Here is a 52,105-nt window from a genome sequence, read left to right as displayed (position 1 = left end):
CTGTTGGAGACAAATTTGAAATGTAATCACTACCACCCCATGGTAATCTACTTAGTAAATTAGAAACTCTGGTCCAGGAACAAGAATGTGATGGAGCCAGCTTAAACAGGCTCCAAAGTGATGATTATTAAATTTTTGTGTAAGATTTACACCTTAGAAATCAACAAATACTACAAACCAAGGTTTGATTTATTAATTTTTAAAAATTTCTAGACTTAAGAAAGTGATGGAAATAATAACCATGTAGATTAAACTTAAAAAAATGAATCAAGCATTTTTTTTTTTGAGGCCCAACCTGCCACTAATCCTCTTTAATGGTAAAAGTCACTTTAATGCTTTTAAGTTTCAGTGTCCTCCATTATAAAATGAAGGCCCAGACTAGTATCTCTATGATCCCATCCAGCTTTAATATAATATGATTCTATGTAACCATTCCAGTCTATACATGTAAAGGTTATTTATTTGGAAGGCTATGAGAACTAAAAGCAAGTGTAGGGTACTCTGTATGTGTGTCAGCTAATGATGTAGCTTCTTCAAAAACACAAAGAAATTATTGGTGGAGGTTTTGAACATTTTCTTCTAAAACTATTTTAATATAATTAAAATACCAAAATACAGTTTGTTACCAAAAACACAGTAGTTACTAAGATATGAATAGTATGTGTTTTGTGGAAACACCGTATTTATTGTTTCCTTCCTTTTGTTGGAGAGGTAGAGGTAATGGTAGTAGTGGGATTTATGGGTATAGAATGTTGTATATGTTGTCACAGTGGGTAATGCTTCAACTGGTTTTAATCAATTGGCTTTTTTTTTTCTTTGTATATTACAGGGGGAATCTCATTGGGTAGAAAAAGAGAAAAATTTTGTATTGGAAATGATTGACTTTAAAAAAAATAGATTAATAAAACTTTTTTTAAATGAATCTTTATGTTGCTCTTGATCTTTTTTTAAGGCATACATATTTATACGATTATCTTGCTGCATAAAAAAAAAATTGATCACAAAGGAAGAAAAATAAAAAAGAAAATAAAATTCAAGCAGACAACAACAAAAGAAGTGAAAATGTGAACTACACTCAGTTTCCACAGTCCTCTCTCTGGTTTAGAAGGCTTTCATCATCACAAGACCTTTGGAATTGGCCTGAATCATCTCATTGTTGAGAAGAGCCCCATCCATCAGAATCTTGCTGTTGCCATGTATAATGATCTCTTGGTTCTGCTCATTTCACTTAGCATCAGTTCATGTAAGTCTCTCCAGGCCTCTCTGAAATCATCCTGGTGATCATTTCTTATAGAACAATAATATTCCATAACATTTACATACCATAACTCATGCAGTTGTTCTCCAACTGATGGGCATCCAATCAGTTTCCAATTTCTTGCCACTACAAAGAGGGCTACCACAAACATTTTTGCATAGGTGGGTCCCTTTCCCTCCCTTAAGATCTCTTTGGGATATAAGTCCAATAGAAACACTGCTGGGTCACAGGCTATGCACAGTTTGGTACCCTTTGTTGCTCTTGATTTTTTTCCTTTATTGTCTTCTTTTTTAATTCAGAGGTCAGACCAGAGCACAACAGACTTGGCTTCCAGATACGGGAATAAGATGGGACCAGGGAGAATCTGGGGGGACTCCTCTCCCCAGAAACCATTTGTGTATTGCTTAGAACAAAAACATATGAAAAGTTTATGGATTAGCTCACAATTTTCTTGCCTACCTGACCAAAGAGGAGAATGCTGGAGATACTGTTTTTCCTAGTGCCAGGGACCATCGATAGATCATCAAGAGTTCTGGCAGAAGCAGACATGTGCTTGCTAATGTGACACAAGAGAAAAATTAATGAGGAATTCAGAGAGGATGGAAAATTTTTCTGGGCAGTGTGATCTTTGAAATCAAGCCTTCTAAGAGAGAAAGCAGAAGGGGTCGCTAAATAGTGCAATAGGTAGAGCATCAACCCTGAATTCAGGAGGACCTGAATTCAAATTTGACCTCAGACACTTCCTAGCTGTGTGACCCTGGGAAAGTTACTTAACCCCAATTGCCTCAGCAAAAAGCAAAAAGAGAGAGAGAGAGAGAGAGAGAAAGGAGACTTCCTGGGAAGTGCCAGTCTTTGGAATTACCTTGAAAGTAACCTCAAGTTTGAGAATTTGGGGCCCTAGTTTATGGAGATGGGAAGTTTCTGAGCATCATGAAACTTGGAAGAAGATTATCCACATGACTCCTGAATCTAGAGGAACAATAAGGGTCAAATCTACAACATGAGGAAGAAGGCTTTACCATCTATGCTTCTGAAGTAAATTATTTGGATGATATAGGTCTAATGAAGAAGGTTGCCCATCAACTAAGTCCAAACTATGCCCTCTGGGAAAAGTACCAATTATAAGAGATACTAAAAGGAAGCATGTAGACCTCAGGGAGAGAGCTAGAGATTCACCAGAATATCAGAATCACGACCCTATGGCAATTTCAGTTCCTTCTAAAAGAAATCGCTACAAGTGATTTAAATGTTTTCAGTATCTATTTGTGGATTCCTGTGAATCCTTTGCTATCTACATTTTCTATGGGATGAAGAAAGGTACTAATTTATAGTTGTTTTGGATGCTTCTAAGGGATCTGGAGATCCCCTTTCTCCACATTCATAGAAATTCCAACTTGATTTATATTTGGAGATTTTCTAAAGTAAATACTGGCTCTTTGGACCAACATCCAAGATGAGAACCCTTCAGTGTAAGCTGACAGTCTTGGGGTCGCTGAGCCACTGGTTCTAAAAACTCTAAAAACTCAACTGACTGATCCATGCTGACTAATGTCTAACAGACATTCAAGGACCCTGAGATACACTACCACCTGGAACACCTTTAGATAAAGGCTATTGCCAGGTGTACTAATAATGTCCTTCCACCCAAGAAAACTTCCTGGAGGACTACCTCAGCTCACATCAACTATATTTGAGGAACTGACCCTAGTTTCCTAAAAGAAATTCTGTTTTCCCAGCTCTTGGGAAAACATTCAGAGGTGATTCAGACCAGTTCCAATGATCTTGTGATGAAGAAAGCCATTTGTACACAGAGAGAGGACAATAGGAACTGAATGTAAACCACAACATAGTATTTTCATTCTTCTTGTTGTTTGCTTCCATTTTGTTTTCTTTCTCTGTTTTTTCCTTTTTGATCTGATGTTTCTTGTGCAGCATGATATCATCACATCACAGCACAAATATTTGGGGAAATATGTATAGAGAAATTGCACATGTTTAACATATATTGGATCACTTGCCAAGAGGGGGAGGGAGGGAGGAGAAGGGAGGGAAAAATTAGAATCATCTATGTATATATTTTCAAAATAAAAAGCTTTAATTTAAAAAACATGAACTTTAAAACAACAACAAAAAAAGAAAAACATTCAGAAAAATCAGTACTCCAGGAATGTTTTCCAGGGAAATATGAATTAAGGTACTGATGTGCAAAAAAAAGGGGGGCTACCCTGAATACAACAAAAAGATTCTACCTCATTTGTTTCAATCCTTGAAGATTTTGTAACAAAGGAAAAATAGTCTTACTTAAATCATTGTTATGAGGTGGAGAAGTTACTGGGCCAGAAATTAGGAGATTTGATGGCTAATCCCTAAATTTGCTCTGGATAATTGGAGAATAACAATACCAGTAGCTCATATTTATGTAACATGGTAAAATTCATAAAGGACTTTTCTCACAGCAACCTAGTAAAGTATTACTCCAGTATGCAAATATTATCTGGTTTTAGAAGAAAAGTTGACTTGCTCATAGTCATATAGATGGATAGATGTCCCCAAACAGGTCACATAGCTTGATGAGGCCTTAGTTTTCTCAACTACAAATTGCAGGGAAAGAATTGAATTAGACTATCACTCAAGTCCCTGTCAACTCTAATACTCTAGGACTGCAAAACAATCCATTGAACGCGAGGTTGGATTCATAAAGAGCTAGTTACTGAGATATTTGTGGATAATGACAATCAGCCGATTAATTCTCAGTTAGTCTCTATGGTTAGATGAGGTTCTTATCTATGATACAGAATGCCCCATCTAGTGGCCATAGTGAATATTTTTGGGGTTCAGACTTCCTATATATTATAAGGACTCATAAACATACAATGGACTCAAACCTGACAGCGGTGTAGACAAAGAGTAACAAATAAACAGGTCTGATTTATAATTAGGAAAAAGTCCTTGTTCCTGAGATGAAATTCCCTAACCATTTGTAGAAGATCTACTCAGAACTCTCACAATAGGATTTTTCATTATTATTCGAAATCTCAGAACTTTGATATTAGAATAGTCAAATTTGTAAATCTTGATCAAACAACAAAGTCTTAATGATAATGATAAAAGTAATGAACATCGATGCAAAATTATTTCAATTTGTAATCATTCATTCTGGTTAAAGGTGGAGAGATCAGTAATAGTAGTAATTTGCCAGATGAAGTAGCCTACTGATAATCCCGGCTTCTGAAGAGACTGAGGTTGGTGCATCACTTTAGTTTGGGAGTTTTGAACTACAAATAGGAATAAAGCCAATCAAATGTTTTCATTAAGTTTGGCACTAATATGTTAAGTGTCCAGGTTCTGAGGGCTACCAGGCTACCTAAGGAGACGACAAACTGGCCCATTAGACCAACAAGAATGCTAAACCTTCCATACCAATAAGCTTTGGGATTGGATAAGAGAGGGACAAGGGCACTTCCAACATAGACCAGATAGGTTGAAGACCTAGTCTCAAAAACAAAACAAAACAAAAAAAATAAATAGTAGTAAATAGTAGGTGGAATGGAGGTAGCCCATATATAATAAATTTTCTTTCTCTGTTATTATCAAACACTAGAGGATAGTGATTTTTCTACTATTGACCATTTGAGTCAGCATTGTATCTTTGGCTACTCCAAAGCCACTCCCTTCTCTAGAAGGACTCCAAGGCCCAGCTAACTCAGGCATTACCTACCCTGCTTTCTACTTTTTTTTCTCAGGGACTAATAATTAAATCAATATTACCATTGTTGTTGGACAATGCATGACAATCTAATGCCTTCTGGTTCCATTGACCTTCCTCCAGCTGCCTAGACCAAAAATCCTTTCCCTGGCTACCTCTCGTATCCTCAGCTTCTAGTACATTGGCAATGTCTGGCACATAATAGATATTTAATAAATGTATGCTAATTGATTGCTAATTGGTTCAATCTTATGTTGCATTTGGGGAAAAAATATACCACTAATGGAGAAAGATGAAAGTGTAATTTGGAAATAAAAGGCTCTATGATCAGAAATAAAAACCTAATAAAATATGGCAGGAATTTTCTCCTAAAAGAATCAGTTAGGTAGTCTTAGGTCGAATACTTCTTTTAAAAAAAAAGTTTTCATTGATGTCTTTTGTTTCTTACATCTTCATATTTAACACAAATATTCCTGTTCCTTCCCTTCCCAGAAGGCCATTCCATATAAACAAATATTATATTTTTTTAGAGAGGAAAAGAAACCAATCAATATGACTGATTTATACATTGGAAGAAATATGGAAACATGTGCAGTGTATAACACCTTTGAATCCACAAAGGGAGTAGATTGGGGATATTCTCTCATATCTTTTCATTCAAATACTGCTTGATTTTTGTAATTTTGTTACATTCACTTTTGGGGTTTTTGTCCTTGTTCTTTACATTGTAGTTACTGTGTATATTGTTTTCTTGGCTCTTTACATTGTAGTTACTGTGTATATTGTTTTCTTGAATGCTTGCTTCATTATGTAGAAGTTCATATAGATCTTATTCATCACATATTTAATTTCTTATAGCACAGTAATATTCGAAACTCGAATACTTGTAGTAAAAGGGAAGTTCCCTATTTCATAAGGCAAACAGTTTGTTCCATTGGTGGACTGCTCTAGTGAGAAAGTTTGAAAAAAGTAGTTCCTTCAATGCATAAGTAGACAAAGAATATGAACAAACAGCTCAAAAAAAATTGCAAACTATAAATAACATGAAAACTTGCTTCAATTCATTAATAATGAGAGAAATTAACATCAAAAAAACCTTAAGATTTTACCTCATACTCTGCAAATTGGCAAACAAAACAAAAGATAGGAATAATTAATATTGGAGGGGTAGGGGGAAGGCAGATACATACAATACAGGAGTATACAGGTATATGCTGAGTTGTGAATTGCACATACCATCAGACTTAATTTATGATAGCTTTGCTAAACTGTTTTTCTTTCTTTTTTCTTCTTTGTTATAAGAAATGGTTTTATGGGGAGGGAAGAAGAGAGGTATATATTTGGGAAATGAAAGTGATATTAAAAAAGATGTCAATAAAAAAGCATGCAGTATATAGAAGGAAAAAATGGTTCTCACAATGCCATCAGAGGAAAATTTCCTAGCAGTTTTTTGTCAAATTCTTACCCCAGTAGCTGGGATCTTTGGGTTTATAAACCCAAATATTGTGTTTCATATATGTTATTGTGGCGGCAGTGGAAACAGCACCAGGCCTGGAATCAGGAAACTTTGAGTTCAAATCCCAGTCACTTATTTAGTGACAAATTTACTAGTTGTGTGACCCTGGACACTAACTTACTTCTGTTTGTCTCAATTTCCTCATGTATAAAATGAGTGAAAAAGGAAAAAGCAAAATATTTCCGGTTCTTTGCCAAGAATATCTCAACTGGGGTTACAACTGAAAAAACAGCAATTAAATTAATTAGGTCTGTTATTTTTACAAAAAAGAAAAATGTTTTCTAGTTAGATTCATATAGTCCCTGAGTGAATCTTAGTATATATACCTCTAAATATTTTATACTTTCTATGGTTATTTCGAATGGAATCTGCCTTTCCAGCTTCCCATTATGGGTTTTAATGTATGTGTGTGTGTTTGTGTATATATTTATATATATAAAGTTCATTAATTAGATCAATTTATCTTTCATCTTGCAACTTTGCCAAAGTTGTTTTAATTGATTTTTTAGGTGATACTCTGGAGTTGTCTAAGTAAAGCATCATATCATCAACAAAAAAGTGATCATTTTGTTTCTTCTTTGCCTGTGCTTATTTATCTATTTGTTTCACTTTACAGATGAGGAAATTGGGGCTCAAAGAATGGAAGGCTATGCAGTAAATGGTGGAACTGGAACATCACAGGTCTTCTGCTCTAACCAAGTGTTATTTCTATCACATTTTGTAGTTTCCTTTTACAGTCAACTAGGTCCTTGTACAAAGTTCTAGACTTAGGAGGACTGGGCTACTTCTGTATTGCCATCAATAGCTCAGAGGTGGTCCTTGTTATGCTAGCAATCTATGTGACTCCCTCTGTGAGTATCATATGCTCAGTCATTGGAAAAACCTCAGAGGGCAGCCAGTCCAACTTCCCTCAGTGCAAGAAGTTCTTACTGAGCATCTCTGACATGTACTTAACCTCTACTTGAATAATTCTAGTGAAGAGAAGCTCATTATCTCTTATGAGATAGTCCATTTGTTCCTACTTGGGATAGCTCTGTGTAAGAAAGATCTCCCTCACATTAAGCCAATCACCCTTTCCAAAGAGGACCTTACAATTTTTATTTTGCTTCTTACTACCTAGGTGACCTTGTGCTGGTGACTCCCTCTCTGGACCCGTTTCCTCATATATAAAATGAAGGAGTTGGACTAGATATCTATGTTTCCTCTCAGATCTAAAACCCATGGTCCCATGGACTTCTTCCACCTGATTCTGCCCTCTACAGTGACCTAGGGGGTATGATGTCCTAATTCCTCTTCATAACCATTTTGTTTTCTCCCTAAGTTTTTTCTTTTCCAGATGAAATATTCCTAGTTCCTTTTTCTAAACTTCTCCCATTCTTAGTAACCTTTCTCTTGAAATTCACTAGTGTGTCACATACACACACACACACATATATATATATATATATATATATATATACACACACACACACACACACACACACACACACAAGTGAAGATGCCCCCAGTTAGCAATTACATCACACAGTTTATTTATTGAACTTAAAAAATCCCCAGATGTTTTTCTTGTCAACATCTGACCATCCAGGCCTCTGCTATTCTGTATTTGTTCTGAGGCACCAGCCACTGTGGATTGGTAATAAAGAAGAGAACTGAAGAATGACACTTCAGTTTAATCCAGTTTTAACATAGAAATTATCAGATAAAGAAGAATCATACTGAATGTATAAATATGAGTATGAAACTGAACTGCCTAGTCTTAGAGATAGCTTCAGCAAAAATTTCTTCTGAGACTACTGATCTAGAGAAAAATGGACTGGCGTGCTGCAGGAGTGATTTCTGTTCCTGAAAATCTTCCTGACAGTGATGTAGTGTCTCAGTGAGGGTTAGTACTATTGTAACTTTAGTATCTCTTTGCATAAAAGCTCTAGTGTTTGTCAGAAATATCCAGCAGATCTGAGGGGGAGCTGGGGTAGAGGTAGGAATGGATGACATGGCTTGGAGGGCCCCTAGAAATCAAAATTGTTTCAGCCTTCTTCAAAAGTTCAGGAGCCTCTTCCTTCTCCTTCTTTAAATCTTTTTTCAATCAATTAACAAATATTAAGAATTTAGTGTGTCACCTCTCAAATTGGCTAAGATGAGAGGAAAAGATAATGACTGTTGGAGAGGATGTGGGAAAACTAGGACAATGATACATTGTTGGTGGAGTTATGAACTGATTCAACCATTCTGAAGAGCAATTTGGAACTGTGCCCAATCTGTGCATACCCTTTGATCCAGCCGTGTCTCCCCTAGGCTTGTAGCCTAAAGAGATCATTAAAAAGGGAAAAGGTCTTACAGGAATAAAAATGTTTGTAGTAGTCCTTTTTGCAATGGCAAGGAACTGGAAACTGAGTGGATGTTCATCAGTTGGAGAATGACTGAATAAATTATGGTATATGAATGTTATGGAATATTATTATTCTATAAGAAACAATCAGCTAGATGATTTCAGAGAGGCCTGGAGAGACTTATATGAATTGATGCTAAGTGAAGTGAATAGAACCAAGAGAACATTGTACACAGCAACAACAAGATTGTATAATGATCAATTCTGTTCCAATGGTCTTGTGATGGAGAGAGCCATCTGCATCCAGAGAGAGGACTATGCAGACTGAGTGTGGATCACAACATGGTATTTCTACTTTTGTTGTTTGCTTTCATTTTTTCTTCTTCCTCATTTTTTCCCTTTTTGATCTGATATTTCTTGTATAGTATGATAATTGTGGTAATGTGTATAGAGGAATTATACATGTTTAACATATTGGATTACTTGCTATCTAGGAGAGGGGGTGGGAGAAAAGAGGGGAAATTCAAACACAAGGTTTTGCAAGGGTCAATAGTGAAAAATTATCTTTGCATATGTTTTGAAAATAAAAAATTTCAATAAAATTATCAGAAAATAAAAAGATTTAAATAATCTTAAATAAAAATTAAAAAATCAGAGACTGGAAAAAAAAACAAGCTTAGTATATACAAGATTCCCAATCTATCCCTAGAGCTTATCCCTTTCCAAGGCGAATTTGAAACTGGTTGTCTTCTATTCCTCAGCAATTCGGTAATAAAGACTTCGAAATTGGTCTTTTGATGACCAGGCCAGAATGCTTTTAACTATACAAAACCTTAAGAACCCAGTAAGACCCTAGGTTAGGAGAGTGGTGGAATTTTTGAGAACTCTGTTGCAATGGAAGCAAAAAAGGGTTGGAAGGGTCTCCATTTCATACCTGGGACAGGATAGGTCTGTTAGGAGATTCCTGACACTACAATAACAGGCAACAAATGTGGGGTCATGGAGAGGAAGGGAAGAGAGAAAAAAGCTCCATGCATTTGGACATTAAAAACATGAAACTGGGAGGCAGCGGGACTGGTGAAATAGAATGAGCCCTGGATTTGCAGACTACTTGAGACTAAATTCTAATCCTAGTTCATGTTCTTGCAAAAGCCTTAGACAAGCCAGCCAACATCTCTGAGCCTCAGTTTCCCCAAAGGTAAAACGAGGGGATCCCTCGAAGGTCCCTTCAAGCCGCGGACAGAGGATCATTTGTAATAGGACTAAGCATCCCTCACCAACTCCACCAAAAAGGAGCTGCCCTCCCATCCGCAGCCCTGCCCCTAAGAGAGCTCGCCCACTCTGCCTCCGCTCTCCACCCATCCCAGTCTTTGGGTGAACTTTGCTGGGGGAAGCGAGACCTAAAAACAGTTAAAGGAAGGGGAGTGGGCGTGTCTCTCCGAATAGCCCTGCCCCCTTCCCTCCCCAAAGGGGTGCTGCCGCTCTTAAAGGGGCCGGGCTAAGCCGTCTGCTTCTCATTCATTGTCTTGACAGGAGCATCCTTTGCCGGGCGGGTGGTGTCTCCCAGGCTCCGGCTTCAGCTCCTTCTTCCTCATCAGGCCTGGCCTCCCTGCATCTCAGTCTGCATCAGGTGAGGTGAAGGGACTCAGGGGGAAGAGGGGGATGCAGTAACGGGGAGGCTCGAAGGCTCCGGGAACCCACCCTCCTGCCAGCCACCTGTGGGTGTGGGTTTGAGTGTGGGAGCAGCGTAGGCTGTGGGGACAGAGATGCCAGAGTTATATCCCCGCCCCAAGTATCTGTGTGCCTCTCCTAGGGCTGACTATTTCTGTGTCTGTGTGGGTGGGGTGTCTTAACAGCGTTCATTGCCAGCCCTGGATCGCTGTAGAGGTCGAGTTGGGGGGATGGGAAGGGAGGAGCTTGTGGGTGAGAATCTGACTTCCATCCCCACCCCCACCCCCACCCCCTCACATCTCCCCTGGAGGAGTCCGAGGGAGCGGGCCTGAGAACAAATCCCCCAGAGCATGGGAGGTGTTGGGCAGAGGCCTGGAAGGCAGAAGGAGCTCTCAGAACTGGGAGACAGGAAGAGGTTTCAGAGAAAAACAAGAAAACTCTTAAGTTCCCCTTTCTGTGGTTTCTGGGCCCTGCGGGGTACCTGGGGTGGGAAGGGGGACTGGGTGGGGCAGCAGCTTCCTGCTCTTCCTGCCCTCACCAAAAAAACCCTGTCAAATCAACCTAGGCAGGTTCAGGTCAGGAGCTTGCCTTCCCTAAGCCAGAGACAGACAATTAGGGTCCTCTGCCCTATGAATCAGGGCGATGGGTGGGAAAGGGGTCAAGATCCCTGGTGGCGGCAGGCTTTGTGCCCTTCCACCCGCAGCTCCCTGCCCTCAGAGGGGCACACAACCTGTTGCCCCTGCTGCCTACAACCCAGTGTGTACTCTGGTTCTTCTAGCTCAGGCCTAGAATTCCCAACTTCCCTCCCAGTGAGGCCTAATTTTCTAAAGCGGGGCATCTCAGGAAGAGGATGGAGGGGCAAGAACAGGACCAGTGAGGGATGGAGATCTAGGATCATGGGACACGTGGGCTTTCAGGAGAGAAGCCTCTGTCTGTTCCCCTCTAGGCTGCACAGGTGGTATAAGGATTTGGCGGATAAGGGGGACGGCTGGGGCACCAGGCTCTGGGGGAGTTCTCAGCCTTTGCTGATGCTGAACCTTGTCTGGTCCAGTGATGGAGGAACCTATCACAGCACGGGAGGGTCAAAAACAAGTCTCAGCTATAAATGCCTCTCCTTCATGGCTAGCCTTCATGGCCTCATGGGGAGGTAGCAGCATCCTCTGAGCCTCTGGTCTCAGGGGACCAGGAGAAGGGCATAGCAACACAAAGGAGACCATTTCTAGAAACCTGTGTGCTGAGCAGGGAAGAGGACTAGCAAAGGCCATCCCCACTATTCCCTGGCAATGGCTATTCCCTCCAGTACAGATTACCTATGTTTGTGCAGGGTTTTTGGTACTAGGTACTAAGGGATGGAAAGATGCAGGAATATGAAATTATCTTTGCTCTCATGCATGGTAGTCCTCAGGAAGATGAGACACGAAAAGATAACAAATGCCAGATGATACATAAATGCCAGTTGAGTAGCACAGACAGCAACATGTCGTAGGAGTTGAGGAAAGAGAAATCACTGTGTCCATGTGTGCAGATGGAGGAGGGAAATCTCAGGCAGAGGGACGGCACTGGTATGCATGGGCATAACATAGCCCAGGGTTTCTGCAGTGTGTAATGTATATAGGGAAGTCATGGGAAATAAAAGCTGCAAAGGTAAGCTCAGGGAAGGTTTTAAATATCAGGACAATGAATTTGGACTTGATTCAGTATGTTGGTTTCTGAATAAAGGTAATAATAAAGGGGAAAATAAAGGGGAGGTAACAGAATCAATGCTATGGATAGAGAGAATTCACAACTGAAGTGGGAGCATGGTTTGGAAGAAGACTGGAACCAGAAATCAGGAGGTTGTTCTTTTAATTCATCTTCTGTGACTGGAGCTGGAAAAAGGTGGGAAGCTGATAGGACTTCCTTTGAGTTTCTTTCCTTATGTCCACCCCCAGGATGAGCCGACAAGTAGTCCGAAGCAGCAAGTTCCGACATGTGTTTGGGCAACCAGCCAAAGCTGACCAGTGTTATGAGGATGTTAGAGTCTCCCAGACCACTTGGGACAGTGGATTCTGTGCTGTCAACCCCAAGTTCATGGCCTTGATCTGTGAAGCCAGTGGAGGTGGAGCCTTTCTGGTGCTGCCCCTGACCAAGGTGATGATGGGTCCTGGGAGATGGGAGAAACCAGAAGGGTAAACCTTTTATGAGAAAAGAGTTAAGAAAAAATAAAGACACCCTTGGTCCCATGAAGTCCCCAGGTAGTAAGGAAATGTCCCTAACCCCAGGTTTTAGAATCCTGCAGTTTTAGGCCTTCAAGAGTCCACCTGGCTTAGAAAAGACAAAGTCCAAAGAGAAGGCCTGACTTCTCTAAAATCAGTGTATTAGTTGATCTAGACCCGGTCTCCTAATTCCCCATTTCTCCATTTTCTTCCATTTCTTCGGATGACTTGATCTCTCTTTAGGGAAATCAGAGAAAAGTTAAAGGGCCAGCAGAAACTACCTTAAGAAATAAGGTCAAAGGAACAGAAACAAGACACCTCACATCCCCCGCCCCACTTCATAATCTGTGGGTCAGCTGCCCTTCTACTGCCTCATAGGCTCCCATAGGGGACCTACTAGAGGCTAGGAAGGGGCAGTGGGAAGGGACTAACTTAAGAGGACTGCTCTCCTGGTTTGACACCCCAGCCTCCCTCTTCAGCCCAGCTTCTGCAACTTGGACAGGGGGGATGGGGGTAGTCTGAAGTCTGAGGTTGTTACCTTAAATGGGCCGATGGAGACAAACAGAAGAGGAAGTGGTTTTGGGTGCTGAGAGCTCAGCCCCTGGCCTCCCCCACCCAACTCTCCACACCGGAAACCCTGCTCAGCCTGCAGCCCCCGGAAGAAAGGCCATGTTTCCAAACCTCTTATACCTTGCTTTAAGCTAGAGGGTACAGGTTAGGGGTTCAAACACCTTAGTCCTTTCCTTCTCTGATAGCCATTGCCCCTTACTTTCCAGAGTGCTCCTCCAACCAGCCCAATTACTCTAGCTTCGAGGTCCCAGCCACAGACTCTTCGCCTTCCCCATAGCCTAGCTTCCCTTCTCAAATTTCCCCAGCAAATTAATCTGAGAAGCCCCTGATTTTCAATCTTCAGGGGAAAAGATACACTAGAAGATGATCCTCCCTCCCACACTCCTGCCAACCCTTCTAGGCTTGGAGAATATGGAGGACTCTTCCTCACCTTCAATAGACCTCAAGAATATGGTGGGATAAAAGGAACTAGGGGGAATTCTAAAAAGTCAGAACTGGAAATTACCTTAAAAATCATCTAATCCATCCTTCATTTAATAGATGAAGAAACAGAGAGGGAACATACATCTATTGAGTGGCAGAACTGGGTCCTCAATCTCCTGATTCACACTTAGTCCAGCAATCTTTCAACGATATTAATAATTTCCTTCTTTTCTGGACATTGCCTCCCAACCATTATCCACCAACCCATGCGGTTAGCTTCCTTTTACAAAGTAATATGGTCAGCAGGGGAATAAAACGGGGACCTTTTTCCTGTTCTCTCGTGCATATACAGACACAGCTCTGTTTCTTCCACCATTGCTGTGCCTTCTTGCCCAAGGAATACAACATACCTCTTTGGTATTTTGGATTACTACCATTTTTTTTTCTTTTCTCCAATCCCAGATGTGGGAGTAAGGGGAATATGGAGGACACACTCTGTAAGAGGGATTATATGGCATATGGGGTCGAGGCTGGGCTCCAGGTTGGTCAGTTGCAGGGAACCCTGATCTTCTCTCTGACCTCTCCCTCTCAGACTGGCCGGGTAGACAAGAATGTGCCCACTGTCTGTGGTCACACAGCTCCTGTCCTGGACATTGCCTGGTGTCCCCACAATGACAACGTCATTGCCAGTGGTTCTGAGGACTGCATGGTCATGGTAAGTTGTGGGGAGGTAGAAAGGGAGGCAGAGGGGAGGAGCTGGGAACTGAGGGAGGTGTCTCAAAGTCCAAGAACATGAGACACAGATGGGAAGAATACAGGTGGAGTGGGGCAGGCAAATCTGTGTAGGTCATTCTTAAGAGGGGAAGACAAGACAAAGGGAGCTGCTGCCAAGGGAGGGGGGAGTCAGAGCAAGTCAGATTCCTTCTCTGTCCTGTTAGGTGTGGGAAATCCCTGATGGAGGCCTGACCCTTCCTCTCCGGGAGCCAGTGGTCACACTAGAGGGGCACACCAAGCGAGTGGGCATCGTGGCCTGGCACCCAACTGCCCAAAATGTGCTGCTCAGTGCAGGTATGAGGTGGGCGTGGGTCCGGTGACAGGGCAACACAGAATGTGGGGTGGAGGGCACCCTCCAGGTTCTCACCCTTCTGCTTTTTCCCCACAGGTTGTGACAATGTGATCCTAGTGTGGGATGTGGGAACCGGATCTGCTGTGCTGACCCTGGGCCCAGATATACACCCAGACACCATCTACAGCGTGGACTGGAACCAAAATGGATCACTGCTCTGCACCTCTTGCCGGGACAAGCGGGTTCGGGTTATTGACCCCCGAAAGGGCACAGTTACAGCTGTGAGTAAACATGGGTTGATTTAAGGCTCTCCTTATGTGCTCCCCTCCACCCACTGAAAGCATCCCTATGATGAGCAAGGACCATGTTTCCATGGGGAGGATTCTGTTCCTCATGACCTCTGATCCTTGGGGTCTTCTTTGAGTAAGGCAAGTCTGACTCATTCCACCTCACATATACCCTCAGGAGAAAGAGCGTCCTCACGAAGGGACTCGGCCAGTTCGGGCTGTGTTTGTATCAGATGGGAAGATCCTCACTACAGGCTTTAGCCGAATGAGTGAAAGACAGGTGGCTTTGTGGGACATGGTAAGTGAATCACCTCAGGCAAACATTGAGGGAAAGAAACAGGGAAAGTGTGAGAGTACATCTTGGGGGGTGGGGAGCAACAAGGACAAAACAAAGGGAATTGAGGTTAGACACTAGGAAGAATCTTCTGACTGTGGAAACCTGGGATGGTGATCAGAGCCTGGGAAGAGGCACCTAGAGAGTCAGCTTCTAGATGCACCACCAATAATTATTTTGTGTGTCATGTCACCTCATTTCCTATGGGCTTCAGCTTTGTTTTTGGAAAAATGAAGGCACTATTTGACCTCTCATCTTCAGTTATTATACTCCAGGAGCCCCTTGTAGGGGACAAATGGAGAGAGGCTCTTGATAATCAGGGGAAAGGCTTCCTTGGGGACTGACCACAACAGGGGCTGAGAACTGAGCCACCTCCTACATTCTTGTCCCCACAGAAGAAGCTTGAGGAACCTCTGTCCTTGCAAGAACTGGACACCAGCAGTGGGGTCCTACTTCCCTTCTTTGACCCTGACACCAATATCGTCTACCTTTGTGGCAAGGTGGGTAGGGTGGGCTAAGGATGGGGTTGTCTGAGGACTGGGCTGGGAAATGGGGAGATGGGAATGTGGCATTTCTCTGGATACTGAACTCCCTTTTCCTACTCCCAGGGGGACAGCTCCATACGTTATTTTGAGATTACAGCAGAGGCTCCTTTCCTGCACTACTTGTCCATGTTCAGTTCTAAAGAATCCCAGCGAGGGATGGGTTACATGCCCAAGCGAGGTCTAGAGGTCAACAAATGTGAGATTGCCAGGTAAGGGACCATCCCTTGGCTTGATAACCTCTTCTTTACCCCAAGCCAGCTCTGAACACTAAACAATTTGTTCACCAAAAATATGCCCCTACAGATTCTACAAGTTACATGAACGGAAGTGTGAGCCCATTGCTATGACTGTGCCTAGGAAGGTAAGATTCTACCCCTTCCCATACACCTTTACCTAATCACATCTTCATTCTTTGGGATCCCATTCCTTGGGGGAGCAACCTTTCCATACAGCTAGAAAACAGGATGTTGGGGCAGCTAGGTGGCACAGTGAATAGAGCACCAGCCCTGAAGTCAGAAGGACCCGAGTTTAAATCTGGCCTCAGACACTTAATATTTCGTGTGACCCTGGACAAGTCACTTAACCCAAATTGCCTCAGCCAAAAAAAAGGGGGGGGATGGAGGGAGAGAAAATGGGATGTCATAGATTAGGGTCTAGGAAATTAATTTCTGAGGAAGCTTGTTGGGACAGGAAGAGAGGTGTGGGTGGGAAGGTATCTCTAAGTTTTCTAGCCAGGATATCTAAGTGATTTCATACCCAGGATAGCAGGAATGAGCTTTAGACTCTCACCAACCTCAAGAGCCAATAGGAGGCAACCCTGTGTGAGATACATCACTTTGACCCTATCACCCCTGCACCTTACTCCCACAGTCAGATCTTTTCCAAGAGGACCTGTACCCACCCACGGCTGGACCAGATGCTGCGCTCACAGCAGAAGAGTGGCTGGGGGGCAAGGATGCAGGGCCCCTACTTGTGTCCCTTAAGGATGGTTATGTGCCCCCCAAGAGTCGGGAGCTGAGAGTCAACAGGGGGCTGGACAGTGGCCGCAAGCGTGGCACCACGGAGTCCAGTGCAGCCCCTAGCACGGTAAAAAGGGCTCTCCAAAGGGGAAGGGATGGAAAAGTTCAGGTACACATCCACAGGTAGAGGAACAGGGAACAGATAGGGTAGAGAGTGAACAAATAAAACAAGGCAGTTGGTATGTTAGCTGGGCCAGGGAGAGGATAAGAGGGCAGCCCTTGGGGAGGGGAGTGCAGCCCAAGGAGGAGTTAAGGGATGAGGATGATGGAGAGCATATTATGGGAGGAAGGAGGAAGAGGGAGGAATCAAGACCCAGCATCTGAACTCCAAGCTGCCTCTCTTCCCAGGAGGCTATGTCTCGACTAGAGGAAGAGCTGCGACAATTACGGGCCACCGTGCAGCAGCAGCAGAAGCGTCTGGATGAACTCGAGGAGAAAATCACAGGGAAGTAGCTTGGCCCTAGTACCTAAGATCTGACTGGGCCCTGCCCCATGGGCAGAAGCCACTGGTTGAATTAAGCCCATGAGGACGCCCTTCCTCCCCCTTCCCATTTCCCCACATCTTATAGGAAGGAGTGGGTCTTACAAGCAAAGAAAAATAAATGGTTTTATTTTCTGGTACCTCCTGGACTCTACTAACTCAAGCCCTTCAAAGACCTCTGTGGCTCTCTAGAGGGAAGTTGGGATGCCTCAACTCGGTAAAGATGGGGAGACTGGGCAGGGTCAAAACACAAAAGCTGACATTCAACTTTCACAGCTTAGACAGCAAATTAGATTTCAGCACCCATACCTTAAAGTTTTGATTATACAAGTCAACTATTGGGCAAGCCAGAATCAAAGTTTCACTCCAGTCCTTCCCATAAGTCTCTACCTAAGTAAGTCACATCTATCTTAAGAAGAAAAGCAATTTTTAATGATCTAATAATTGTGCAGTCTTAAAATGTCATAAGGAGAAGCAGGACTGAAATAAAATCTGGCCCCATTCCTTAGAGATGGAACAGGTAAAAATCAGAGAGGGAAAGCAATGTAATTTATGTTCACATTAATTAGTAGCAGAGGCAGGGTAGAAGCCAGATGTCCTGATCCTTAAAACTCAAAACTTTTCAGCCACACCATGCAATCAGGATCAACTCATTTGAGGGCCGATGTAAAACTAAACCTCCTTCACCCACTCCCTGATTCTATATAGCACCCACCTCCAGCTCTCTAGTTAACAAATACCCCTTTTTCTGACTTCGGTGACTTTCAAAGTGGTCACTCTAAGAGGTCATATACCTATTCTAATTACACTACTGCATAAGGCGTTTATGAAAATTCTTCTTGAGGACTACCTTTGGAGCCCCAAGAATATTCTTGTGGCTCTTTTCAGTGGAGGTAGATCTTGGGTTTGGAAGGTGGGCAGGAGGTTGAAGGAATTCCATTTTGATTCAGAAATGAAAAGCAGTGATAAATAAAGTACCAAGATGGGTTTCCTTCTGTGGAATATAAAAATCACAGCAGTTTCCTAAGAGAAGTTCGCAAAATCACAGAATATCAAAGGTTTGAAGGGGTCTTAAGCCCATCTAGCACAGCCTCTACCAGACAGGAATCTGCTCTATAACACAAACTGACAAATGACCACCTAGTCTTTGTATGAGGACCTCTAGAAGGGAAGCACTACCTCCTAAGGCAGTCCATTCCACTTCTGAATAGTCCTAAATGTTAAGAAATTTGTTCTGACCTCAAGCCTAAACATACCTCTCTACAACAGGCCTCTAGGGCCAAGAACAAATCTGATAAGACTTCCTTAACATTACTTCAAATACTTGAAGACATCTACCTATCCTCATCTCCTATCCCCCTCCCCAACACCCTCTCTTTCTCAGACAGGATATCTTAATTTCCTTTATATTCTCAGAGCATGGATTCCAGAGCCTTTACCATCCAAGTTGAACTCTTGCTTTTGACTAGCCCATTTTTCTACAACTTGTCCATAAGATGTCTCATGGGAGACTTTTAAAATGCTTTGTTAAGACTTAGGTAAACTATCCACAGCATTTCTGTGACCTATCAGTCTAGTAAGCTTGACAAAACAGGAAATAAGGTTAGTCTGGCATGGACGAGCCATGCTGGTTCCTTGTGATAAATTTTCTTTTTTTAGATATTCACTAACTATCCCTTTAATAATTAATTTTAGAATTTCTCCAGGAATCAAAATCAAGGTGAATGGCTTATGTCTACACACACACACACACATGATTTTGAGAAACACTGCTTGTAAAATGGCATTTGGATTAGAGGACTTCAATTTTTCTGGCATTCTAGCAGGCTAAGAATGTGTATTAACTCCCAAAAGGACTGTGTTGAAAAATATGTTGGGGTATATGAGCTCTGGGCTATCAAACAATTAGTCTTACATTCAATTAACACTGGGTACTTGAAAACTTTTGGCATAAGGTAACATACTAAGAGTCCTGTTAGGGACTCATCTCAAATCTCTAGAAAAATGGATCAGCTCATACCACAGCTGTTCCCAGGACCTGGCACACAGCAACCAAATACTTAGTTTGTTCTATTTCTATTACTATCAATCAGTTGGCAATAACATGGGGCCCGGTAGAAAGCACAGTGGGTCTCAAATCAAGAGAACTTGAGTATGAAGTGTGGTGCTGCATCAGCATGTGACTTCAGGTAGTTCATACTTTCATCATGCCTTCAGTTTCCTTCTCTATATAATGCACTAGATAACCTCTAAAGTACCTTTCTCCTGGTACCCCAAAATCTATTTCTAAACTTGGTGATACACAGTATACTGTTTTCCAGCTAGAAAGAGCATGGGTAGTGGATTGCTATATCCACAGGCTGTTTTAAAAATCCAAGTGGTAATAACAGTTAATATTTATAAAACTTTCTAAGTTACAAAATATTTTATATATTACTTCATTTGATCCTCACAACCACTTTTCCGAGGTACTATCAACCCCATTTTACAGCCACTGACAGTAAGGGGAGGTCAAATGATCTGCCCAGGAAGCCAGGTCTTTCTGACTTGAACTCCAGTGCCCCATACCACATAGCTCGCTGGTTCTATCAAGAGCTTTCCTTGTCCCCAGATCATTCAGAAAATCTTCTCTTTTCAATCTTAGTTTAACTATTATCTTTTATTTTTACATTACTTTCGTTTCCAAAGATTAAAAAAAGGTGAGGGAAGGGTGAGGAAGAGAAAAAAGCAGTTCAGCAAAACTAACCAACACAGCAAAGTGGTCTACTTTCTCTTGGGGGGAGAGGGAGGAGACAAGCCTGCTTGTTATTACTGACACAAGGACTGGAGTATTTAGGGGGAATACTTTTTCCTATCATATGCTAATGAAACTTGTGGGACTGGGAATGCTTTAGCACCTAAGAAGGTGCCCACGGAATAGCAGGATGATACCTGGATAAGTAGAACTTAGCAGGAACTTCCTTTTTCAGATGGCAGTATTGGGGGCAACGGAAAGTCTGTGCTGAGTCAGGAGACCTGGGTCCTCCTTCATGGCTCCATTTTTTTTTCTGAGGCAAGTGGGGTTAAGTGACTTGCCCAGGGTCACACAGCTAGAAAGGATTAAGTGTCTGAGGCCACATTTGAATTTAGGTGCTCCTGACTTCAGGGCCAGTTCTACCCACTGTACTCTTCCTAGTTTTATTAACCTGATTCATGATACTCCCTTCCTACCCCACCCCCCAAAATTATTTCCTCTCTCCAGGTCCATTTCCTCTTTAAATAGAGCTTAGTGTTTCTATCATGGCTTTCAATTCTGACATGTTACGCACAGTTCGAAGTCATTGCATTAAAAAAAGCCCGGTTGTCCCATCTCTCCAGGCTCCAAAGGAGAATTTCCAGGCCACTTCTTACTTCTCAGAACCGTCACCACATTAAGAAACCAACCATATGATTTCAGGAGTACAAGGAACTTCCCTCCAGAGTCTTCTGCCTCCTAGAAGCTGGGAAACCCCTGGCGAGGGGTTAGGAACGAGGAAACCAACCAATAAGGAGCTGGGGCTGGAGGTAATTCCCTCCCAGTGGTCTGGAAGGGGAAACATGGATGACTCCTCAGCGGCAAGTCGGAAAGCACCGAACCACCCCCTACCCCCACCCCCACCCCCGGCGGCCCTTGGTTAGGAGCCCCTGGTCCTTGGACTCACAGAACCACGGCCAGGAGGGGTCTGGGGGCGTCCCCGCGGAGGCCACGATGAGACAGCTGAGGCTGGGAAGGGCAGGGGCCTGCCTCCGCCCGCAGCCAGCCAGGGAGACACACACACGCAGACACAGGGGGCCCAGCCACAGGCCGGAGGTTTAATGTCTGAAAGCGGGGTGCAAGCCTCCCGCCCCGCCTGGCGCCTCACTTGAGCCGCTCCTTGTCCCACTGCTCCGGGGTCAGGGTCTTCTGCTCGAACGCGTGGATGTGGGGCAGCTCTGCGGCCAGACACGAGTTCACCAGCCTGAGGGAGCGAAGCTGGGGTCAGCGTCTTTGCCCCGGGGAACAGCGGGGGCGGGAAGAGAAGAAAGGCCGCTCGCACTCACCTGTGTCTCTGCAGCAGCGGCTTTCCCTGGAACTTGGAGGAGACCACGAGCACTCGGAAACTAGACGCGCAGCGGGAGGGAGTCGTGTCCTCCACCTCCTGCCCGGGGCGGCGAGGGTTAAAAGGGTGCTCCATCCCACCCTCGGGCCCCGTCCTCTACTCCCACCACCCCGTCCCCCCAACTCCGCGGGCCCAGAAGTCGCTCCCCCAGCCTCGCCCTGTACTCGCCACGTGGTCCGCTTCCAACTCCCGCAGTAGCTTCTCCCGGAGGGATTCAGCGCTCAGCTCCATCGCGGCTGTCCAGTCCCAGGCCGGTCCCAGGACCCTGAGCCGGGGCCTCTTCCGCCCGCACTGTCGCCACTTCCGGGAGATGCCTTCCGACGAACAATTTCCGCCCTTAAGCTATCCTTCACGCTTTGTCTTCTCAGTCCTGCACCGGTCATTTCCGCCCTTAAAACGCCCAGTTTCGTGTTCGTCATTTCCGCCCTCCTATTGCCCCACGGACCCGCCATTCCGCCCTCGCCAGCCATTAGCCAATCGGAGTCTGCGTTTGCACACCGGAAGTTCCGCTACCGGTCTTCCCTAGGGGTGGACTCCCGGTTCTTTTCAGAAAAGCCATCCCCCCCCCCCCCCCCCCCCTTGTATTTTCTGGCCCTGTTTTTTCACATCACGATCATAGTCTGGTGAGGGTCCTCTCCCCAGCCTGCTCTGCCATGTGCCTTAGGCATGTGCCATAAACAAGGTCCCCGGCCGGTAATCGGTCACGGCCGGGTCAGAAGCTTCCAAAAACCGCCCCGTGTCTGATAGCTACTTCTCCCCCTCCGGGCTACCGCGGAGCCTTTCCCCATCTCCCGCGGGGAACGATGGGGCCCACGGAAGCTTTTCGGGAGGTGAAGAAGCCGCAGCCATTCTTCGGGGTCTACCTCCTCTACTGTCTCAACCCCAAATACAGGGGCCGCGTCTACGTGGGCTTCACCGTAAACCCTTCTCGGCGAGTGCAGCAGCATAACGCCGGCCGCAAGAAGGGCGGGGCGTGGAGGACCAGCGGCCGGGGACCATGGTAACAGAGCCAGGGGGCGGGGCTGGGAGGACGCCACGCCTCCCAGCCGCTCCTGGATGCAGGCGGGAGGTCTGGGCGGGGGTGGGGAGGGCCCGGGAAGCCCGGCGGCTGGAACCCACTTTCCCTCTCCTCTCCCGCCCGGACCTTGGAGCACTTGTAGGGCTGCTCCCCCCCGCAGGGTCCCTGACTGTCTCGTGGTTTTTGCAGGGAAATGGTCCTCATCGTCCATGGCTTTCCTTCTGATGTGGCTGCCCTTCGGGTAAGGGCTCGAGGAGGGCGAGGAGACGGTGGGGAAGAGAGGGTGGGCGATGAAGGCCGGGGGAGGAGGAGGGGGACGAAAACCATCGCTTTTGTGCCAATGACACCTCGTCCTCCATCCTCCCCCCCGTCAGTTTGAGTGGGCCTGGCAGCACCCCGGGGCCTCCCGACGTCTGACTCACGTAAGTGGCAAAAGCAGAAAGGAGGGGGCCTTTCTGTTCCACCTTCGGGTCCTGGCCCAGATGCTGCAGGTGGCCCCCTGGAATCGGTTGGCCCTCACCTTGCGCTGGCTGCGGCAGGACTTCCAGCAGGAACTCAGCCCTCCGCCTCCCCAGCACATGCCTCTTGCTTTCGGGCCTTGGCAGCCAAGCCCGGCTCAGAGGGAAAGGAGAGGAGCGGGCGGGGAAGCAGCCGAGGTGGTCTGCAGTCTCTGCCAGCAGCTCATTCAGGTGAGACAGCAGCCTTCTCTAGGATGAGGCCAAGGGGCGAAGGGGAAGCTCTCCAGTGGCAGGAGAGCAATAAAGAAATAGGTTTCCCTTAAATTATCCCAACCCCTCTCTCCCGTCTGTCAGGATAAGGGTGGACCCCTTTGCTGTCCTCACCCCAGCTGTCTATCGAATGCTCATGTAATTTGCCTTGCTGAAGAATTCCTTCGAGAGGAACCTCAACAGCTTCTGCCCCTTAAAGGCCGCTGTCCAGGGTGAGTGGGTGGCCAGAAAGCTCTGGGAGTTGAGGAAGAAAATGGTTTGTGTTTCTCCTCTGGTAAATTTCTCCTTTTGGCCTGCTTCTTTGTTCACATAGCTGTAAGAACACTTTGCTGTGGGGAGACCTGATCCGGCTACACCAGGCATGCCCTAGTGATCTGGTGGAGGCAGAATCTGATCTTGAAGAGGTGAGAAGTGTGTTTTGTGGTCCAAATTAATTCTCTTTTCTCATCCTGGGCCCAACTCTGACTTTCCCATTTATCTCCACAGACACACTGGACAGATGAATTGAAGACTTAAGGGATCATCTTTTTCTGTCTTAAAGGACTTAAGCTTCCCAGAAATGTAATTTTATTTTCTACCTCCAGAAGGCTTTGGGTAATTTTTAATCGTTTTTAATAGATAGCTGGAAAGGCTAGATTTGGAATTTAAAAGGACTGGATCCGAATTTTAGCTCCAGAAATGACCAACTATATCATACCAGTGCAATGGGGTTGTTAATGTAAATTCTTACAATAAAAAGACCGAGTTAAATGCTAGGTTACTTTAGGGGGGGAAAGAAAAAACTTGGGATGGGGTCACAGAAAGAACAAATGTGTTTTTTGACACATGCCATTTAGCTTGAAGATGAAAACAATAGTAGAAGGGGAAGGAAGCTGACAGAGGCTTTCCCTGCCTATAAGTGGGAAATTATCCTAGTAGAACAAATCAAGCTGCTACAGACACCTGATATTAGGTCTCAATGCTCTTAGAATCCTATATTCCTGACCTCAACTTTGATATAATTCCCTTAGTGCCATTCACCAAAGGGAGAATCCACAGCTACTTGTGAGAATTAGGGAGAGAAGAATCAAAAAGATAGAATTTGGAGAGAAGTGAGGAGAGGGGAAGGATAGAACTGGTGTGTTAAAGTAAGATCTGGCTCCAAACTCTATGTTGTCTTCCCCAATTACGGAATGGAAGTTTCTTGAGAGCAGGGATTGTCTCAGTTTTCTATTTGTAGTCCCAGCACAGTAACAGAGTTTAGCACACAATAAGCACTTAAAGTAAGTGCTTTTTTATTAATTGATGTACTTTTAATAGTGTTGTCAGATTCCTGATGGATGTTAATCTTCAGGATTTGGGAATGAGAAACTGTGATTCACAAAATCATGTTATTCTTATTTTAAGAATTTTATTTACATGTTTTTAAATAATGAGTGACCATAATAATAAACAATCATTTTCTGTGTTACACAACAAGTTTCAGGTTTTCTATTAAAAAAAGATAATAAATGCATGGCTTATTATTACAAACTGATATGTTTACTCACTTAAGACAACAAGCTGATTAATTTTCAACATTTTTCATAATTATTCATTTTATATATACTAAAAATTTCTGAATAAGAAATGTTGTTTACTAGAATTTATTTTAAAAAACTAACCCGGAAGCACATTGAAAACAACAGTAAACATTATTGTTTGGCATTCAGATAACGTAACATTGAGCTCTACTAGCAAAATCAACATTATACAAAATGATAGAAGAAAAAAAAACAATTTAATAGCACTCAATTCTGCTTCCAAAACTTTTATCTTGCTATTTATGAGATTTGTATAAAGTGTGTGATACAAACAAACTTATAATATTTATTTGCAAGAGTGATTCGCTCCCAGCAGCAGAAAGGGCCACTAACACTCATAACATGGGCAACAAAACTGACTGATTCGATCTTGAACCTTCTCTTCTATGTGCTTCTGTTCTGGTTTCCAGAAATGAAGACCTTAACCTTTGACTCCATATGTCAGTGTTTTCTGCTTTTGATTCTCAGAGGAGAACCATACTTTTTCCCAGTTGTTCAACTGGTCTTAAGATTTTGGGGGAGAAAAAGAGTCCCACATAGAAACACTATGTTCAATCAATATGCCAGGCACTATACTAGAAAATGGGGATACAGGTATGAGAAAGGTGCCTTTCATATTTCTACCAAGGCAAAGCATCCTCAACTCACTTTCCCAATTCCCATCTGTCCATTCTAGTCACTTCAAGGCAGAAATCTTGGGGTCATATTTGACATATTTATCCTGAATCCCAAGATGCATGATAGCCTTGCCAAATAAGCCTTGTCCATCTTTCTCCAATAATCCTTTCTCACAGTCATCTCTTGTTCTCAGTTTCCACTTGTCACTAGCCAAGTCTAAATTCTCATGGCCTCATACCTTATTTACAAGATAAACAAAACAAAAGGCTCACAGCTGGAAGACAGCAGATTCCTTTAGCACAAGTCACATTCCCAGAGGCACTCTTAACAACACCTCCTCCCCACCCCATTCATCCATAGCTAGACTAATAACTAAATGAGTTATTAGACTAAATGAGTGAAATCATTTGCCTAGGGCTTTATGCCAGGCATTGGAAATACAAATTTAAAAAGAGTCTCTGATCTCAAGAAGTTACATTTTAATAGGTATAGAAAACATATATATAGGGGAGTGATGGCCACAGAGGGATATTCTGATTTGGAAAATTACCAGGAAAAAGAGTAGCCAGAGGGAATGGATTGATACCCTTTTTCTTAAACAAATAGTTATTTTCCTATTCAAGTATCTTCAATGGAAGATGGCAGAATAAAGGCAGAGACTCGCCTAACCCCTCCAAATTCCTTTAAATAATGACTCTAAACAACACAACAGGCAAAAAGATGAACATTTTCCAGCTGAAGGCAATTTAAGTCAGCAGAAAGTCTGTGACACTGGAGTGAGAGTCCAATACAGGCTTAGCCAGCAGAGCCACTGGCCTCAGCATCAGCAAGGTGAGACCTCTGAATCAGCAGTGGTGTTGGTGGCTCTGGACCTCTCAGCTGGGACACTAGTGGTGTTGGTGGCTCTGGACCTCTCAGCTGGGACACTAGGAAAGCCTTGGAAGTTCTGCTGAAGGTCTGTGGCAACAGAGTGGGAGTCCGGTGGGGAGGTCAGCAGAGAGCAAGCCCAATCCTGGCCCTTGGGTCAGCAAAGCAGGACTGTTGCTTTACCATACTAGATTTTATCGCTACAGTGGGGACAGGGACTCTCCTGACAGCTCCAGGGAAAAGTGCTTGGGGTCAGATTCCTAGAAGGATTTCTGAAAGCAGCTGGGAAAAAAAAAAAAAAACAAACAAAAACTCCACCCTGGAAACAGAGACCTTCTTTAACAGACTGAAAAAAAAAAAAAAAAAAAAAAAAAAACAGACTTAAAAAAAAAAAAAAAGCCAAGTAATAAAGTAGAAAAATGAGCACACAACAGAAAAAGTTTCTGATCACTGAAAATTATTGTGGTGACAAGGATGATCAAAACACATTCAGAAGATAAAGTCAAAACTCCTACATCCAAAGCCTCTAAGAAAAATAAGAATTGGGTTCAGATCATCAAAAAGAAGTTTGGAAATCAACTGAGAGAGAGACAGGACAAATGGGGGGGCGGAAATTGAGAGTGATACAAAAAGAAATATATTTCTTTTTGAAATAAAAAAATGGAAAAAAAAAAAGAAATAAAAGCTAATGAGAAGAATGCTTTAAAAGACAAAATTGGCCAACTGGGAAAGGATTTTCCCAATTTCACTGAGGAAAATAATTTCTTAGAAATCAGAATTAAGCAAATAGAAGCTAATGACTTTATGAGACATCAAGATACAATAAAGCAAAACCAAAAGAAAAAGAAAAAATGTGAACTATCTCATTGGAAAAACAATTTACCTGAAAAATGCAGGAGAGATAATTTTTAAATTATTTGTCTACCTGAAACCTGTGACCATAAAAAAGAGCCAAACATCATCTTTCAAAAAAGTATCAACGATCAGCAGGATGATTTCAGAAAAACCTGGAGAAATCTACATGAATTGATGCTAAGTGAAGCCCGTAGAACCAAGAGAACATTATACACAGCAACAAGATTATATGATGAGTTCTGATGTATGTGGCTCTTTTTAACAGTGAGGTGATTCAGGCCAGTTTCAATGGTCTTTTGATGGAGAGAGCCATCTGCACCCACAGAGAGAACTGTGGGACTGAATGTGGATCACGATATAGTATTTTCATTTTGGAGGGGGGGTTGCTTATATTTTGTTTTTTTATTTCCTTTTTGATCTAATGTTTCTTTTCCAACATGATAATCATGGAAATATGCATAGAAGAATAGTACATCTTTAACATACATTGGATTACTTTTGCTGTCTAGGGGAGAGGGTAGGAAGGAGAAAAAAATTTGGAACACAAGGTTTTGCAAGGGTGAATGTTGAGAACTATGCATATGTTTTGAAAATATAAAGCTTGGAAAAAGGAGGGTAGAGAAGAAATTATTGAGGAAGACTCCTGATATTTTAGAAGCAGAATGTAAAATAAAAATGGAATGAATCCCAAAATGAAAGTTCCCAGGAATATTACAAATTCCAGAATTCTCAAGTCAAGGAGAAAATATTGCAAGCATCCAGAAAGAAACAATTCAAGTATAGTAGAACCACAGATAAAATAACACAAGATTTAGCAACTTCTACATTAATGGATCAGAGGGCTTGGAATATGATATTCTGAAGAGCAATGGAGCTAGGATTACAACCAAAAATCACCTCCTCAGCAAAAATGAGTATAATCCTTCAGAAGAAAAAGTGATCATTCAATAAAACAGAAGATTTTCAAGCATTTGTGATAAAAGACCAGAGCTGAATGGAAAATTTGATTTTCAAATACAGGACTCTGGAAAAATATAAAGAGGTAATTAGGAAAGTGATATCATAATGAGTTTAATAAAGTTTATCTGTTTACATTCCTACATGGGAGGATAGTACTTGTAACTCATGTTAATTTTCTCATTATGATGTCAGTTAGGAGTATATATAGACAGAGCACACAGATGTGTTTATGAAATTAAGGGATAAAAGAGGAATGTACTGGGAAAAAGGGAAAGGGAGAAGTGGAATAGTGCAAATTATCTGCTATATAAAAAAAAAGGCAAGAAAAAGCTTTTACAGTGGAGGGGAAGAGGAGGAAAAAAGGGGGAGGGAATGAATTTTACTCTCATCAGAATTGGCTCAGAGAGAAATAACATACATACTTAATATGGGTATAGAAATCTATCTTACCCTGCAGGAAAATAGGAGGGGAATGGGATATGGGAAGGGGGGAGATGATAAAAGAAAGGGCATATTGGGGGGGAGGGGTGTGTGGTCAGTAGCAAAACATTTTTAGAGAATAAATGGAGGAAAATACAATTAGTAATAGTAATTGTAAAAAGAATTTTGAAGCAAGTTTCTCTGATAAGGTCTCATTTCTGAAACACAGAGGGAACTGAGTCAAATTTATAAAAAAAAATAATAGCCATGCCCCAAGTGATAAATGAGCAAAAATATGATCTGTGCCCCAAAGGCTTATCTTTTGACTTTTGCCCATTACTAGGCATGAATACCAAAAGAGATTAAAAAAAAAAAAAAGGAAAATGACTTATATGTGCAAAAAATATTCATAGTAGTTCTCTTTCCAGGACAAAAAAAAAAATTCAGGGTGCTCATCAATTGGGGAATGACTCAAACTTTGGTATGTGCTTGTGATGAACAGGATGTTTTTAGGAGAAAAACAACTTGGAAAGTCCTCCACAAACTCAAGCAAAGTAACAGCAATATTCTGGGATAACCAGCTGTGAATGACTTTGCCATTCTCAGCAGTACAATCATCCACAAATACTCTGAAGGACTTATGATGAAAAATTCTATCCATCCCCAGAGAAGAAATTGTGTCTGAATACAGACTGTAGCATTCTCTACGTTTAAATTTTATTTTTCTTGAGGGTTTTTATTTTCATTAGGGTGGGAGAGAGCTATGTTGTTTTTTCTAGAACATGACTGTTATGGAAATGTTTTGCATAACTTCACAATGTGGTTTTTAAACTGTAGGTAGAGATAAAGGAGAGAATAAATTTTAATAAGAAATACAAAAAATATATATATTTTAAATGTAACTGGGGTAAAATTTAAATAAATAAAATACAAATATCTTCAATGACTCCCAATTCACAAGGACCAGCTTTCTAAATGTATTTCTCTTCTACTGTTCAATATCTTGACAATGGACAATGTACTTCCCGTCTTTGGGCTTCAGTTTCTTCATCTGAAAAACGATTAATCTACGACTCTGTGCTACCTTCCAGCTCTAACATTCAGTAGTCCTCTGTATCTTTTAAGTCTAGTCAGTTTGATATTTCTAAGCAATATTATATGAGAATTTCATGCTATTTTTTTTCTTTTGGGCAATCATAATGTGGAAATGTTTTTTGTTTGACGATACATATCTGTAGTAGGTTTAATTTTTTTTTTTGACTTTTCAATGGGTGAGGGAGGAGAATATAAGAGGGAGAAAATTCAGAACAACATAAAATGGAATTAAAAACAAAATGTCATGCTAGGTAAGGGAAATTCCCTATACAAATGAAATAAAAAAATCTGGTTTCTAACCCTATCCCATAGGTCCAGGCCAAAAGACTACCATGTCTATCTCAGATAAGATGAAAATGGATATAAAACACTTTGTAAAAACTGACTTGCTATTATTATTATTATGAAGTTAAGACTTGTTCATTGTTCTCCTAGAGCTTGTAATTGGGTACAATATCCAAACAAAATCCATCAGTTAGAGTGCTATTTTGCAAGGCTGGAGAAGAAAAAAAAAAAAAAAATCACTTCTAACTATGGAAATCAGGAAAGGTTTCTTAATTTCAGAAGTTCATTGTGCATAGTCCTCAAAACATCATAAGGGAAATAGTATAATGACTATCCCTATTTTTTTTTCCCAGCTAAAAAGGCTCAGAAAGGGTCAAAATCTTCCTTCTAGTCCCTTAGAGCAAGGATTGTAGTGAGAAATAATCTGGGCTTAGATCTTGACTGCAAGCCCAGCTCTAAAGTAGATAATACTCGGAAGAGAAACAGTGAAAGGAATTTGTGCAAAGGAATTTGAGATGCTTTCATTAACCTCAAAAGTTCTGGTAACAATAGCAGCACGAATTTTTAAAGCTGTTGATTCGTCAGGAATTCAGAATCCTGGCATCCTGCCATCTCCCTTCAGTCCTCACTGCACCAGTTTAGCACCTTTTAGGTTCTATCCACTTAAGTCATAAAATTATGGGCCATATTCTCCACCTTCCTCTTGCTCCTCCCTCCCTCCCCTTCCTTCTTTTCTTTCAACTAAATCCAAGTACCAGCCCCTTTAGTTATTTCTACTCCGCCCATACTAAACCCATAAAATCCTCCCGCCAGAATCGGTCTTCTCTCCAAGACACTGATCACTTAGCAAATACATCTCAAGATCCTGGAAAACTCAGGTTAGTAGAGACTGCAGAACTTAGAAGGGAGATAGACGGGAGGGATCAGTCTGAGAGGTCCCCACCTCTATCTTTGGGACAGGCTCTGGATTCTAGCAATCACTTCCAGTATAGGAATCTACCCCTCTTCTCTTCCTTCCCTATCATACCCTTCAGCACTTTCCAGGTTGCTCTTCCCTACCGTATACATTCTCCCCGCCTTCTGCTCTTACCACAACCTGCTCCTACCTTTGGGTCTGCTAATCTCAGGGTAATTTCTCATGTTCTTTCCCACCAACTCCCAAGTTTATTACTTACTCCATTTTGCTGTTTTCTTTTGCTGTGTTGCTGACTCAGCCTTGGATTGAGTATAGTAACATTAAACTTTGAACTAGAAAGGATATTGCTTAATTCAGTGGGTTGACCCTGAGAGGAGGCAAGCTGGTAAACATCTAGCAACTGGCTCTTAAGGGGGGAAAAATGTAGCATGTCACATTGTAAAGTTTAGTATGCATTATTAACATTTTCTCCATCCAAGTGTGAACAATGAAATCAAGCCTTGATTTCAATGTTTGCCAATTTCTAAGCTGCAAATGCTCACACGAGAAAATGAACTCTAGTTTGAGCTGATTTCAGTTGATATCTGGATAGAGATGAAGAATGGGATTTAATGGAATTAAGCATATCCAGGAACAAATCCAAAAACAACTACAGCAAAGGCAAGGCTAGAAGACTCTTAGGAGGGACTGAGAAAGGGAAGAAAGGCTCTAGAAATGAAGGGATTGATCACAGATATACCGAGAGTAAAAGTGACACAAGAGCAACATTTGAGACACCCAGAAATTTACAGGAGACAAAGACAGCTAAGGCATCAAGATGAACTAGAGATCCTCCCTTGGACAAATTAGACTTCACTCTGTGACAGGAATGTGGTTCTGGATGGTACACCTTATTCAGTAGAAATAGGGCAGGAAAAATTGGTGTGTCTGTGGTGGGATTTTAATCCCTGGCATGGCGATTAAATCACCAGAGTTAGGAAGATCTGAGCTTTAATTCTGATTCTGACACAATGCTATGCAATCCTTCTGCTATGCAAATTCTTCTCTCCCAGCTTTGGTTTCCTTATTTGTAAAATGGGGATTAAAAACAGCACCATTTCATAGAGGAGTTGTGATGATTAAATGAGTTATTTGAATGAAATAAGCATAGTGCAAACTTTAAAGCATCATATATGTGTTAGTTATATCATATGAGGAAATCCAGGAATCAGAAGGGGAGTGGATGATGGAGAACATCAGGATGAAGATCAACAAATGGAGAAATAGAAGTGATTTTGTCATTGGAGTATATATATAGTTGAGAGACCCGTTGGACATGGAGAGGAAATATGGAAAACAGATGCCAAGCCTGGCACTGAGGCATGTTAGGCAGTCATGGGAGACGATTAGCTGTCCAGACATCTGCTTGAGTTGGAAACTTTCTGACTTGCCTTCATCCTCCAAGAGAAGGGAGACAAACTATCCTGGTTTCTCTGAAGGATTCTCACAAAAACAGATCTGCTTATTGACAGGAAATGATGAACACCTTAAAGATAAAGTTGGCCCTTCCTTTCAAGATTTGTGATAAAGGAAAGAAAGCCAGACATGGTCTGACAATATTCAGAAAACAAGTTTTAGAGGGTCTGGAGAAAGGATAAATATACTCTGTCCAAAAGGCATAAGAAATTCTCCAAAATGAAAATTTGGAAAAATAGAAAGAATTCTGATTATTATCTGAAAAGACTGCACTGTTAACAGGATGAATATAAGAATCTTGCACAATCTTGTAAAAACAGTGTCTTCTAAAAACCAGACTGCTAAAGTTGAGGCCATTAAGGGATGAAGCCAAGGTCAACAACAAAAAAACAGCTGATGAACTTTGTTTTTTTAAGCTATACTGGGAGAAGAAAATTGATGGAGGGCTAAAAAAAGGGGCATATGTCCCTACTTTAAAAAAAAAAAAAAAAAAAAAAAAGAACACAGCCTGCAAACTTTAGAGCATGACATTTCAATTCTTGAAAACATTCTAGAAAGCCTTACTAAAGAACTAAGAAAGTCTAGTAAAGACTAAAGTTAGAATGACCCTATCAAATATAGGTCAAGTCAAAAAAAGTCTTTTTTTCTTTTTTCTTTTTTTTTTTTTCCAAAAGATTACTGAACTAGATGATCATGGGACTGCTATAGATACAATTTACCTAGATTCTAACAATGCATTTGAAAGAATATTTCATCCTGTTCTCATGTACAATATAGACAAATGTGCGATGACATAATACAATTGGCTCAGTTGAGAATTAGCTGAATGAGTAGACTAATGAATAATTACTAATGAATCAAAGTCAACTTGGCTTTTAACATTCAATGTTTTTTATAAATGACACATATAAGAGTATAGATAGAGCATTCCATCAAATTTACAAATGACCCCAAAATGGAAGGGAGGGTTAAAACACTAGATACCAGCATCAGAAGCCAGTCAGTGACTCCACAGGTATTTATTAAGCACTTACTATGTGCCAGGTACTGTACTAAATATATCCTGGACATATAAAGAAAGCAAAAATCCAAACCTGCCTTCAAAGAGAGGCTATGTGCAAAAAAATTTATATGCACACAAGGTCTACACAGTGTAGATGTAGGGTCACCTCAAAGGGAAGGTATTAGCAGTGGCAAAGCATTGGAAAGGTCTCTTCCTCCTATAGAAATTAGGATTTGAGCCAAGTGGCTCTTGAAGTAAAGGCAGGAGCCAGAAGTGAACAGGGAGACTTTTCCAGGTCTGAAGACAGCTGTTACAAAGACATGGGAGCCAAGCATATCTTCCAGGAACAGCAAAAAGGCCAGAGTTGTTAAAAGTATAAAGTTGGCGGGGAGGGGTGGGGGGGGGAGGGAGGGAAAGAGAAAGTCAAAAACTGGAAAGGTAGGAAGGAGTCAGGTTGTAAAGCCATTTAAAAGTAAAACAATGGAATTAATGAGGTGAAGAAGACTCTGCCAGAGGCTAATGGCTATGCAGAGACATAAAAAGAAATTTAAGGGTCAGAACTAAAGCACTTGGCAAACAGATTGGCTATATGGGGCAAGTATAAGTACAGGCGACCCAGAGGTTGGAGCTGGGTTGATGGTGGTGACCTCAGAAGCCATAGGAAAGTTGGGGAAAAGGGAAGATTTGGTGGTGGGGGGGGGGGGGTAGGGAATGAGTTCTGTTTTGCATATGTTAAGTTTGAGGTATCTATAAGGCAGATGCCCAAAGGCAGCTGGGTAATGCATGACTGGAGCTCAGGAGAAAGACTCTATAGAGCAACATCTGAACATTGGTGATAACTGAACATACAGGAGTTGGCGAGGTCACTAAGTGAGAGTAATAAAGAATAAAGCGAACAGAGCTTTGGGAAATGCCCACAATTAGTGTGCAGGACCTGATAAAGATGTGGAGGAGTGGATCAAGGGAGGACTTTTAAAGGATAGGGGAAATATGTTAATGTTTGGAGGCAGCAGGGAAACACGACAGATTGAAGATTAGCGAGAGTGGGGATGGCTAAAGGATAGAACAGAATCTATTAAAATGAATAGGGATAAATGTAAGGTCTTACACTTGAATCTGAGAAATCAACTTCACAAACAGAAAATATGGGCAGCATGGTTAGACAGTAGTTTCTGAAAAGGTTCAGGGATTTTAACTCAATGATTCCCTACTGTGATGCAGTCAAAAGAACCAATTCAGTTTTAGCCTTCACTGAGAGGCATTGCTTCCAGGAATAAGAGTCTTGATGTATTCAGCCTTGTATAGACCAATTTCAGTTTCTCTTGCCACAGTGTAAGGAAAATATTAAGCTGAAAATCACCCAAGCAGAGAAAATCCGAAATGGTTGTCCTAAGAGGGACCTTTAAGTCCATGCCTTAACGTGAGGATTGAAGGGGTTGGAAATGTTTAACCCAGAAAACAGAAGATTTTGCTGCATCTTCCTCCTCCTCTCAACACCTTCTAACAAAAAGTGTTACTCGGAGCTCTGTCTTGGGCTCTCTTCCCTTCCCTCTCTATATTATTTTACTTGGTGACCTCCCTCAGTTTCTCTATGTAGGAAAATCTCCCTTTCTAGCTCCAATCTCTCTGCAACTCACACGACATATCCTATAGATATCTTAAACTTCCAACTGTCCAAACTTCAACTCATCGTCTTTCTCCCAAAGCCCCTGCTCCCCCTTCGCTATTACCACAGAGGGCAAGATCATCTTTGCCAGTCCTTCTGGCTCATAATCTAGGAATCATACTGGAATCTTCACTATCACCCCACACATCCAACATATTGCCAAGATCTGTGGATTTTGCCTTTGCAACATCTCTCGAAAATGCCCTTTTCTGCCCTCCCAGCACTACTGCAGACCCTTACCACTTCAGCTACTAGCCCTGCAACAGCCTCCATCACTCATGCACTAAAGTTCTAAAGCAGACATCTGGCCAGTCACCCCATGAACCTCCAGGGGCTTTCTATTGCGCCCAAGATCAGAAACCAAATGCTCTGCTTGGCATTCAAAGCCCCCTCCTACTTCCCAGCCATCCTACTGACACACTTTGATCCGCAGCCTCTGGCTGTTCCACAGACATCTTACACACAATTTCTTGGTTATCCCCACTCCCTGAAATGCCTTCTTTCCTTTACTCCACCTACTGACTTCCCTCACTGAACACTGAACACTTCCCTGTTCAGTCCTTACAAGTCACTTCTGACTGTGGCCCCATGGAAGAGTGTGGGAGGAAACGTTCTTTAATTTTTTTTTTCTATTTGGTGTTTTGGGTTAAAGATTCTTTTTTTTTTCTCCAGCTCATTTTACAGGTGAGAAAACAGAGGAAAACGGAATTGGGATCTGCTCAGAATCACCGTGTCCGAGACCAGATTTGAACTGAGTCCAGGCCTAGTACTCCATCCACTGGGCTACCTAGCTTCATTGTTCCCTGTTAAATTATATAATATAAGCTCCTTGAGGGTAGGGACTACCTTGTGCTTCTTTTTGTGTGCCCAATTATAAGCATTGTAGATGCTTAGTCAATGCTAACTGACTCGGGACACAATGGGTTATTTTTAAACATCTGAAGGGATGTTCACAGATTAGAATTGCTCTACTTGGTCCCAGTTAGCAGATCCAGGATCCTGCAAGGCAGAAGTTTCAAAGGCAAGTTCAGGCTTAATACAAGAAAATGCCTAAACAATAGAAGCTTTACAGAAGCAGAATACAGGCTTGGGAAGCAGAGGTTGTCCCCCTACAAGTCTTAAAAATGAAGATTCAGTCACTATTTGTAGGATGCCCAGGGATTCCTTTGAGGAATGGGTTGAACTGGAGATTACTCAAGTTCATTCTCCCACATAATTATGACAGAGAAATATGCTCAGTGAAGGCAGACAGGGCAAGGAATATAGCACAGAAAAGGAATAAGCCCATGGAAAGGAGGCACCAGGGGACAGAGATAAAAGACAGCTCCTTAATCCAATTATTTGCCTTATAGGATGGAACTGATCCAAGACACCTCCCGGCCACCCCTGGTGAATGTGAAGGGTGTTCCATTAATCAAGTACTTTGCAGAAACTCTTGAACTGGTGAAGGATTTTCAGGCCTGGCCTGATGATATTCTCATCAGCACCTACCCCAAGTCTGGTGAGCAAACCCCACCGAGCCTAACTCCTTCTTCCATAGCTTCCTGCTCCCTTCCTTCTCAGCTTTCAACAGCAGGGCACTATTTGGGATCCAAGGTCTTTAGCTTCCCAGTTTTGTGACCTCTCTACAATTCAAGTCTACTCCCTTGCTTCCAGATACTACCAAAAACTTCAATTCCTCTTTACTTTGCATTCTCATCACAGGAACAACCTGGTTGAGTGAAATTGTAGACATGATCCAGAAGGGGGGTGACCAGGAAAAATGCCAACAGACTCCAATCCATCTCCGAGTGCCATTTCTTGAATTCAAGGTCCCAGGAATCCCCTTAGGTAACTGAGCTGCTAGCAAGGCAGAAGGCAAGAAGGGCTAGAGAAGCTAGAAAAATTTAGGGATGGGAAACTAAAGAAGTTGGAAAAACAGAAGATGTACTAAAGGAGGTAAGAGGTGGGAAAGAGCCAAGATAAATGGGAAGAGGTCTACTGTTTTGTACTACTGATTGTGTCACCAAAGACTGAGAAATGATGTTCCTAACTGTCTCTGCCAACTCCACCCATTTTCTGCCTTAGGCATAGAGACACTAAAAAACACACCTGCACCACGACTAATCAAGACCCACCTACCTCTGTCCCTGATCCCCCAGAGTTTCCTGGATCAGAAAGTCAAGGTAAGTGGGTAAAGATGCAAGGCAAAGAGAGAGTTGGGTGCCAAAGTTCAACCATTATGAGACTCCTTTTCCATCAGAGACAGAAGGATGAAATGGGGACTGAAGAAAATTATACATACCAACTAAAGACATTTCTATGCTATTCTGGAGTTGGGGGAGAGGGGGCGGAAATAGAAGGATTTGATTACAAACCTGTTAAGTTTAATAACGGGGCCAATAGGAAATGCCAGAAAGAACAAATTCCTATTTCTTCTCTTCCCTACTCCAGGTCATCTATGTGGCAAGAAATGCCAAGGATGTGGTAGTCTCCTACTATAACTTCTACAAGATGGCAAAGGTACACCCTGATCCTGGGACCTGGGAGAACTTCCTGGAGAAGTTTATGACTGGTCAAGGTAAGGGGTGACTTAGTGGGGAGTCAGACTGAAAGTCCTTAAAAGAATGGGGTACAGAGGAACAGAACCAGGTTAGTATTTTTTCTTCTTCTAATCAGTATCATACGGCTCCTGGTACCAGCACGTGGTGGAATGGTGGGAGCTGAGCAAGCGGCATCCAGTTCTCTACCTCTTCTTTGAGGATGTGAAGAAGGCAAGACTTTTCTCCCTAAGTAACATCTTCCATTCCCTTTCAATGTCTAAGAAAAATTTCTCATCAGGAAACCTGGGCCCACAACCTCCTATCTCATTTCCCTACACCTTTACAATCAAACTGCAGGTATGGGAGCTCAGGCTGGGCACAAGAGAAGTTCGATGCCCTTCTCACACTGCCATACCCGCTTGTGGCCTGGGAGCCCAATCCAAGTTTTACATCTTCAGTCTCACCAGTAATTCCATTCTGATAATTTTCCAACTCTAAAAGACTTTTTAACCAAAGGTCAGAGAATTTGTTAAGGCTCAAATCTAGAACAAACTAATGTTGAAACTGGCTCACTGAACACTGATTTTAGCCAATAAGAATTACTAAGAGGGACAGCCCAATGCCCTAGTATTTCATCAGAATAATTAGGTAGTAAAAAAGCTGGAAGTTTTGGGGTTTTTTCCCCTCCACTTGAGCAACGACAGCTTCTCAGAATGTTTTTGAACAACTGAAAGAGAAATGCTCAAGTTCTGTTAGGGATTAGTGGAAATAAAGATGTAATTTTTTCCCTAGCCAAGTTCATGGATCCCAACTGTATCCACAGATCTCGAGTATCTATAGACCCCAAATTACAAGCTCCTGGGAAAGAACTGGGTTCAAACCTCATCTCTGATGCTTACCTACTTGTGTGATATTGGAAAAGTTGTTTATTTCCCTTCATCTCAGTTTCCCCATTTGTAAAACAAAGGAATAGTCCGAGTCAGCCTATGGAATCCATTCCTACTCTAGTCAAAATCCTATGATCCCCTACCTGGGTTTACCAAACCCTCCAAACTCAAATCCTCCTTCAACTGTCACCATTCACCAGGATCCCAAGAAGGAAATTCAAAAGATTGCAGAATTTATGGGACGGCCACTGCCAGAGGATGTCATAGATAGAATAGTCCAACATACATCTTTCAAGAAGATGAAGGAGAACCCCATGACCAACTATAGCACCATCCCTTCTGAAATCATGGACCACTCTATCTCTCCCTTCATGAGGAAGGGTAAGCTCTGTGAAAAGGAGGGGTTGAAGAAGTGAAATTCACTAAGAGTAGAAAAGTGGAATCAAAGAGGGTTCTAGGAGAGGCCTGAATTCTTGGGATATAGATAGGAGCCAGAAAAGTGATAAAAATATCAGGTGGGAGGACCAGAGGGAAGATTCTACAGCTAAGCAAGTTGGGACAGATATATTTCCATTGCTCCTCTATCACTGATGTCAAACTGGATGTGTATAAAATCTATAGGTGAAGAAAATAGCTTTCAATCATGGTTTGCCATTTCTTATTCTGTTCTTCCTTAGGTATTGTTGGAGACTGGAAGAACACCTTCACTGTAGCCCAGAATGAGAGGTTTGATGCTGACTATAAAAAGAAGATGTCTGGCTCAGATCTTCACTTTCAAAATGAGCTCTGAATGACAACAGGAAGAAAGGGTCATCAAACCCATACTTCTGTTATCAGCCCCCAGTTTTTCTGGCCTAATAAATTTTTTGGCATGCAAAACTAGCTCCCCTTTATTCTAGTAGGAAAAAAACCTGACCATTATAAAAGCTTTATTATATGCTTAGCTATTATAAACAAAGTCTCAGTAAAAAAACATTTTTCCCATTAAAATAATAATAATAATAATAATAACAAAAAAATAAACCCCTCTGAAGAACAATTTGGCACCCAAAGAGCTATCGAACTGTGCCCATATACCCTTTGATCTAGCAGTTGCACTATTAGACCTAGGTTTGGCTCTGTATCTCCAAGAGATCATAAAAAAGGGAAGAAACTCACATGTAGCAGCTCTGTGTGGCGACAAGGAGTTGGAAATTGGAGAGGATGCCATCAGTTGGGGAATGGCTGGATAAATTATGGTACATGAATGTAATAAACTATTATTCTGTAAGAAATAAGCAGACTGATTTCAGAAAAGTCTGGAAAGACATGAACTGATGCCGAGTGAAGCAGGCAGAATCAAAATATATATTGTACACAATAACAAGATTGTGATAATCAACTGTGATGAATTTGGCTCTTCTCCACAATGCAGCAGTTGAAAGCATTTTCCATCCCAAATCTATTAGAATTGCCAACTGCATCAAGAGCATGCAAGAACTAGGAGAGGCAGAATATGGCTCTGAACACTTTTTTTTTTCCCCTCATGATTTTTTCCCCTTTTCGTCTGATTTTTCTTGTACAACATGATAAATATGGAAATTTGTTTAAAAGGATTGCACATATTTAACCTATATAAGATTGCTGTTTTAGAGAAATTTCAAAACAAAAGTCTTACAAAAACAAATATTGAAAACTATATGTGTATCTGGAAGATAAAATAGTATTGAGAAAAGAAAAAGAATCAAAGGATTGTACACACAGCACCTAGACTCCCAGTTCACTTGGGGAGGGAACTAAAGTCTAAGGAAATCAGGCCCTGGAAACACATGATGTAGGGGACAGGGCTGTATATTTATTAGTCTGCAGAGAAGGATACATTAATTCCCCCCTTCAAGGGGCATGGCCGAAGAGTCAGGTGAACAGAGGCAAGGTAAAAAGTCCGTGATTCAGTCAAACCGAACCTCACTTCTTCTTAGGTTCCTTGCAGGCCACAACATACCTCTGGGCCACATTGAGGGGAGGAGAATAACCATCTGCATAGGAGGTATCTTCAAACAAGACAGAGTAGTCTTCCTGGGGCTAGAGACAAAGAAAGTTAAGAATCAGAAAGCTTAAGGCTGACAGTAACTAAGCCCTGTTGCCCAAACTTGGGTATATGCAAAACTTTCCTGAAAACACTTTCATAGAACCCTTTCATTTCACACTTCCCCATAAACAAAAAGCTCCTAATATCTAATCTTTATCTTGCTAGGAACATATGCTGCTTGCTGCTTAAAAACAGGAAGGATTTTACCTTTTTTTGTATTCCCCAGATTTTAGCAACATATGACGTGGTAAATCCTGGTTGCCTCTCTCCTGCTACAGTTTCATTTTGCTTTGTCTTAAGGTGAAATGTTAAGTAATGAAAGGAAAAATATGTGATGGGAGCAGGAATGAGAAATGGCTTCCCATTAGGTATAAGTCAGCTCACATCTAGAATAGTCTGTTCAGGTGCGAGAATTTTAACTTCACTCAGCTAAATGTCCAGTGGAGGATAACCATGATGGATAGGGGGCTCATAATGTCAGTAAGGATGCAAGGACTTAGGAATATTAAAATGAAGAAAAGACTAAGGAGAGGTGGGTAAGGAAGGAAAAACAAAGATAGTCTTCAAATATCTTAAAAGTCCAACATCTTGGTTGAAAGTACATCTGTTCCACATAGTTTGAGCAAGAAGAACTACAACTGATATGAGTTTCAAGAACACAGATTTGGGCTTAATATAAGAACTTTATAACAATCAGACAAGGCAAAATAAAGAAAGACCACCATCACATGAAAGTTCTCCCCCATTCTTCTACCCTTTCAGAAATCCTAATCTTAGGAACCAATTGGGTAAACCTAATCTCTTATACTATTGGAAAGTTCTTCCAGGTCACCATTCCTTACCCGTTGTGGAGGAGTGTGAATCAAAGCCCGGTAGAAGCAGGTGGTTTGGGGGTACAATGCCAGCACAAGCTGATCCTTCTGGAATAAAGCTTCAGGGTCTGTCTCAGGATTGGCCTTCCATTGTGGTAGAGGGATGATACGTCTTCGGCTCAAGGTGTGTCTCCTGGTAGGGGAAAAGACTAAATATGACCCTCTGCCCTGAAAATACATAAGAACTATTTCTCAGGAAGCATTTTCTTTACTCTCATTTTTCTAGAACCCACAAACTGCTTTCTGCCTTGATCCCACACCCGACCCTGCTCCTGACTCCTCTGTAATCATCCCTTTACAAAGGTACTTACTCTTTGCCTTCCTCATCAATGTCATCCACCTCATATCTACAGGAGGAAAAAAAAATTAAAGAATAAATATCTGACTTAGTGATTTTCCAGAAACTCAGGATGACCATGAAAGTAATAAGGCAGATATATTTTCTGAGTTGAAGAGGCTTAATAAGAGAAACCCAAGAAAGTAAAGGAAAAGCGAAAAAATATTTTTACAGCCCTTTAGTCAGGAGGACCTGAGTTCAAATATGACCTCAAGACACTTAACACTTCCTGGCTATGTGACCCTAGGCAAGTCACTTAACCCCAACTGCCTTAGCCAAAAAAATAAAAAGAAAGAAAAAAAATTCTCAAAGAGTTTGATAAAACATTCTTACTCACTTGTTGGTAGCATGACTGTAGCTGACCACTTCAGCCAGAATCCATTGCTCATCCCCATCCACAGCTTTCACTCGAGCAGCCACCTTATCACCTGGTTTAGCTACATAGTCCCCTGAAGCCGGAATAGCCCCACACAGGGGTGGAGGCCTAGGGGGTAAAAAACCTTGTTAACAGTCCCTGTGCCTCACTTCTACCCAGCGCCAAACCCCCAAACCCTCCCCGGAGATCTACTTTGGGATCCTCCAGTGAAAGTTACACAATTGTACCCACCATTGACCTCCACTTTCACCCTCAATTTCCTACATTTTCCAAGACCTCAACTACCTTTGGCTAGTCGAATCCTGAGCAGTTTACTTCTTCCAGGACTCCCGCACTTACTTGTCTCCAGGTTTCCCAATCCACAGAGGCAATGTCATGGCTGACTGTTGCAATAGGGTCATCAACACCCCTCGGCGCATGGTTTTCCGTGGAGGTTCTGAATCATTGTATAATCCTGCAATTTTAGCCGCTATGAAGGAGAAAAGTGAAACCTTCTCATACTACATGGCAAAAAAATTTAGTCTTTCCTTCTCACACCTCTGCCATATTTTATCCACCAGACAATGACTATGTTTTTGTTCAATTTCTTTTCTAGTTTACCATTAGCCCCTAATCCCAAAGACTTTCATGCTCACAATGGAGGAAAAACATGGGAATAGGAAGAAGACATTCCTTTGGAATTCTAACCCTAACTCTGAGAAGGATCCCCAAACATTGTCCTTTTCTTTTTCCATGCCCTGAAATCCAATTAAAGCTCCTTGTGTGTCTATCCTATAGCACAATGCCTGGCATACAAAATAGGCATTTAATAAATGCTTGGCCCACTGAATTCAAACTATTAAATAGAAGATTCAGGGACCTATCAGTAGGCTGAAAATAACTCAATATGAAATACTATTTTACTAAATATATAATCCCATGATTGCATAAGATTAAAAAGACCAATAGGAAATCCAGCCAAGACATCTCTTCAAATCTCCATCAGAAGCATCACTGAGGCTCTCTTCAACAATGAGATGATTCAAGGCCAGTTCCAAGATCTTGTGATGAAGATAATCATCTACACCCAGAGAGAGGACTGTGGGAGTTGAGGGTGGATCACAACAGAGCATTTTCATCCTTTTTTGTTGTTTGCTTGTATTTTGTTTTTTCATTTTTTTTCCCTTTTTTGATCTGATTTTTCTTGTGCAGCACAATAATTGTAGAAATAGGTATAGAAGAATTGTACATATTTAACAGATTATTTGCCATCTAGGGGAGGAAGTAGGGTGAAAAGGAGGCAATTTGGAATATAAGATTTTGCAAGAGTCAATGTTGAAAAAGTATCCAGGCATATGTTTTGAAAATAAAAAGATTTAATAAAAAAATTTAAATTAAATACAAAAGGCTTTAAATATATGGGTGGAATCTACCCAAATATGCTCAAAATCTATGTATACTGAATAATAAAATGTTCTTTGAAGAAATTTTAAACAACCTTAAAAGAAGCATCACTTAGGGGACACAAACTGGGGGACTGGCTCAATACTGCTTTTAAATCTCACAGTACTTGTTTTTAAAAAATGTCTGAAGGACAGCCCTGATACAAATAAAAGCTTTAGTAAGCATTATCCTAACACCAATAATGACACAAAATGGGTTCAAGATCTTTAGTTGCCTCCAGAAAATATGGTAAGCAAAATATGAAGAGTTTACAAGGAGGCAGTGAATGAATGCCAGAAAAATCTGAGAAAAGCACTATAGTCAACCTTCCAAAGTTGAAAACTGCAGAAACTCTCCTTCTTTCAAGGACAGGGTGGCAGAGAAGCAAGCAAACCCATCCTCCAATGTGCCTCTCCTCCCCACTGCACAGAGTAAGGCTCCTCTAACTCACCAATTCGCCTTTCTTCCAGCAAAGTCTTGATCTCAGCAATCTTATCCAAAGCTCTGCGCAGTATACTGCAGAAGAGAACCAAAGGAGAAATAAAAACTAACCCATGAGGGGCAGGCCACCAGAACTAGGTTCTTCCAGAGCCTATGGAAGGAGCTGCCACCACACTAGGCAATTAAATATCTTAGACAAAGTAAAGGAGGCTTTGAGGGAAAAAAAGTTGGGGTTTTCTGATACCTTTTTTGGTTCAACAGAGGCCAAAACATCATCTCTTCAGTTTGCCACAGGCTACTCATGAAATGAGTTAGCCTTTCTGCATTTGAAATTAATACTAGCCACTTCACCTTGAGGCCATAAATAAACTCACAATCTACAAACCAGAAATCTCCTCCCTCCCTCTCTCTCTCTCTCTCTCTATATATATATATATATTTTTATATATATACTATATATATATATTTTTTATTATACTTACTATACTTACACCACTGAGGGAATGAGACATATTAAAGAAAATCAAGATCTCATTATCTTAAAGAGAAACAGTGAGATATTTTCACTTCCATATTGTCTTAGAATAGAATTAACAGTTTTTATAGATAGAAAACAATGAACTATAGCTTTTCTAGAAAGGCAGTAATGTGTGTGTGTATATAAATTGGTACATAATTTATGAGAATAACTCAATCTACAAACCAGGAATCTCCCTCCCTCCCCCTCTACACACATACACACACACACACACCCCCCTAATTACTGCCTTTCTTGATTTTCTCTAATATGTCTCATTCATATGAGTGTAAATATAGTGGTGTAAATATAGTAAAAATTGGATGCAAAATTTGTGCATTGTTGAAGATGGGATCTTTACTGAAATTATGAGCTTCAATTTATCAATTCAATAGTATTAGCCACTTAATTTTTTAAAATATAAACTACTTTCAATTTAATTTTCTCAACTTTAAATGAGAATAACTCAAGATTCATAAATCCAAACCTGGAAGGGATTCCAGAGAAGTTATCTAATCTAATCCTACCCACAATTTACAGATGAAGATGCTAATGCTCACGTTTATATAGTGCTTTCTTAATTCATTTTTCTTATAACAACCAGTAACAGGTATCATCTTGCAAATTAAAAAAACACTCAGAAAAAATGACTTGGTCACAGTCACATAGCTAAGAAAGAGACAGGATTTAAACCCATACCTTCTAACTTTAAATCCTATAGTCTCTTCTTCCCCCCAAGTAACCAGTAACTTATTAATTGGTCCTTCCAGAACCCAATCCACTTCCTAAATGGAGAACAAAACAAAAACACCATATACCCTTAATACCTATGTAGTCCGGCAAAAAAATAAATTCCCATTTTAGCCATGTCCAAAAAAATGTTTCTTTTTCTTCATTTCAATTTCATCACCTGTTCAGAAAGTGAGTGGTATGCTTCACCTTCATTCTTTAGGTTTATCATTGATCAGAGTTCTAAAATCTTTCCAAAAAAATGTTTTATCTATCTTTTTTGATGGTTACGATAATGTATACCTCTCTCAGACAAAAATCCTTCCCATTTCTCTCCTACTAGACATGTTATAAGTATAAATAGGAAGCTTATAACTTGGTGAAGGGAAAAATCCAACACTGGAATAGGAGGAGTTTGAGGGCTTGGATTTTAAATTGCAGTTACTTGCTATGGACTATAGATATATATGTCTGTTCCCTCAATGGGCTTCAATGTTTCTCATAAATGAACTAGTTTTTAAAAATAGTTTTCTATTTCAATGTAATTAACTTTATTTAATAATCCTATCTCTATTTTATGTATTTAAAAATGTCATTCTGAAAAGGCAATCCTCACAGAGTTCAGATTGGCAAAGGGGTCCATGACACAAAGAAAATTAAGAACCCCTGGATTAGGTGACCCCTAAAGTCCCTCTCAAATCTTATATTCTACATTCTATTTTACTAGAACGATGAAAAACTAACTCATATTTCCAGATGCTCCCCCTTGCCTCTTTCTAGAAACACACCTTTTATAGAAGGGGCAGAGTTTTTGAGGGCAGAACTGGGTTGAAGATAAAATAGCTTTGAAAACAAGTAACTGGTACATACATCTGCCTGGTCATGGCTCCAGATCTCTCTTCTTCATTCTCTCAGCTAAGAAAGGGTCCTGGGCCAGTCCTTACCAGCCTCTTGGGTATGCCTTAACCCTTCGAGTCAGAAGCAACAAAAGCAGCCAGATCCAGAAACTGAGTGGCAGTTTTCTGCAACTTGGCAGAGGTAGTGTTAGCTTATGTACCCAAAATAAGACCTTTTTCCCCCACTTCAGTAGAGAAAAGAAAAATAATTGTCCTACTTTTATTTCCTCAAACAAGTTTGTAATGGTTTAATTACACACAATCAATAAACTGCTGTCTAGATTTAAAAATCTCCCTGAAATATGCTTCAGAAATAAGAGCTCATAGGCCAGCAATACCAAAATTGTGAGGTGTTCCTCTTTACTTTATCAGAGGAACAGAATTTGATCTTTCAGAAAAGTCTGACCAATTCTAACACATTCAAGGGGCAGCTATGAGGAACTAGATTTCAAAATTTAAGAGACAGGGGAAATTAAAAAAAAAAAAAAAAAAAAAAGACAAGAAAACCAAAAACAAACACCCTAACAAGGAACTTATGAACAAGAGATGAAGACCAATATAATGAAGCAGCTTCAAAAGTGAATAAGAAATAGCATCAATGGGATATAGAATAGGAGAGTTTGGGCTACAGTGAGAGCAGAAACAAAGTTTCTATCACAAGTCTTTGGATGTGAATGACATCTTTAATGGTATGTCATTATATTATATAATTACATAAATTATATGAAGATGCCACATCTTTGTTGTCATGTGTGAGACTAGGAAGAAGAAAAAGAATCCTAGGCACAACACACTCACTTGCACTCTGCTTCTGCATCTGCCTTGGCTGTGGTATAGAGACCTCGAAGCTTTGTCCGGTAATAAGGGGAGACTGCAGATGAACACAAACACACATTAAACAGCAAGCTCCCTCAACAAATCAGGCTAGTTCCCCATTCCGCCCTCCCAAACTCTCTCCCTGCCTCACTTTTGTTTTCTGTCTGCATTCTCTCATGTGTCTTCTGGATATTGATCAGGTTATGTTCACTTCGGGAGCGTTCTTCCTGCACAGATATAGAGAGAAAAGGAAGATGAGGAAAAGAAAGGTTGTCCTGCCAAACCAGCTCAGTGCCTCCCTGAGGACTTCCCTTTACTGTCTCCATCCAAAATTTTCTTCTAAAAATTCCTGCACAAAAACTGCCAACAATTATGTCCCGTGGTTCCCTATTTTCTTTGGGATCAACTCTAAACTCTCCTCTTGTTTGGCTTTTAAGTCCCTCCATGTCTTGGGCCCAGTCTTTCATTACTAGAACACAGCTAACTGGCTTTCTCTATTCTTCACTGGCCCCCAGTTATCCCTGGCCTGGAATCCTCTCTTCCTCATCATTGCTTCACAGAATTCCTCTTTATGTTCAAAACTGCAGCTCACTCAGTACCTTTGACATAAAGCCTTTCCTGATCCCATATGCCCCTACCTTACACCTTCCTAAACCACCTTTTTTGTTTTCTGGAAATAGTTACATATGTACATGTAGTCTTGCTTGATTAAACAAACTCTTTGAAAATAAAGAATGCAAAATAAATAAATAATGTGCTAAATAGGGGCTTCTTAAACTTTTCCTACTCAACCCCCTTTTGCCAGAGAAATTTTTATATAACCCCAGATATAAAGATACATAAAATAGGTATATTAAGTGTACTATTATACATACCTAGTTTCCCCTACACACACACACCATGTATGTTTTGCTTAACTATTTAAAATGGTATAATGCAGGAAGGGGGGGGGGGGAATCAAAACTATTTTAAAAATCCCTAATTTTATCTAACTTCTATGACATGACTAATCTACTTCTTCCCATGTATACCTAATACAATGTTACACTATCAATATCTCACAAAAACACTGTTATTATAGCCAATTTGGTTGCAATTTTAGCTGTTCCTTGCTTGCATTATTCTATAGACTCTATCCTTTAGTCTCCTAACCCTCTGACCTACCACTCCCCTGCCCTACTTATTCAATTACCTTACCTCCCTGTTCTCCATCCACCCCATTTTTTCTCTGACCACCTGAATTTTCTGTTCTCTCCTCTTCAAGGAATCAGCACTTGCAACATTGTTCCTACGGCACTTAGCCCCTCTAATGCTGTCTTATTCCAATGTTATGTTTTCACAATTATAGTCAGGGTAGCCTATAGTACCACTCTTACAATTTTCTCTTTTTTAATCACCCTCAGAATTGTACCAAGGTCAAACCTTTTTCTGAGGGGAAAGTATTACCTGAGTTTGCTTAATCAGTTGATGGAGCTCTGTCAGTAGTTCAGCTATTCTGGAGTCTGCTGACACCAATGCCATGGCTGTGGTAAATACTGTTTTCTACGAGACAAGAGTAATGGAATGAAAGAAAAGAATGGTCAAAAACCTCTGGGAGGAGAGCATCCTGAAGCTAAAGGACCAGCAATACTGTGGCAACCATTAAATTTAATTAATTCAGCAACAATTTTAAAAGTCTCTCCTACAAGCATGGCACTGCATTAACAGGGGTATTTTAATAAGATGATTTGGTCCTTGCACTTCCTACCCTTATATTTTGTTAGGAAGAAACGCTATATTTGAGAGATGAGGGGGAAAAAAAAACTGGCTTTGGAATCAGAACACTATTGTTTGGAGTCTAGTTTGTGCCCTTAAACAATTTTTTTTTCTTTTTCCCCAGGACTCAGTCACTTTATCCACCAAACTAAAATTATCTCAAAAAGGTTCTTACAACTAAATTCTAATATTAAGAGCAACAAATAACTATGACTGAATTAGCAAGTTTATGTCTCAAACTACAAACAGGTATTAAAGAATTTCAAAATAACAGAAATACAACAGAAAAACAAAGTTTGAAGTGAGTTTTGTTAAGTAAAAAAAAAAAAAATCTTAGTGGAGGGCCTTAAAAAAAAGAATAGGATTTGGGGGCAGCTAGGTGGCGCAGGGGATAGAGGACTAGCTCTGAATTCAGGAGGACCTGAGTTCAAATATGAACTCAGACTCTTCCTAGCTGTGTGACTCGGGGGCAAATCACTTAACCCCCCAGTTGCCTCAGCAAAAAAAAAAAAAAAAAAAAAAAGAGAGAGAAAGACAGAGAGAATAGGATTTGGTCTGTTAAAAGAACAGGGAAAATTCCAAGGAAGAACTGCATGTGCAGAAACTGTTATTAAGATAGGTGCAGCTAAAGTAGAAGGGCTATTTAAGAAGCAATGGCAGTTAAGTCTGAAAAGACACAGCAAAGCAACTGATAGGAGGGGCCTTAGATAACAAGACTCCAATGGGAAGAGCTCCAATTTTGCAGGGCCTAGTCTTTACAGCAAGAAAGGACTTGAGAAAACCATAAGCCAACCTCATTTCAGATGGAAGAAAACTAAATGAAACTCAGAAATGGGAAGTCACTTTTACCCAAAGCTATCCAAGTAGTAGGTAAAGGAGTTCTATTTATACTCAGGCGCTGATTCCGAATTCAATGTCAGGAATGTACTAATAACATAAAGATGCATAGGGAAGGGGGAAAATGCTAAAGGCAGGGAAATACATCTGTTGTGCTTTATAACTCCCCGAAGGCACTTCTCATAATTTTTCTCCCTTTTTTACAACATGGAAATCAGAATATTGTTTCTAATCCCACATTTGTTTCTTATTATTTTTAGACCTGAATGTTCCTAGACCCCTCCCCCTTCACTTTTCTTTGTTTTCATATCAAGAAAATGAAGAGGTCAGCTATGCCCAGAAAAAGAACTCTGGGAGATGACTAAAAACCATTACATCGAATTCCCAATCCCTATATTTATGCCCACCTGCATTTTTGATTTTCTTCACAAGCTAATTGTACAACATTTCAGAGTCTGATTCTTTTTCTACAGCAAAATAACGTTTTGGTCATGTATACTTATTGTGTATCTAATTTATATTTTAATGTACTTAACATCTACTGGTCATCCTGCCATTTAGGGGAGGGGGTGGGGGGGTAAAAGGTGAAAAATTGGAACAAGAGGTTTGGCAATTGTTAATGCTGTAAAGTTACCCATGCATATATCCTGTAAATAAAAGGCTATTAAATTAAAAAAAAAAAAAAGAAAATGCAGAGGTTGAGGATGGGCGACAAGCCTATGAACTTTAACCTTTCTCTCTTTAGGCGCCTTGCTCTGCATTTATCCGAGACCCAGACTTGAGCTAGCGCCTTTACTTTAATTCCGGTAATTAATGGCTTTCATTCCAACTAACGCGATAGGACCCTCTAGGAAAAGCCAAGTCCCGCAGAAGGCTTTCAGACATAAGGAGGCATTTCAGAAAAATGAGCCTGGCCGAGGAGACGGCGAGGGATCCCACCTGGAGAATCGCTCTGCGGAGCGCTAACAGCCCCAAGCCGGGCAAAGGCAGCAAAAATAACCGAGGGCATGTGGGGGGAAGAGAAGGCACCGGGGCCCAGCTCTCCCGCTTACTGCCAGCCCCGGCGCCTCCATTTCGCGGGGGCACCCTCGCACTACCTTCCTCCCCCCCCCCCGTGGCTGTGGAAAAAGAACTTTGCAAAGCTTCAAGCGGGCACGCAAAGCTCCTTCGTCACTGTTATCTGCGAGACGGAGGCAGCACCTCGCACTACAGACCTCACGGCGCTGAAATAAGGGATGCTCTAAGGGGCTTTCTAAACATCCGCTACCGTCCCTACAATTGCTCTCGGGAGAAATACCCGTCGAAGCCATGACGCGCTCCTCCTCGCCGGTCGCCTCCTCCTCCTCCTCTCTTCGCAGCAACGCACGTGCTTCTAAATACTTAGCCCCCACCCCCTCCCACGTGCTTCCAAAGGCCGCCTCCCCACGTGGTTCGCCCGGCGCAGCCCGAGCGAACAAAGAACCCTCCGCGGCGGACGCGTGACCTCTCCACCTCCGTACCCCTCTCCCCGAGCTCCGCGCTGTGCGCATGCGTACTTTTAGCGTCTTGGGGCACCACAGCCTGGCCCGGGATGGGGGGAGCACAACGGGTAAGATGTTGCCGCTCCCCGCTCCCCTGCTCCCCTGGTCCGCTTGAGGCCCATAGCTGCTACCCAAACCCACCTACCGAGGACGAGCCAAAACGAGCCAACTGTGACGGAGACGATGAAGACCGCAGCGACGGCAACTGCAACACCCCCCCTGAACTTTTCTCATCCTCGTTCCCGGGCTGGGGGAATGTCAGTGCGCTTGCGTGTGCGTACCTCTACGGCCTGCCGGGAAATGTAGTCTTTCTCTCCAAAGTAACTGCGGAAAGGGAGCCGGGGGACTCGAATCTTGACGCGTTCCCCGCCGTGCTCTTTGCTGGCAGGTGGTTTCATTTTTGTATTTGCCGTGCCTCGGAATCTAGCCTTTTTCTGTTCATACCCTCCCAGTTTGCGTTCTTCTCGATTCTTTGTTCTTTAGCAAGGAATTTGGGTCAGAGTTGGGCGCTTACGTTCCCCCCTTATCGTGGCTGCTTTTCGGTTGGGGGGGTTTTGGGTAAAGATGCTGGTTTGCCATTTCCTTTTCCTGCTCGTTTTCTGTCAGTGAGGGAACGGAGGCACACGGAGTTAAAAGGCGAGGGAGCCCTGCAAGAGGGAAACTGAGGCCAGCCGAGGTGGGGGAAGGGCAAGGCGAGGTATCCGAGCTGAAGAACCCATCTCCAAGGCTCCCAGCCCGGAAGCGGGCGGAATGAGGGGAAAGGAGGTGTTAAGCGGGAGGAACCGACGGAGGAGCAGCTCTCCTGCTTACTACCCGCCCCAGGGCCTTGGGCCGGGGTCACACGGCCAGTAAGTGCCTGAGACGGGACTTGTACCCTTCAGGGTGAATCTTGCTCGTTCCAGGCACCCGGAGCCTCCCTGTTTGCCCCCTCCTTGGTAAATATCCCTAGTGATGAGGTGGAAAAGTCCAGGAGTAGAAGTAGAGGAATGACAGATGGTTAAGAGCTGAAAGGAAATGCAGAAATGATCCAATTTAATTTGATAAGAAACCTTAGGAAATAAGCAAGGAGCTGACCCCTCCCTCCCCCCCACACACACCCCTTCCCTCTCCCAGATCATTTTGGGGTGCTTTATCCCGTTAGGTC

At 41.9% G+C, this 52,105-nt stretch overlaps 5 protein-coding genes across 14 annotated transcripts; 3 read left to right on the top strand and 2 right to left on the bottom strand.

Moving 5' to 3' along the window:
- The first annotated feature begins 10,191 nt into the window (after nucleotides 1–10,191).
- On the top strand, nucleotides 10,192–17,540 carry CORO1A (coronin 1A). The gene is made up of 11 exons (XM_003762078.3): nucleotides 10,192–10,439; nucleotides 12,412–12,610; nucleotides 14,261–14,383; nucleotides 14,607–14,736; nucleotides 14,831–15,015; nucleotides 15,200–15,319; nucleotides 15,751–15,855; nucleotides 15,964–16,109; nucleotides 16,204–16,261; nucleotides 16,771–16,986; nucleotides 17,268–17,540. The coding sequence occupies exons 2-11, from the start codon at nucleotides 12,413–12,415 to the stop codon at nucleotides 17,370–17,372; spliced, it is 1,386 nt and encodes a 461-aa protein (XP_003762126.1). The 5' UTR covers nucleotides 10,192–10,439; nucleotide 12,412; the 3' UTR covers nucleotides 17,373–17,540.
- Nucleotides 17,541–17,841: 301 nt separating this feature from the next.
- BOLA2B (bolA family member 2B) lies at nucleotides 17,842–22,483 on the bottom strand. Of its 3 annotated transcripts, XM_031963303.1 has the most exons (5): nucleotides 22,382–22,483; nucleotides 21,687–21,908; nucleotides 21,460–21,557; nucleotides 21,282–21,377; nucleotides 17,842–20,962 (listed from the first exon to the last, which is right to left on the bottom strand). In XM_031963303.1, exons 2-5 carry the CDS (start codon nucleotides 21,747–21,749, stop codon nucleotides 20,902–20,904), a joined length of 318 nt encoding a protein of 105 aa, XP_031819163.1. In that variant the 5' UTR covers nucleotides 21,750–21,908; nucleotides 22,382–22,483; the 3' UTR covers nucleotides 17,842–20,901. The 3 variants fall into 3 exon arrangements, 2 of the variants coding, with proteins under 2 accessions (XP_031819163.1, XP_031819169.1); XR_004233421.1 differs by lacking the exon at nucleotides 22,382–22,483 and having other exon boundaries at nucleotides 20,037–20,962; nucleotides 21,081–21,377; nucleotides 21,687–21,856; XM_031963309.1 differs by lacking the exon at nucleotides 17,842–20,962 and having other exon boundaries at nucleotides 21,200–21,377.
- Nucleotides 22,191–24,719, top strand: SLX1A (SLX1 homolog A, structure-specific endonuclease subunit). The gene is made up of 6 exons (XM_003762093.4): nucleotides 22,191–22,518; nucleotides 22,726–22,777; nucleotides 22,911–23,225; nucleotides 23,349–23,476; nucleotides 23,578–23,668; nucleotides 23,751–24,719. The coding sequence occupies exons 1-6, from the start codon at nucleotides 22,322–22,324 to the stop codon at nucleotides 23,778–23,780; spliced, it is 813 nt and encodes a 270-aa protein (XP_003762141.2). The 5' UTR covers nucleotides 22,191–22,321; the 3' UTR covers nucleotides 23,781–24,719.
- A 5,970-nt stretch (nucleotides 24,720–30,689) lies between these two features.
- On the top strand, nucleotides 30,690–39,333 carry LOC100917146 (sulfotransferase 1A1). Of its 5 annotated transcripts, none has more exons than XM_003762094.3 (9): nucleotides 30,690–30,804; nucleotides 35,639–35,650; nucleotides 36,319–36,467; nucleotides 36,671–36,796; nucleotides 37,034–37,131; nucleotides 37,400–37,526; nucleotides 37,625–37,719; nucleotides 38,576–38,756; nucleotides 39,053–39,333. In XM_003762094.3, exons 3-9 carry the CDS (start codon nucleotides 36,320–36,322, stop codon nucleotides 39,163–39,165), a joined length of 888 nt encoding a protein of 295 aa, XP_003762142.2. In that variant the 5' UTR covers nucleotides 30,690–30,804; nucleotides 35,639–35,650; nucleotide 36,319; the 3' UTR covers nucleotides 39,166–39,333. The 5 variants fall into 5 exon arrangements, with proteins under 5 accessions (XP_003762142.2, XP_031819133.1, XP_031819142.1 ...); XM_012543307.3 differs by having other exon boundaries at nucleotides 30,702–30,804; nucleotides 35,639–35,801; XM_031963273.1 differs by lacking the exon at nucleotides 36,671–36,796.
- An 856-nt stretch (nucleotides 39,334–40,189) lies between these two features.
- SGF29 (SAGA complex associated factor 29) lies at nucleotides 40,190–51,216 on the bottom strand. Of its 4 annotated transcripts, none has more exons than XM_031963219.1 (10): nucleotides 50,977–51,216; nucleotides 48,296–48,391; nucleotides 47,001–47,076; nucleotides 46,832–46,904; nucleotides 43,902–43,966; nucleotides 42,368–42,497; nucleotides 41,990–42,136; nucleotides 41,627–41,662; nucleotides 41,286–41,448; nucleotides 40,190–40,436 (listed from the first exon to the last, which is right to left on the bottom strand). In XM_031963219.1, exons 2-10 carry the CDS (start codon nucleotides 48,368–48,370, stop codon nucleotides 40,320–40,322), a joined length of 882 nt encoding a protein of 293 aa, XP_031819079.1. In that variant the 5' UTR covers nucleotides 48,371–48,391; nucleotides 50,977–51,216; the 3' UTR covers nucleotides 40,190–40,319. The 4 variants fall into 4 exon arrangements, with proteins under 4 accessions (XP_031819079.1, XP_031819095.1, XP_031819087.1 ...); XM_031963235.1 differs by having other exon boundaries at nucleotides 51,107–51,216; XM_031963227.1 differs by lacking the exon at nucleotides 50,977–51,216 and adding an exon at nucleotides 50,739–50,853.
- Between the last annotated feature and the right edge of the window lie 889 nt (nucleotides 51,217–52,105).

The sequence above is a fragment of the Sarcophilus harrisii genome, chromosome 1 (assembly GCF_902635505.1).
Source record: "Sarcophilus harrisii chromosome 1, mSarHar1.11, whole genome shotgun sequence".
Taxonomy (NCBI): Eukaryota; Metazoa; Chordata; class Mammalia; order Dasyuromorphia; family Dasyuridae; genus Sarcophilus; species Sarcophilus harrisii.
The sequence above is the reverse complement of the archived record's forward strand: the minus strand, read 5'-3'. Positions and strand labels throughout refer to the sequence as shown.

What these genes read in the sequence shown, in the direction of transcription:
- BOLA2B (XM_031963303.1), bottom strand. Translation starts at nt 21,749, where the DNA reads ATGGAGCTGAGCGCTGAATCCCTCCGGGAGAAGCTACTGCGGGAGTTG. An exon ending in AGTTGGAAGCGGACCACGTG is followed by an intron (nt 21,558 to 21,686) that starts GCGAGTACAGGG and finishes CGCCCCGGGCAG; the next exon opens with GAGGTGGAGGACACGACTCC. An exon ending in CCGCTGCTGCAGAGACACAG is followed by an intron (nt 21,378 to 21,459) that starts GTGAGTGCGAGC and finishes TCGCTCCCTCAG; the next exon opens with GCTGGTGAACTCGTGTCTGG.
- LOC100917146 (XM_003762094.3), top strand. Translation starts at nt 36,320, where the DNA reads ATGGAACTGATCCAAGACACCTCCCGGCCACCCCTGGTGAATGTGAAG. An exon ending in CAGCACCTACCCCAAGTCTG is followed by an intron (nt 36,468 to 36,670) that starts GTGAGCAAACCC and finishes TTCTCATCACAG; the next exon opens with GAACAACCTGGTTGAGTGAA. An exon ending in TCCTGGATCAGAAAGTCAAG is followed by an intron (nt 37,132 to 37,399) that starts GTAAGTGGGTAA and finishes TCCCTACTCCAG; the next exon opens with GTCATCTATGTGGCAAGAAA.
- SLX1A (XM_003762093.4), top strand. Translation starts at nt 22,322, where the DNA reads ATGGGGCCCACGGAAGCTTTTCGGGAGGTGAAGAAGCCGCAGCCATTC. An exon ending in CTGATGTGGCTGCCCTTCGG is followed by an intron (nt 22,778 to 22,910) that starts GTAAGGGCTCGA and finishes CCCCCCCGTCAG; the next exon opens with TTTGAGTGGGCCTGGCAGCA. An exon ending in TCTGCCAGCAGCTCATTCAG is followed by an intron (nt 23,226 to 23,348) that starts GTGAGACAGCAG and finishes CCCGTCTGTCAG; the next exon opens with GATAAGGGTGGACCCCTTTG.
- CORO1A (XM_003762078.3), top strand. Translation starts at nt 12,413, where the DNA reads ATGAGCCGACAAGTAGTCCGAAGCAGCAAGTTCCGACATGTGTTTGGG. An exon ending in TGGTGCTGCCCCTGACCAAG is followed by an intron (nt 12,611 to 14,260) that starts GTGATGATGGGT and finishes TCTCCCTCTCAG; the next exon opens with ACTGGCCGGGTAGACAAGAA. An exon ending in AGGTGGCTTTGTGGGACATG is followed by an intron (nt 15,320 to 15,750) that starts GTAAGTGAATCA and finishes TTGTCCCCACAG; the next exon opens with AAGAAGCTTGAGGAACCTCT.
- SGF29 (XM_031963219.1), bottom strand. Translation starts at nt 48,370, where the DNA reads ATGGCATTGGTGTCAGCAGACTCCAGAATAGCTGAACTACTGACAGAG. An exon ending in AATGCAGACAGAAAACAAAA is followed by an intron (nt 46,905 to 47,000) that starts GTGAGGCAGGGA and finishes GTTCATCTGCAG; the next exon opens with TCTCCCCTTATTACCGGACA. An exon ending in TACAGTCATGCTACCAACAA is followed by an intron (nt 41,663 to 41,989) that starts GTGAGTAAGAAT and finishes TTCCTCCTGTAG; the next exon opens with ATATGAGGTGGATGACATTG.